The sequence below is a fragment of the Pecten maximus genome, chromosome 7 (assembly GCF_902652985.1).
Source record: "Pecten maximus chromosome 7, xPecMax1.1, whole genome shotgun sequence".
In the NCBI taxonomy this organism is placed as follows: Eukaryota; Metazoa; Mollusca; class Bivalvia; order Pectinida; family Pectinidae; genus Pecten; species Pecten maximus.
Genome location: NC_047021.1, coordinates 16,614,079 through 16,686,167, shown reverse-complemented (window position 1 = coordinate 16,686,167; position 72,089 = coordinate 16,614,079). Strand labels below are relative to the sequence as shown.

At 35.8% G+C, this 72,089-nt stretch overlaps 3 protein-coding genes across 3 annotated transcripts; all 3 read left to right on the top strand.

Moving 5' to 3' along the window:
* Window positions 1-4,845: 4,845 nt before the first annotated feature.
* On the top strand, window positions 4,846-6,493 carry LOC117331091. Its single transcript, XM_033889687.1, has 2 exons — window positions 4,846-5,080; window positions 5,675-6,493. Exons 1-2 carry the CDS (start codon window positions 4,846-4,848, stop codon window positions 6,133-6,135), a joined length of 696 nt encoding a protein of 231 aa, XP_033745578.1. The 3' UTR covers window positions 6,136-6,493.
* A 14,784-nt stretch (window positions 6,494-21,277) lies between these two features.
* On the top strand, window positions 21,278-26,322 carry LOC117331761 (macrophage mannose receptor 1-like). The gene is made up of 4 exons (XM_033890637.1): window positions 21,278-21,545; window positions 23,282-23,483; window positions 24,980-25,191; window positions 25,846-26,322. Exons 1-4 carry the CDS (start codon window positions 21,494-21,496, stop codon window positions 26,262-26,264), a joined length of 885 nt encoding a protein of 294 aa, XP_033746528.1. The 5' UTR covers window positions 21,278-21,493; the 3' UTR covers window positions 26,265-26,322.
* Window positions 26,323-53,472: 27,150 nt separating this feature from the next.
* On the top strand, window positions 53,473-62,608 carry LOC117330386 (ficolin-1-like). The gene is made up of 5 exons (XM_033888632.1): window positions 53,473-53,768; window positions 55,061-55,197; window positions 55,509-55,605; window positions 56,630-56,794; window positions 58,131-62,608. Exons 1-5 carry the CDS (start codon window positions 53,477-53,479, stop codon window positions 58,382-58,384), a joined length of 945 nt encoding a protein of 314 aa, XP_033744523.1. The 5' UTR covers window positions 53,473-53,476; the 3' UTR covers window positions 58,385-62,608.
* The last annotated feature ends 9,481 nt before the right edge of the window (window positions 62,609-72,089 follow it).

Sequence of the window (72,089 nt, the reverse complement as noted above, 5' to 3'; positions counted from 1 at the left end):
TGTGTATTACCTCACTATGTTTGTCAGGGTGCCGTGAGGTTGTGTGTATTACCTCACCATGTTTGTCAGGGTGTCGTGAGGTTGTGTGTATTACGTCACTATGTTTGCCTGGGTACCGTGAGGTTGTGTGTATTACCTCACTATATTTGTCTGGGTGCCGTGAGGTTGTGTGTATTACCTCACTATATTTGTCTGGGTACCGGGAGGTTGTGTGTATTACCTCACTATGTTTGCCTGGGTGCCGTGAGGTTGTGTGTATTACCTAACTATGTTTGTCTGGGTGCCGTGAGGTTGTGTGTATTACCACACTATGTTTGTCTGGGTGTCGTGAGGTTGAGTGTATTACCTCACTATGTTTGTCAGGGTACCGTGAGGTTGTGTTTATTACCTCACTATGTTTGTCTGGGTACCGTGAGGTTGTGTGTATTACCTAACTATGTTTGTCTGGGTGCCGTGAGGTTGTGTGTATTACCTCACTATGTTTGTCAGGGTGCCGTGAGGTTGTGTGTATTACCTCACCATGTTTGTCAGGGTGTCGTGAGGTTGTGTGTATTACGTCACTATGTTTGTCTGGGTACCGTGAGGTTGTGTGTATTACCTCACTATGTTTGTCTGGGTACCGTGAGGTTGTGTGTATTACGTCACTATGTTTGTCAAGGTGCCGCGAGGTTATGTGCATTACCTAACTATGTTTGTATGTGTACCGTGAGGTTGTGTGCATTACCTAACTATGTTTGTCTGGGTGCCATGAGGTTGTGTGTATTACGTCACTATGTTTGTCAAGGTGCCGCGAGGTTGTGTGCATTACCTAGCTATGTTTGTATGTGTACCGTGAGGTTGTGTGCATTACCTAACTATGTTTGTCAGGGTGCCGTGAGGTTGTGTGTATTACGTCAATATGTTTGTCAGGGTGCCGTGAGGTTGTGTGTATTACGTCACTATGTTTGTCTGGGTACCGTGAATTTGTGTGTATTACCTCACTATGTTTGTCTGGGTGCCGTGAAGTTGTGTGTATTACCTCACTATATTTGTTTGGGTGTCGTGATGTTGTGTGTATTACCTAACTATGTTTGTCAGGGTGCCGTGAGGTTGTGTGTATTACCTCATTATGTTTGTCTGGGTGCCGTGAGGTTGTGTGTATTACGTCACTATGTTTGTCAGGGTGCCGTGAGGTTGTGCCTATTACATCACTATGCTTGTCTGTTTGCCGTGAAATTGTGTGTATTACCTCATTATGTTTGTCTGGGTGCCGTGAAGTTGTGTGTATTACGTCACTATGGTTGTCTGGGTACCGTGAGGTTGTGTGTTTTACCTCACCATGTTTGTCAGGGTACCGTGATGTTGTGTGTATTACGTCACTATGTTTGTCTGGGTGCCGTGAGGTTGTGTGTATTACCTCACTATGTTTGTCTGGGTGCCGTGATGTTGTGTGTATTACGTCACTATATTTGTTTGGGTGACGTGAGGTTGTGTGTATTACCACACTATATTTACATTTACACTGCAGCCCCACTGCATAACCTTACCAAGCTTGCTTGAAGGTTACGAGTCCATAACTTCCAAATCTTTATTATGACGTCATTATTATAGTAACGTCATAATTGTCACGTCGGCGATAACGAAAGATGGTTTTTGAAAAGGCTGTTCCGTCTTTGACGATAATAATTTGTTCATTCATAGTAGGAGCAAAATCCCTGGATAAAGTCTTTAAAGATAGTCGTCAAATGTAAATATAAGCATTAAACTGCTTTCATTTGGAAGTTATGGGCTGATGAATGTCAACTGGACAAAGGCAAATTCAACATGAAGCACTAGCGCGCTTCATTAAAATTGCCTTTGTCAAGTTGGCATTCATCAGCCCATAACTTCCAAATGAAAGCAGTTCAATGCTTAAATATTTGTCTGGGTACCGTGAAGTTTTGTGTATTACCTCACTATGTTTGTCTGGGTGCCGTGAAGTTGTGTGTATTACCTCACTATATTTGTTTGGGTGTCGTGATGTTGTGTGTATTACCTCACTATGTTTGTCTGGGTGCCGTGAGGTTGTGCCTATTACATCACTATGCTTGTCTGTTTGCCGTGAAATTGTATGTATTACCTCATTATGTTTGTCTGGGTGCCGTGAAGTTGTGTGTATTACGTCACTATGGTTGTCAGGATGCCGTGAGGTTGTGTGTATTACGTCACTATGTTTACCTGGGTGCCATGTGGTTGTGTGTATTACCTCACTCTGTTTGTCTGGGTGCCGTGAGGTTGTGTGTATTACCTCACTATGTTTGTCTGGGTGCCGTGAGGTTGTGTGTATTACCTCACTATGCTTGTCTGGGTACCGTGAGGTTGTGCGTATTACATCACTATGTTTGTCTGGGTACCGTGAGGTTGTGTGTATTACCTCACTATGTTTGTCTGGGTGCCATGAGGTTGTGTGTATTACGTCACTATGTTTGCCTGGGTGCCGTGAGGTTGTGTGTATTACCTCACTATGTTTGTCAGGGTGCCGTGAGGTTGTGTGTATTACCTCACTATGTTTGTCTGGGTGACGTGATGTTGTGTGTATTACCTCACTATGTTTGTCTGGGTGCCGTGAGGTTGTGCGTATTACATCACTATGCTTGTCTGGGTGCCGTGAAATTGTGTGTATTACCTCACTATGTTTGTCAGGGTGCCATGAAGTTGTGTGTATTACCTCACTATGTTTGTCAGGGTGCCGTGAGGTTGTGTGTATTACGTCAATATGTTTGTCTGGGTACCGTGAGGTTGTGTGTATTACCTCACTATGTTTGTCTGGGTACCGTGAGGTTGTGTGTTTTACCTCACTATGCTTGTCTGGGTGCCATGAGGTTGTGTATATTACGTCACTATGTTTGTCTGGGTGACGTGATGTTGTGTGTATTACCTCACTATGTTTGTCAGGGTGTCATGAGGTTGTGTGTATTACGTCACTATGTTTGTCTGGGTGCCGTGAGGTTGTGTGTATTACCTCACTATGTTTGTCTGGGTACCGTGAGGTTGTGTGTATTACGTCACTATGTTTGTCAGGGTGCCGTGAGGTTGTGTGTATTACGTCACTATGTTTGTCTGGGTACCGTGAATTTGTGTGTATTACCTCACTATGTTTGTCTGGGTGCCGTGAAGTTGTGTGTATTACCTCACTATATTTGTTTGGGTGTCGTGATGTTGTGTGTATTACCTAACTATGTTTGTCAGGGTGCCGTGAGGTTGTGTGTATTACCTCATTATGTTTGTCTGGGTGCCGTGAGGTTGTGTGTATTACGTCACTATGTTTGTCAGGGTGCCGTGAGGTTGTGCCTATTACATCACTATGCTTGTCTGTTTGCCGTGAAATTGTGTGTATTACCTCATTATGTTTGTCTGGGTGCCGTGAAGTTGTGTGTATTACGTCACTATGGTTGTCTGGGTACCGTGAGGTTGTGTGTTTTACCTCACCATGTTTGTCAGGGTACCGTGATGTTGTGTGTATTACGTCACTATGTTTGTCTGGGTGCCGTGAGGTTGTGTGTATTACCTCACTATGTTTGTCTGGGTGCCGTGATGTTGTGTGTATTACGTCACTATATTTGTTTGGGTGACGTGAGGTTGTGTGTATTACCACACTATATTTACATTTACACTGCAGCCCCACTGCATAACCTTACCAAGCTTGCTTGAAGGTTACGAGTCCATAACTTCCAAATCTTTATTATGACGTCATTATTATAGTAACGTCATAATTGTCACGTCGGCGATAACGAAAGATTGTTTTTGAAAAGGCTGTTCCGTCTTTGACGATAATAATTTGTTCATTCATAGTAGGAGCAAAATCCCTGGATAAAGTCTTTAAAGATAGTCGTCAAATGTAAATATAAGCATTAAACTGCTTTCATTTGGAAGTTATGGGCTGATGAATGTCAACTGGACAAAGGCAAATTCAACATGAAGCACTAGCGCGCTTCATTAAAATTGCCTTTGTCAAGTTGGCATTCATCAGCCCATAACTTCCAAATGAAAGCAGTTCAATGCTTAAATATTTGTCTGGGTACCGTGAAGTTTTGTGTATTACCTCACTATGTTTGTCTGGGTGCCGTGAAGTTGTGTGTATTACCTCACTATATTTGTTTGGGTGTCGTGATGTTGTGTGTATTACCTCACTATGTTTGTCTGGGTGCCGTGAGGTTGTGCCTATTACATCACTATGCTTGTCTGTTTGCCGTGAAATTGTATGTATTACCTCACTATGTTTGTCAGGGTGCCGTGAGGTTGTGTGTATTACGTCAATATGTTTGTCTGGGTACCGTGATGTTGTGTGTATTACCTCACTATGTTTGTCTGGGTACCGTGAGGTTGTGTGTTTTACCTCACTATGCTTGTCTGGGTGCCATGAGGTTGTGTGTATTACGTCACTGTTTGTCTGGGTGACGTGATGTTGTGTGTATTACCTCACTATGTTTGTCAGGGTGTCATGAGGTTGTGTGTATTACGTCACTATGTTTGTCTGGGTGCCGTGAGGTTGTGTGTATTACCTCACTATGTTTGTCTGGGTACCGTGAGGTTGTGTGTATTACGTCACTATGTTTGTCTGGGTGCCGTGAGGTTGTGTGTATTACCTCACTATGTTTATCCGTGAGAAGTGAACTATGTCGTTATTGTGTCGTTGAATGTTAAGGAGTGGAGTGTGTCATTATTATGTTGTTTAATGTCAAGGAATGTCGTGTTTCGTTAATGTGTTGTGTAATGTTAATAAGTAAAGTGTGCTGTTATTGAATTGTTGAATTTTTGCTGTTCAACGAATACATATATATTAGTGGTATCCCATAAAACTAACAGATTGGAAGATTGTTTTATAACATGGTGCGATTGCTTTCCAGTTGGAACTTCCTTTATGTTGGATACCAGAAGTCGGCACAGACTGATACTGTGATGCAAGGAACCGATATTGTACAATCCTGGATACCTTGGGATTTCGGCCAGCCCAACACAGACAATGGGGAATGTATTACAATCTTCACCTACAACTGGAAATTCCATGATTGTATTTGCTCAACGGAGGCTTATGCACTATGTTCAACGCCATACCAAACCGGTACATATACATATAAACTATAATAGGGGTTGCAAAAAGAGTGGTTGTTGAATGTTGCATTTATTTCACTCGATTAGAGATGTTTCATTAAATACAAGACACGACTTGTAACAATATTTTGAAAATTGTTTAACGATGGCAAATACGAACCAACACTATAAATTTTCAATGAGACAATGTATATTCGACAACAACAAGAAAAAAGGACCAGGTATTCGGAAAGGTTCAGCGTCTTCTACTTCATTGTAGACATCCGCTATGTAAAATATAGGTCAGCGTTCATTATACACACGTCACTAAAAAGCTTAACTCTGATAAATTTTGTTTATGCATATGTTTGCTTACTCATACAAAACAGAGTAGTCTTTAGCTAACCATGTAAGATTACACACCGTTGATGTATCAAGTTTTATTGCCTTATATAAATCACTGTTGTCGAGTTTGATAGTCGAATTAGGCAAACTGCCTTTAACAACATGATTAACTGTAGTGTCTAATTAATTGCTCATGCTACCACTAAGTCTTCTACCTATTCCTATACGTTCGCATTATTAGTATTACTGATTTCTGTTTGCTTTACAAAAAAAAACACAGGTGGTCTCTCTGCTGATCCTACCGCCAACCTGGAAACTGAAGCTATTCCTGACCAGACTACCGATGTCAACACTCACCGGAACATTGAAGTCACCAATAAAAGAACTACTGACGTCACCACAAACCAGAATACTGACGTCAACACTGACAGAACTTTTGGCGTCACCACTGACGTAACCACTGCCTCCAGCATCTCACCATGCTGTCATTGCTGTGTTAACCCTGTCGTGAATATTACCCACGAGGAACTACAGAAAAAGATTGATATTCTGAAGAAGGAAACCAAAGTTAACGAGGAGAACTTATCGTCGACGATACGTAAGAGAACCAGTGCTAGCGACCCTCGTCCAACCTCCGCCTACGTAGGATACCTCGGCATAGGATTTCTGACAGTGGCATTCGGCGGAGTTTTCCTGTTAGACCTACCGAGACTCTTTGTGGCGTTGAAAACATTTTGTTGATTTCATGCATGTCGTTCACCCGGTTATAAAAGGCAAAGCAAAGTGTTTTAGATACTTGATATCACACCACAATAATGTCGGTGTGTACACTATAGTAAAACGCTGCAGACCCTGAAAAAGATAAACAGAGCATAGTGTTACAGCGTTATGACCAATCGCATGGCAGCAAATAGAAGAATCGGTGACGATATTAATTATGTTTATGATGTTTTCCTAGAAATCTTTCTATTGTAATGGCCTTTGCATGAAAAGCAGTAAGGTACACACTATCGTGTAGATAATTCTGTTTTAATATTGGTGACTTGTCTTTTGTTTTCACATACCTAGTAGTAACCAATGAATATTTATGCTCAATAAGTCAAGAATACACTGCATCATCGAATAATCGGAGATGAATAAAACAAAAATTGGATTCCTCATTCGGCATTGAATTGGTTTGTATCAGGCCATATGGCTATATAAGGTGTTCAGTTTATGTAACATCAGGTTGCCAAGACCTTACTCATACTAGTAAATTAATACGTTTTATCCTGCAACTGGCACTGCATCACAGAATACACACACAATATATGTGTACTGTTTACGGCAGTGCCGGAAAACAGCTGTATTTTAGAATCTAAGCATCTGCGTCAATTCGACTGACCTATTTCCAAGTGAAATAAAATTAAAAAGGCGAATATTAGGGCATTGTTGATACTTTTTCACTTAAAAATGCTTATTTTTGATGCATGTTGCATGATAAATAGAATACATGGTCAGTGTCTTAAAATATAAAAAAAAGTGTTCTCTATGTTAATGTTTGCCTTCTTTTTCTCTCATCTAGTGTTGTTTTGGATACGTGCTGCTGTACATTAAGATATGCTTTTGAGAATACGTCATAAACGATATTGAAAACATATATACAGTTTATACATATGTATGTCTATAGCCAAATAGGCAATGGATTCTTGATCCTAGCGAAAAGAGCATTAAAGAGTATGAAAATCGCACTTCCCAAGATTAAGTAAACTATTTTGTTTTAAATGGCATGGTGTGCAACCTTGTAAATTGCTTATATAACGTACGCATACACTTTATTTTCTCATTTATCAAATTTTCCCTAAAAAAATATAAAAAAATCTATGCAACTTGACACATTACCTATTTAATTGCCATGGGTGTCTAAGTAATGCTGTTATTTTCGCTCTTTTATCCATAATGACGCCATCTCGTTTATACACGATTGATCTGAATTATATACAAAACAATACCTTTTACGAGTAAATTTAAAGCCAAAAGAAAAGTATATATAATGTACATACTTACTAAATTACTTCGAGTCCGCAGGGATATATATTGAACATTCAATACAAAAGAAAAAAAAAGGCAATATGATTTGCATTCGTTTCGTTGAACACTCAATACACAAACATCAAATGCTCCTTTTATAGCTATATATCAGAATACAATAGGATATTTTTTTCAGGACCGTGACCAACCAAAAATAAATATTTGTTAAGAACTTGATCATATACCCACACTGTACGTGAACTGCCACCACTGACAGTGGGACGGAATGGTTTTTGTCTTCATAACAACTAACATAATTATGAGGTAGGAACACACATGTACTAACAATGGACCAGATTACATGCATTGTTAACAAACTTTTTTCGCCCGGTACCTGGTCAGAAAACCTTCATTTCGTGGCAGACAACATGAAGAGGATCTTACTACTTCGAGCTTGGTGTTACATACAGTGGCTCAGTGTTTCCATGTGCCATTCAGGTAAATATGATATACTAAATTTAACATGGAAATCCATGGCACACTTGTATACAATGGAATTGTTATGGTTGTAGGATGAAAAACAGATTACAATCCACTAATACATAACATTTCATTTAATTTATTTAATAATATTTAGACAAGATATGTTCAATGTCTTTTAAATTTCATATATGAATTCATTTTGACTTTTTTCTTGTGGTCCAGCGTCTCTCTGGCTAATGGATAAGTGTAAACCAAGATAGCTCAAATGAAACATGTCGATCTACGTCATTTGGTTAAAGCGTCTTATACTGATTCTCATTTTATATATAAACACTCTACTGGTTGTTCTTTGAGCTGATAAATACACCATTTCATGTCCATATTAGTCTTTTTCCCTTTGTGTGGTTAAATTTTCTCGTTTGGCTATGTAATCGTAAAATATCTACACAGGTGAATATGACCTTTCAATGTAGATCCAGTTATATATAAAACTGATTCTGACACTCGATCCCGCCTTTAAGTCATCAGTAATACTAGAGGTAAAATTGTGAAAAGGTATCAAAGGTTTAACAAGCTACATGTACAGACAGGTTGGGGAGGTAAGGATACACATCAACTGTTCTGATATAAAAACAGCGTTGTCCATGACCATTAATGAATAAACATAGCTGATTGTATTGACAATCTTTGTAATGATAAATCTTTCGAGAAATAAACGCAATCAAGTTGCAGGTACCACCAGTGAAATAATCGCTCTGCAACAAAAAGGTATGTTTCTTTAGTGCAGTAAGTGAAAAGGTAATTGCTTCTTATTGGTATTTTACAACAGAAGTTTCACACAGTCTGTTAGCGACGTACATAAAAAGTGATAATGTGATTAATTTTGAAATATAGTAAAACCAGTGATTTTTGTGTGACTAAGTACGATATAACATCCCATTGTTCTGTTGGTAAACACTCAAAAAAAAGCTAATTCAACTTTAGATGATTATTCACGAGTCTAGATAATGGCTGTGTCGGAAAAAAATATATAAAGATAAAAACTGGGTTTTTTTTTAACGAATTTAAGGAAGACATACATACATTGCTTTCCATTCCTCTTATACAAATCTGCATATCCTGGTTAATTTTGGGTAAAAAAAACTTCCGGGTAATTAAAAACTTTGAGATACAGAGTGGTTTATTATTGGATATGTATCTCCGTATCAATTGATGTGCTATTTACTCCGGCATGTAAACCCGGATCAGAGAGATAAACTTTTGATCGGTTTCAGGGAGACGATGTCTCGACACGATCTTGGTTTGAAATACCCTTGCTTGTATAATGGTTTTATCTTTTTAATTTTGTTATATATTTCAGCCAACAATGCGGCCCCGTGTGAGTTGTATATTAACGCTATCGGTACAAACATCTGTTACTGGCTTATAGACACACGACAAGACGCCCTTTCCAGTGAAGATATATGTGAGCGAAATGAAGGTACCCTGGCGTATATTCCGAACGAAGAGTCCTTTCTGAACATCTCGACGTTTGTAGCAAAACAACTCTATGGAGAGTATGTATATATAAATTATGGTATATGTCTTCATTGAATTGCTTCATTAATGATGTATTATTGCGTGTGGTGTCATGACGATATTTCTATTTTCGGATTTCTAGGGGGATGGCAGAGGAAGTAAATGGGTGTTGTGTATGTAGGTGTGTCGTGAGGGGATAGGCGTAGGATTTTGAACAAAAGATACATTGCAATACATATGCATTGTCTATCAGATCAGAAAACCTCTATGCTGTATTTTCGACCTTCTATGTATAATATCCTTTTTATCTGGAAGCTTTGTTTTAGCCATATTGACTATGGTGATATATATATATTATCGATTAACTATAGTTATATGTCATTGATATTTTTGCCAATACCATTTGAAACAAAAGCACGACCAATATCAATAATGTCAGCCTCTGTTGAATTACAAGATTTAATAAGAATTTAAAGCGAGGTAATAACATGGCGAATTGACAAGGTAGCGCAATCTATGTTGTATCATCTTACTAGAATGCTTAACGAATTTGTGAGGACTCCATATTAAGGAAAATGACTATTGTAGACAATACATCTATTAAATATGTTTTAAAAAGACTATAACTGCAAATAAAGATAATGCAGATTTGTGAACCAGCCGACTTTCACTCAAATTAAAGCAAAGACATAGCTCAAAAATAGACACAGACGAACGCAAAGGATGCCAAATGAACTTGTTAAAAGGGCGAGGAGATGTTAGATATACTGTTTACAACATACACATCAATCGTAAAGGAATAGGACGGCAGCACTGTAAATGTTAAACGTAAATATGGAATTAATAAAACAAAACGAGCAATTTATCAACATGTATATGTGTATATACAATGATCATTAATTAGGGTTTACAATACTTGTCAAGTGATTCTACACTTTAGTCAGTCATATAGGCATGAGGCCGAAATGACAGACATCAACGTGCCATCTACGCCAATACTGAAAACTCTAATTTCTTAATAACTCAATAGTGTTATTTGCACCGGTGAAATGTATAACATTAAATGTGCAGTTAACCTTCTGAGAGAGTTAATTAAGATGATAGTGTTTTTGATGCTATTGATCTAGTTTGAAATCACCATCTTAAGATGAACACTGTCGGCATTCTTATACCATTGACAAATGAACAGATCGGAAAATGTATCTTCAGTTTGAAATGTATAAGATTAGTTTTGATGTGATTTTACTGATATGCTTAAAATTGTAAGCCGATTTCCATCCAGCTGGAATTTCATATATATTGGATACCGGAAGACAACGCGAGGAGATATCGTAATACAGGGAACCAATATCGTTCAATCCTGGATAACTTGGGATTTGGAATACGCCCAGCCAGAATCAGACGACCAGGAATGTATCTCTTTGTTCACTTACACCTTTCGTTTTCATGATGCAGAATGCTCAGTGGAGATGTATGCGCTGTGCTCGTCACCGTATAGGGCAGGCACGTATATATTGCTATATTTTGCCTTGAGAAAGTTATGTTTTTGATACACATTTGATAAATTAATTAATTTATTTGTTCTTATTTATTGATATTTTCATTATCTTATCAACTTTTATATTTATTCATGTATCTATTTTTCATTTTGTAAACTTTAAGCAAATCAACACTTTTAATGTTAGGTTAGTGGAAAAAATAGGTATCAATGTTGTTTATATGCAGCTGTGACACCAAATATATCGACGTGCATTTCACGTGGATCCAGATAATAACACAAGATATATTTTAATGTGGAAAGAAAGTGGTGTTAGATAAAATACAGAATACCATCGCGGATGTACATTAGGAAGTTCTGGGCTTCCAAAAAGCCTATTTGTCTACGTGTATATAAGATTTATCAATCGGAGGAAACATATACTTATCATAATAACCCTGACCTTTGTTGCTTTTGTTTTCCTTAGAAAACACAACATTTGTCTCTACTGAGTTGACTTCCCCTACCACTACTGATGTCACCACTGACATCACCACTGCCACCACCATCCCTTCATGTTGTAATTGCGAGGGTTTTGTAGCAAATCCTGTCGTCAACATCACTAAGGAGCTACAGGAAAAACTCGACAATCTGAAGAAGGAAACCAAGGTTAACGAGGAGAACTTATCGTCGACGATACGCAAGAGAACCTGTGCTAGCGACCCTCGTCCATCCTCCGCCTACGTAGGATACCTAGGCATAGGACTTCTGACAGTGGCATTCGGTGGAGTTTTCCTGTTAGACCTTACAAGACTCTTTATGGTTTTGAAAACATTTCCAAAAATATGTATGGTGTGAAGTCAATCATTTGCTGTAAAAAACTTAAAACATTGCTTCACTATCTTATTGAACAAATTACGTGAAAGTTAATGTACAGAAGACAATACACGAAAAAGACATTTATTGTATAATTTTGTGGAATCAGATAGTTTCCCGAAATAGCATTTACAGCTGTGTCTTTTGTCATGGAACACTGTCCTATGAACGGATGTTGAGGTAAACAACGCCATGGAAAATGTTATTTAACATCAAAGCAATAAACCTCATAGATTGTGACAATCCAGCCAGTATTGTCGACGGTTACATTAATAGCTTCTGATTGTGTATCTAATATTTACTTATCTGTGAATCTACGAAACTGTATTGTCACTTCAGTTGAAACTGCGTGATGAAATGCTTGATGAGTTCGTAGTGTTGACATTGCTTTTAAACACTCTCGCTTTAAGTGTTCGAAAGCACGTGCAAACATGTGCTTCAATGTCACCTTTGTTTGTTTATTGGCGATGTATCTATTTCATAGATATGCATAGCTCGTAGCCAATATTATACCATGGGAAGTTTATTGTTAATTCAGATAGACTGGTATACACCCTAAACGTGCCAACAAATAACGAAATGTACAATGGATTTATTGATTAACAATTTAAAGAGGCTTTATGGAATATCGGGATGGCATGGCTGAATTTGTGTGAATTCAAACAAATGACAATATGATATAAGAATGTTCTTTTCATAGGAATCATTCTTAGAAAGTGAATGTATCCTATATGTTTTTTCTTAAAATGTTATATGGTATTCTGACTTTCCTTTATTCAAACTACGGTCAGTTCCAGGTAACTGCCCCACTTGGGTTTCGAACTCGCCATCCAGAGGTGGAGGGCTAGTGACAAAGTTTCGGGACACCTTAACCACTCGGCCATCGCGGCCCTCGGAAAAACCAGAAACTTCAATGTAACGCCATATTTGGAAATTAAAAGTAAAGAATATATGTGTTGGCTTTCTTTTTAATCTTACCCTGATGTTTATTCTTTGATTTTCAACTTCAACAAATTCAAATATAATAAAAATTATTCCTAGAATATAATTTAATTTATCATAATGAAGACTGCTGGTTAATTTCTTTTATTGGTAAGTTGTTGTTAGGTAGCAATATAGTTTGATTTGTCCTGTACGGTTACTTCCCTTGGTTTGGTAGTTTATTTCCATATTTGCAATTAGAGTTATCGCCCTTGGCAGTTCCTGATATTTGGTAGCCATTGCTAGCGTGTGAGATACAAATGTCCGATTTATTTCCTTCGGGACAGCTACCAACCATTATTATCAATCAACCTTGAACGCTGCTGTATCATTGTCATTGATTGAGGGTTTGTATGGGCCTGTTGCCCTCCGATGGTATAATCGGACTCAGATATTTAAAGATTGTTTTACCGATAAGTGTAACCTGAAAATAGACCACGGTAGCCATGCGGCTACAGTTTGGCTATGTTATTCTTGCCGCAATTCAGCGATTTATTGTGTCCTTCTTACACTCTACTGTTCAGCATTTCATATCTTGTATTGTTGTTTTCAAAATTTAATCGGTATCGTGTTTCAGAGTATTTTTAAATGGTTATACACGTGGGACCCCCCCCCCCCCCCCCCCCTCCTCTCACCGGCATGGCACGCCATTACGTTCAATATAGGTTTTTAAGTCAGTGAGTGCATCGTTCCTTCTCAGGAAATGCTAGTTACCTCTGTAAATTAATAACCCCATTGTAACAACCTTTAAAAGGGATTAAAAATAATCAATTTTGTGGTTACAATCTGGATCAAAGGATTGTAGCATGTTATAGGGAAATATCTCGCATATATTTGCACGTGGTTCGTTATTAAAGTTTATATGTATTATTAATTTTCTTAAATTACATGTATAGTCTCAATTTTCGTGTTTGTTTCATATTTAAATGTAGGGCGAGTTGCTTAATTTTGATGATTTTTAGTGAAAAAAAAAAATTATTTAAGTGAAAAGAAATTGTTTCCTTATGTAAGGTTTTAAGTTGTAGATTAATTTATCATCAAGTATGAGAGGAAGAGGCCAGAGGCGCTCAGCCAGGCAGTCAAGCAGCCCCTACACTAGGACAGGGAGGCAGTCTGGGGGTTCAGGTCAAGCGCAGTCACAGGCTGAGTCATCAGGGCCTGAGCGACACAATTCAAGTGCAGGCCCTCTTTCAGCATCCCAGATGGAGGAGGTCGTGGAGGCAGTATCTGCCAGAGTTACCCCTCGCCTGGTTGAGGCAGTTCATTCAGCAATAGAGCCAGTTACCGCCACTCAGCCAGAAGGTACAGTAGCATGTAATACTGTAAATCCATCCCTTGAGCCCTCTCAGTCTACAATATCGAGCTGTGTTAGTCAGTTTGACCCAAAAGATTATCAAGTTACCAGTGTCAATAATGATTTAGGCAGTAACATTTCACAATCCATAAGGCAAAAAATCATGGGCAAGGAATTTATTGACCTTGGTCATATGTTATCAAAGCCTTCTAGGATAGATGATGAGAAACGCTTGTCTTTGGTTGGGGGTGAATTTGTTGTAAAAAGTAAAAATAAAACCCCTACAATAGTCGACTTGGATATGTGGACTGATGCGTTCATCGTGTTCATGTCAATATACACATCAGTTCATCCAGGAGAGGTATCTGGCATGTTAAAGTACACGCATACAGTAAGGTTAGGGGCAAAAAGGGTTGGAAGTCTTGGATGGAGGAGTTATGATGAGCAGTTCCGCTTAAAAAAGGCCCAAAACCATGCTATTCCTTGGAATACAGTGGACCAGGAGCTGTGGCTCCTTTATATGCATTCTGGGGGCGCAACTTTGTCAGCCATAACAAAACCTCCCAGGATGGTTCAGGGCATAAAGAAATGTTTTGATTTTAATAATGGCAAGTGTAACAGGTCTTTTTGTTTTTACAAACATATTTGTCTACATTGCTCAGGAAATCATAGGAAGATTAACTGTTATCAGCTGGGGGCACAGACAAATAATTCTAATATGAATTATTCTTCTAGGTCAGGCAACAATCCTTGAGCTAGTGTCTGGTTTTCATTTTGGTTTTTCATTACATTATCTAGGTCCACGTGTACATTCTAATTGTCGGAATTTACTTTCGGTTAAGGGTAATGAAAATGAGGTTCACAAAGATACAGAAAGAGATAGATGCAGGTAGAGTAGCGGGGCCTTTCGGTTATCTCCCTTTGTCCACATTGAAACTTTCTCCGATTTGGTTTGGTACCCAAGAAAGATGGGTCATGGAGATTAATTCACCATCTTTCATATCCGAAGGATAACAGTGTTAACACGTTCATTGATGAGAATCTTTGTAGGGTGCTTTAAATACAAATTTTGACCGCATAATTAATATAGTTCAATGTCTTGGACCCAACACTTTGATGGGAAAAATGGACATAAAGTCTGCATTTCGTTTATTACCTATCAGTCCTTCTGCCTTCGATTTGTTGGGGTTTAAACTTTGGGAACATTTTTTTGTTGATAAATGTTTACCTATGGGTTGTGCAATATATCCTGTTCATTATTTGAGAAATTTTCAACGGCTCTTGGAATGGTTTGTTCGGGAGGTGGTAAATTTGGATAGTTCACATCACTGTTCAGATCTAGATCACTATTTAGATGATTTTTTCTTTGCTGGTAAGGACGGTACTTCTGAATGCTTCTATCTCATGAACACTTTTGACAGGATCTGTACTGATTTGGGGGTTCCTATTGCCGTTGAAAAAACTGTTTAACCAACCCCTATTTTAACATTTTTAGGTTTGGAAATAGATTCCATAAATATGCAAATTGAAATTCCCAGTGATAAGCTGGTGTTGCTAGTTGGGTTACTGAATGAGGTTGCTGTTAAGAAAAAAGTCACACTAAAACAACTTCAGGCCTTGACTGGGTCTCTGAATTTTTGTGTAAGGGCAATTCCAGCTGCCCGTGCATTTATGCGGCATTTCTACAATGCAATGTCAGGAGTTAACAGGCCACATCACTTTATACGAGTTTCCCAAGCATCGAGGGATGATATCCATACTTGGCTTACCTTTTTAGAGCTTTTTAATGGATATTGTAGTTTTCCTGAGAAAGATTGGGTCAACAACTCAGAGTTACAGCTATTCACTGACAGTGCAGGGGGTGACAGCACAAGGGGTGGGGGGCCTTCTTTTATGGTAAATGGGCATTTTTTCCCTGGCCTGAAGCTTGGATAGCTTCACCAATCATTTGGGACATCGCCTTTCTAGAACTTATTCCTATTGTCATGGCAATTTCTATTTGGGGCTCTGAACTTGTAAAAAAAAAAAAAAAAAAAAAAAAAATCATTTTGAATACAGATAATGAAGGCCTAGTAGCAATTTTGAACAAGAAAACTTCAAAATAGTGTAGAGTCATGGGTTTCATTCGCCCATTTATACTGAGGTGTATGTTGTACAATATTCAGTTTAGGGCAGTTCATATTGATGGGAAGTTAAATTGTATCGCTGATGCTATCTCCTGAGAGCTTCCTTTTCATCAAACTCTAGACAAGTGTATGAGACTGGAATAGTTTGTTTCGAACAGTTTTGTAAAACTTACCTCTCAAGCTGTTCTTGGCCACCAACCCAAAAGAGTGTAATGGAGTTTATCGCGTATTTGTGGTCACAAGATATTGCTCCATCTACTGTAAGGGCTTATATTTCTGGTATAGGTTTCAAATGTAAAATGAGTGGAGTTATTGATGTGACTCAATTTTTCATTATCAAAAAAAAAAAAAAATGCTTCTTGGTATGGCAAGATTAGATGCTAGATACGATTCCCGTCTACCCATTACTCCAGAGCTCCTCACCAAGATTATCAACATTCTACCTTATGTATGTATTCCACCTTATGAAGCAAATATGTTCGCGCCCCCCTTTTTTCAGTAGCATTTTTTGCATTTTTGCGTGTTGGGGAATTGGTAGCAGCTAAGCAGGGGGAGTATGGTCATGCGTTATTGGCGCATAATGTCTCAGTTTCTACAATAGAGCGCCTGGTTCAGCTAAAGCTTCCTCATTCAAAAACAGATCAGTGTGGATCTGGGGTTGTCATAACACTACAGGAGAACAAGGAAACTGTTTGCCCATTTAGGTTAGTTAAGAATTTTATAGCCTCCCGTGGCCATGCCCCTGGGGTGTTTTTCTTTCACTGTAACAATGTTCCGGTGACTCGCTATCAGTTTTCAGCAGTTTTAAAAGGGCTTTGAATGTAATTGGCATTCATTCAAGTGACTACAAGTCTCACTCCTTTAGGGTGGGGGCAGCTACCGTCGCTTCGTTGAAGGGTTTCTCTGATGAAAAAATTAAGGAAATGGGTCGTTGGGAGTCAAGAGCATATAAAAAATACATTCGAATTTCAACTGTATCCTTATTGTAGATCAATTGAATTCATTTGTAGTCAGAATACCAGGTTTTTCCTAACAATGTAGCAAAGAAAAGAATTTCCTATGCAGGGTAGCTTTCTGTTCATCATTAAAAATTGGCTCAATTGCAGTAACTTATTGTAAGTTTAAGTCTTCACAGAGTACCACAAAAGAATTTGGATAGTTGGTTCATCCATTATAAGAAGAGCTTTCTGTCATGCATGGGCCTCCAAGGAAGGATCACGCCTTGACCTGGGTCGTTATGGTGCCTCCATCTTATGGCATGCCAAAGGAGGTTTAAGGTGGAACAGTGTTATCCGTCATTAAAACTTCTACTCCCCATTGGGAATCCTCCAGCCATTTTAGTCATCCATTGTGGAGGCAATGAGGTGGGTCAAGTGAATTCAGGATCATTGAGGTATAAAATGCTGTCAGATCTGGAAACCTTACAAACTATGTTCCCAAACACGAGAATTGTGTGGTCAGCAATTTTACCGCGTTTACAGTGGAGGGGGGTTTACAACATCAGTCAGTTCGTAAGATACCTGTACGTATTAACAGTCAAATAAGTTCTTACCTAATTAGGAATGGGGGCGGGTATATCGGATACCCAGAGATTACAGATGAGAACACAGGTCTATTCCTGGATGGGGGTTCATCTAAGCAACTTGGGAAACGATATTTTCCTATACAGGTTACAGCAGGGTCTTCAGGCGTTATTGGGCACTAATACTAGTATGACCCCTGGTTTTGGGGAAAGGGGACCATGGTTATAGTGCTAATTTTGCGTGCTATTTTGTTCAGCAAACATTTAACTTTTTAAGATGTGTGAGAGCATTGCCTGGTCATTTGATATAGTATCTTAAAATTTGTTTTGGATCTTTATTTAATTGTCTTGCTTTTACGTGACTGCTTTTTACTTTGGTGTGGTGTATTTGCTGAAGTCTTGGAGGATGCCAAATCGCCCATAATCTTGTTTGGGTCGGCTCCTTAATCTTGATATACTGCAATTGGAATGCAGTATTTTTGTACATTGGCGTACATTTTTTCAGCCGGGCACTTGGGCCCCCCACCATCGTTTTTCAGTTTTTGCTGAATATATTTTTGAATTTGATTTTTGCGTCACGGTTGCACCGATTTTGTGGTGTTCTTTGATTACTTGCTATTCAGTTGCTGCTGAATATTTTGTTTTTGAAAATTGGTCGCCTTTTAACACCAAATTTCTGATTGTTTAAAACATCAAAATTTAAAAAACCAGGCTTTTCTCTCGCACTCTGTTGTGGCGGTGGCAAGCACTCACATTCTGCTTGTGTTGCCATTTGGCTGAGTTTCTCCTGCACAACAGATTGCTGCTACATGTTTTTTGAACTTTGACTTAAAATTTGATTTCAAAAGATATCAAATAGTATTGGTTAGTATCTGCTATGATTTTGTGGGGGAATTTTCTGCTCCCAGTTTCCTCCCCAACTTCATTAGCTAGCGTGGTTGAAGTCATTGGCCATCATTTGCCACATTAATCATAACAGTTAGCAAAAAATAAATCCAACATAAAATGTGTAATTTTTGTTTGTTATTTGTTTTAGTTGTCTTCTATTTGATAATAAAAATTATTCCTAGAATATAATTTAATTTATCATAATGAAGACTGCTGGTTAATTTCTTTTATTGGTAAGTTGTTGTTAGGTAGCAATATAGTTTGATTTGTCCTGTACGGTTACTTCCCTTGGTTTGGTAGTTTATTTCCATATTTGCAATTAGAGTTATCGCCCTTGGCAGTTCCTGATATTTGGTAGCCATTGCTAGCGTGTGAGATACAAATGCCCTCCCACCCTCCCAATTAAGATGGAAATCTGGGTCTGCTGTGGTTTTTTCCATTGTATGTTCGCAGGGTTCACTAAGGAAACGTCAAGACTTCGACCACAGACCATGAGGTAGCTGAGTTTCTCCTGCACAACAGATTGCTGCTACATGTTTTTTGAACTTTGACTTAAAATTTGATTTCAAAAGATATCAAATAGTATTGGTTAGTATCTGCTATGATTTTGTGGGGGAATTTTCTGCTCCCAGTTTCCTCCCCAACTTCATTAGCTAGCGTGGTTGAAGTCATTGGCCATCATTTGCCACATTAATCATAACAGTTAGCAAAAAATAAATCCAACATAAAATGTGTAATTTTTGTTTGTTATTTGTTTTAGTTGTCTTCTATTTGATAATTAGGAAAAAAATATGGAACAACACAGCCTGTATTGTTTTCTCCTTAGGATAACAGTGCGAAAAGACATATATGTGTGTAGGATTCATCATTGTTATGAAAAGAAGTAAATATAAAACATTATTTTTTTGAATATGATAAGATATGAGTTTTGAAGTATGGACAATGTTTAAGAGTTGTTATATATTATTCATAAATAATTCGAGTCGTTTATATTTTGATAGATGCAAGTAAAGTTGGCTCCTGCATAGTATGATTATCCCCATAATCCAGTATTTGTCTAATATAACGACTCAATTAACAATTAACACATTTTGATAAATGTATACGCTTATATGTTTTATCGTAAATAAAGCTGATACGGTGATATCACATGACATCTCCCACACAGAAAGCACCAAATTGATCAGGAAGCTTGTTTGTCAAAATAAAATAACATTCTCTATTTGAATGTATATAAAACCCAGTGATATATAAAGGTTACACTTTGAGTGGTTGTTGAATTTCGTATTGATGCCGAGTTAGCTATTTGTTAAAAGTTCATAAATACAAGATACAGTTCGTAGCGTATGTTGTTCTGATTCTGAGTGTTTAATATTCAATACGTATCTATAGTTAGATGATTTATAGTTATGTAGTAAACGAATGCAAATGTCACAGAAAGGTTAGTTTGTAAGCGGGGATGACAATACCAATATCACCATTTAACTGTTTACCTAGACCTACAGTATTATCTAGTTTTGATATGTACCTTCTTATTTTTTCACTACAGTATTACCAGTAGAAATTTGTTATATCCGATATGGCCGTTTTGCCAAAATAATTGGGTATTTAGTCAACTTACTATTTGTTTGAATTCAGTCACTTTACTTCAAAGCTTTCAAGAACATATTTACTAGTAAAAAGAACGAAACCTTGAAGTGATAAAGAAATTATAAAACGATGTTAAGTCTGAAAATATCTTAAGTTTAGCCAATCACAGATGACATCCTGAAATAAGACGTCAAACACGATTGAATACCAAAAAGTCCATACTTTGAACTCCGTAACATTGACTTTTGGTAAGCACTTCCGCTATCATATCATAATACAATACGCATATAACTCTGACTGAAGCTGAATCAGTAGTAAGGTGATTCCCCATTTCCTTCTATTTTCAAGGGGACACCCACAACATGTCAGGCGTTTTCACTAATCAGGGTAAGTTTAAAAGCATCCACGTGTATCTCTCGCACTCTAGAGCCTATAACTAACCAGTACGGAGGTTACTTTAGCCATGGTGAATTTACCTACATCTATGGCGTCATTTCCCCTGTTATCTACCTGTTATCTACCTTATACTTATGACTTGAAATAACTTGATATACCAACAAAGGTGCTTGTTGTGATAAAGTTTGTTGTGTCTAAATAAACAAAAAATGTAATCTAGTTCGAAAGCGATAAAACGAGGTATTAAGACAAAAAATGTTGTGGGGAATAAAGACCGTCAGATATGAAAGGGAAAGTGTCTGTTGCTTCTCGATTAACATCTGCCTTTTAAATAGAAGACCATACAGATCACGTTCTTGAAACGTAAATCAGTAATAGATCAACATGACCAATAGCCTAGGATGGAATATGACAAATATCACACCGGATAATGTTATATTATGATTACGATCATAAACTCTCGTATAGTCCCATGATGAAACAATTGGTGTAGTAGAGTAGATGATCGGTAAATATCAGCACAAAGGGCCATGTCCTGAAATAATCAACAGAGGCATCATCAGAGTACATAATGTAGACAAGTTTAAAAGACTCCTCAGTAGAATTTCAATATAACCATTACCTACATCTACCTACAACTCCATTAAGGTCTATTGACGTTGGGTATGTTTAACACCTAACAATTTTGAAAAGAAAATATAGGTTTTGTAATGTTTTTGTTAGAAGCTTCATTCGAAGAAAAAACAAACATTACTTGACAATAACTTAACTCAACATTTGTAAACACATTTATGGTCTTGATGTCAGAGCCAGGAAAAATATTGATTGCATATAATCAGTGTTTGCCAGTATAAAACTACCTAAAAATAACAATGGATGTGCGCTTTCCTTGAGATAAAGTCTAGAACCCATCACAACGTGGTAACATTATCTACAACATGCCACGGATATCAATCCTGATGCTGTTGGCTTTCATCCTGCATGTCAAAGGTAAATTGTTTTCTTAAAATTTCTTTGTAGCATTTGTGACAGGGGAAGTGAACAATATGCTTCATTGTTTTATTTGATTATTGCATGTTAACAATGATAGGGTATACATATGTACATGTGTTCGCGTGGCAGAGATGTCATTTGTTAAAGTGAAAAAATGATACGTTATACCTGCATATTGTGTTATAAACGAAAGAAATCGGTAGAGTATAGAGAGTAATTTTAACGGGAGGTTAGGTGTAGTAAGATAAGTGTGAATCGTTCATCAAAGACAACGAGTTAAAACGTCAGTCGTCAGACGCAAAATCTTTCTTTGTCGTCCAGTGGTAGCTACTCTGGTGTTGTAAAACGTTCGTTTTCTAAAGTATGCACATGTCGATTAGGCACTAGGGGAAATTTCACAAACCACCTATAACTCGGTAGTTAGTGTATAAAGTTTGGAAGATTTGCAAACACACAAGTAATGTTTAAATCAATTTATATACACAATAAAGAAGACGCTTTGACCGCCGAAAGAAATAACGGCGTCGCGCGTGAATGAATGCAATCTTTTTTTTTCAAAAAAGGTTAAAGTTTTAATGACGTATATGACGATGGCACGTGGCCTGTACACATTTTTATTACGCTTTGATGAACCTTTGGTCGTGATTGGATGTAACAAATCTGAGTTGTTCTTGGGGAGAAACTACTATGTACCCGTAAATACAATACATCAAGACAACTCACTGTCATATTTGGTTATTCCAGGGTCATTTTTATTAAAATAAAACTTCATATCTCCCTGTGAAGTATATCCATTTCAAATTGAACACTGTACTGATTTCAAATGATTTAGTTTTCATTTTTGTGGTTATGATATGACTCTCTCCTGTCACGCTGTATATCTAAAGTTGGTTCATCTACAGATTACCATCGACAAAAACAATATTACAAACATAATATCAAGTGTATTTAGAGGATATTAAATGTTTTCCCGTTTGATATAACATATATTTCACGAGTATGACAGAATATCGATATTTTCACGAGTGAGAAGCAGGAGTGAATAATATCGAAATATTCTGTCATACGGGTAAAATATATGTTATATTAAACAGGAAACCATTCAATTTTCTGTTTATTGCATTTCATAAACTTAAAAACAAAATCAATATCATTAAAAAAAATTAATAGTATAAAAAAGAGCGGGAATTCATGACGTTATCTCTTTGTGACGTTACTACACATCAACTTGGCGGCGCCATTTTGAACGGACTGATCAACGCAATTGAAGCGTTTATTGCTGTTATCGCATAATATATGCATGAATAGCTATCGTCAAGTTAGTATTTTGTCAAAAAACTAGTCTGAATATTTCAGAAATATAGCAAAATCAATTTATCTATCTTCGCTTCGATTGGAAAAATCGGCATGTTTCAATGTGATGCATACAAAGGTTTATTTTCACTGCAAAACTAATATTTTCACTACAATTCTTATATTTTCACTGCTCATCGCTGCAGTGAAAATAACAGTTTTATTTGTTTGATAGATTTCTGTATTTCACTGGCAAAAATGCAATAAAAACAGTTATTTATAGCATTGATGTACATCATATTGTGTTGGAACATATTTTTAAAAATATCTCTTATTTCTAAAAGTATTTATTAGTATTCTGTCATTGATTATAAGGGTAAAAGTGTTCCCTTATTACAAATCCTCGACGAATGATGAAGTTTCGTTTGTTTTAATTTCAGGCTATCACGATTGTGATTCGTCGACATGGATATACACCGATCCTGTCCAAGGTGACATTTGCTATTGGTATGTATCGTCAACAAATACGGCCGCTTCAAGCAATGACAGATGCGAGGATAAAGGCGGTATGCTCGCGTATATTCCCAATGCTGCAGCCTTCAGTTTCGTGCTAGGCTTACTTAATGACAGGGATCCATATGGGTAAGTATGCGTGTCAATTTCTATTAGCAGCAAGCCAGTGTGAATTAACCATTTGCTGGGGCCATGTACGGTATGTACATGGAATCCTGATTTTCCTTGGATAATGCTTATGTCTTTCATAGAAGAGGAACAGGTGGAAAATATTGTGTTTTAAAACATTGGTAATTCGTCCACGCCTACACTTGGAATTCCCGGTATTTGATAAAGAGGGATTCGTGTCACCTGACTAAATGTCGATATGATTGCCGCTGATGTGAGGAATACATATAGCAATAAAAACCTTGTTAAGGTTCATCTATAAAGAAGAGTAATGTAAAATATCAAGCGAGAATATCTACTTTGCACAAAAATAATCATGTAACATACCAAAATGTTTGTTTGGACATGTTGTTTCTTAAAATTACAAAAACAAAATTACTGTAGATAATAAAAGTTTGCTCCATAGGGTGACATCGTGGTAAGATACAATTGTAGGTCACACGAATAACAAAACCTGAAAAATAACCAGGTTGTTATGCTCATCAGTGTATATCGCAGACATGGCCCTGTGAGTAATACATTATATACTGATAAAGGGGTAGGGACACGAAGTCACGATTATGGCCCCGTCAGGTATACATTATTTAAGAATTGAATCTTGATTTGGTCGATTTCATGGGGTTATGAAGCAGTTCATGTTTAATTTGTCTCAAGAGCAACTCAATTCATGACGCCATGAAATCGACACAATCAAGATTCAATCCTTATATTTCAACTGTTTCTTTTTTTTCGAATTAAAAAAGTCGGTCTAGACATTAATGTATCGAACCTTGTGCAAGTCCAAATGGGGAAAAGCCCGAGGAGTTCCGGATTGTGCATGTCTAGTCGGTCGAGTAAAATAGTCCGCAATAGTAGGATTAAAAACAGCAATATTTTGTCAAAATAGAAGTATTTAGCATATCTTGTCTTTCATAAAATACAAGAATACATTATAAATTTGATAATTTTAATAATCATTCCATGTTTATAACAACAATGTAGAAAAAGTAAAATAGTTCTGCGGAAGGACCGTTTTCAAAATAAAAAAAAAATGTTAAAAACTGACCTTTTGAGTACAAACATTACATATATAACACATACATGTTCTTATTCGTGAAAGATGTGTTTGCTAATTGCAATGAATGTATTATCAAATGACCGTAAAGTTGCATCATCAGGCTAATTGCAACTGGCGAGTCATGTGCACGTGGGCTTGTTGATTAAAAAAATTTTAGATCAAGAAATATTGAAATGTATTGCTTCCTCCATAATTCAATTATGCTGTATTGTATATCGTTTAGTTTAGTAAATGTTAGCATTAATCTACGTTGCGTGACAGGGATAAGTTTGACCGTTACGTTACCGCATCATATCCTCCTTTCTTAAACAATAGTGCTGTCATGTCATTATATCAGCATATTGTGAAGGTGTTTACTTAATCATTAAGGTACCTATACGTTATATTCTTTGTCTCTCAGATCGGCTTATGTGGGATATACAATGAATATCAGCGGTTATTTGGAAATTCAAAACAGTGGTTATCTACAGTCCTGGGCTGATTGGGGAAGTGGCCAGCCTGCCATCGATATTGGAGAGTGTGTGGTGGTGGATGCTTACACAAAGCAATGGAAAGTCACACATTGTAGCGATGGAAGAGAGGCCGTCTGTTCTCCACCATATACATACGTAGGTAAGTAGGTGTAGATTAATGAACACATCTCTGTCAAGTATTGAGGTATGTAAAATTTCATGTATTAGACTTAGATATGTAATAATGATCAGGCGATAGTGCTTTGATATGGTCTTAGTACTAACTCAGTAAGAATTCTGGATTATTGTTGTGTAATCGTCTTGCCAACAGAAACACTAGAGCTAATGGATAATGTCCCCAGTATGATGAAACCCTATTGACTTTCAATAATTTGATTGGGAGCTAGTATGAATTTTTTTGGTGTTTGTTTTCATGTACTTGTTTTTTTATGTTGTAAATACATTCATATTTTATATTTGCGTGGTTGAGTTCTCATTTCCGGGGTAAGATTTATCCAACGCTCGCCCTACGTTACAATCCTAGCAAAACTCATGCATGTTGTGGTGACATTTCTCTCTGATTTCTTTGATAGATGATAAATATGGGACTGACATTGCTCTAATCGGATTCCCAAACAACCATTCTAATCGATCAATTTCGATTTATCAGCCAAGGCTCATGTTATTACTCCTGTCAGGTTTTCCATTTTTGCTGTCTACAATTTGTATGAGAATTAATTACGAATGGAATTCACAAATAGGCTTTTCAAAGCAAATATTAAATCAACTTTACGCCGTTTTCAATATATTTCAGCCGCTACTTCTATGGCCAGTCCGACCACAAGCCCCACTGCAGAGATGACTACAAGTATGACACCATACACCACAACGAGCACCACCACTGGGACGATAACCAGCAATACCCTACCCGGAGTAGGCACCATGTCCAATCCCCCTGATTGTCAGTGCCATTGCAACGATAGCTATACTATAGTTATTTATCCTGTTACAAATATCACCGATGAACTTCAGACCAAACTGGACAGCCTGAAACAGGAAACCATGGTTAACGAAGAAGCGTTATCCTCCACGATAAGGAAAAGGACCAGCGCAAGCGATCCCCGCCCCTCCTCGGCCTACGTCGGCTACCTGGGAGTGGCACTCCTCTCCCTGATATTCGGCGGAATCCTTCTCCTCGATCTACCTCGTCTGATTTTGATGTTTAAAAAATAGAACTTTTTTTCTGGACATGTACTGTACCCCTGGCAATAAATTGTATTTGTGAAAAGAATCACATTGAGTTATTTTGAACACAGGCTTGATAATAGCAACTACTTTGTAATTTGAAGTTCATAAGTTTGCCTAAGGTTATGGACCACCAATTTCAATATGAATATTTCCAACGAAAGTGATCACCAAAAATGGAATATCAGGTCTCGGCGAAGAGTTCACTAAACTATCTTTTACTTAGTCAGGCAGACGGCAGGTTCAGTGTTTGTAGACCAAGAAATACTGTATACCATCAGCATTGTATTCTGGGTACATCATTATTTGATGGTGGTGTTACTATTTGGGGATGCTGATCTCTAATCTGTAAGCTTCGCTTGCATGTACTTGATGAAACATAAAACAGGCAGACAAAAGTACCGTGATCATAGCCTTCGCCATTTAGTTGTTCTGCATTTTGATGTCCATCCATTGGCAGATCGGCCTATCATTATGGATGACAATACTTAACCACAGATAGTCCGTCTAGGACAAGCCTCTCTACAACAAGAAGTAATAGAGACGCTCTGATGGCATGCTTGTCACCAGACATGAATCTAACTCAGCATGTCTGGGACTATCTAGGACAAAAACTCAATGCACTGGATCCAAAATGTCAAACAATTGGAGAATTACGGGCTACATTTATTCAGAAATGGCAGTGGCGACCTTAGAACAAGTGTCCGCATTTGTAAATGATAAGAGAGGACGGGCACGAGAATTGTTTAGGGGCGTAGTGATGGCTATACCCAAGATGTATCGTTGATTCGTTAATCGTCTTGATCAAATGAAAAGTTTTGGTGATTTGCTGACGTATCTGTTGATAAGAGACAGTAAAAGTCAAACTTTTGAACACGTCTTTTCAATACTTTTGACTGCGTTTATTTTTTGTTATATGCCTGAAAAATTGTATATCCTGTTCAGTCGTCATTGGTTTAAATTACGCATATTTTTTTATTAGACACAGAGAACCTAAGATATGGGTGATCTCTTACCTACGGCCAAGTGTTTTTATAGTATGTGATATATGTTAAAAGGTTAACTATTGTTATCCTTAGTTATCGGGTCTCCAGCTACCAGCTTTCGTCTTTCACAGCTTCCTTCGGAACATTCAGACGGACATTCAATTAAGCGGTTACATTGTTTATCTAACATATCCCCACCAATACTCAGGTTCAGTTAGTGTCAATTTCAGCAACATTTTATCATGGTAGTACATGCATATTGTATGTCATGTCAGTGTTCTTTATTGTCTTCTGTTGTTAAAGTATTGCAAATATTCAAATTCGACGGTACGTGGCTTTATTAAATCTGTAATGATTGAAATGTCAATGAGAGTCTTGTAGAATAACTAAGTAGTCAACGATTTCCTTTCAAAAGTAGAAAATGATGTCAATGTAAATCTTTTTCATTTTGTTCTTAGTTTGTGTTTGGAATTATTCATTTACTACATTTTAATTTTCTTCAATTTATAGATATATATAAAAAAATATATATATAAATTTCTTAAATTTGTCATTATCTATTCTCCGTAAAATGATGACAAGGACAATGATCAAAATATTGATAGATACCAAAGGTACATTACCACGGTAACATAATATACAGAGTGTGAGCTATTTTGAATAAATGAATAAATAGAGGATATCTAACAGTGTCTTCATTCATCATCAACATCAATTTTATTTTTAGGATTTGTTAATGATCCAACAGGAAAGTAAAAAAAAAAGGAAAATAAATGTCAATATGTAAAAGTGGGGGGCATCTTTGATCAATTTGGTAAAGTTTGAGACATCCACTTCTTACCTGATAATTGTTCATATATGGTTTGAAGTGCTGTATTATATAAGGCTTGATGATCATACATGGTTTGAAGTGCTGTATTATATATAAAGCTTGATGATCCAATTTGGTCTGTAGTGCTATGCTATATCATTTAAGGCTTGATGACCATATTTGGTCTGTAGCGCTGTATCATATAAGGCTAGATGACCATATTTGGTCTACATTGCTGTATCATATAAGGCTTGATGACCATATCTGGTCTGTAGTGCTGTATTATATAAAGTATGATGACCATTTTTGATTTGTAGTGCTGTATCATATAAGGCTTGATGACCATATGTGGTCTGTAGTGTTGTTTCATATCAACATTAGTTTCTTGTTACCAAATGAACCGAAGGATACATGTTGCAATGCATTTGTGTAGTCAGATAGTTCTATATAAATGTAGAAAATAACAAAATCACATATGTATTAAATGGTCTGTTTTGCTACCCTAAACGTTAAAATGTTGTTAAAAAAAACCTTGCATAGCGATTGAAATAAAATTGTTGAAAAAGGGCTACTTATTTCTTTTGAATAAATGTAATAGTTTAATGTTTTTATATCATACTATGTTGAACTATAAAACATCTAATTACTTAATGCAATTATAGTAAACTATTTTTGAAATCAGCACTTTTAAATTAAAGGAGATGCTTTGTGAGGCCTGGATGGAATGAAATTCAATACTTTTGATATGGACGCAGACGTAGGCAATACCACTAACTGTGTAGAATTCGGGTAGTCAGACTGGTGGTACAACGACTGTGGTCATGTCAAACCATCATGTGAAATACGCTTTGGACAAAGACACTAACGTCGGCTATGTCATGACATGGCGGATGTTCCATGGGAGCAACCGTCCTCTGACAATGACGCTGATTTGATTAATTTCTAGCTATTTTCTATTAGAAAGGCAAGCTTCACTTACTGTTATTGTAGTGAAAATCGGGGGAGTTATCGCCCTTGGTTGGAACTCATTTCGCACGTGAGCTAGTATAGGACTGAGACCACAATTAAGTACTTCCGGGTTCAGGTCCCACGAATGAAGTCCCCTCAAAAATGTATGTATTTCAGGAAAACAAATCAAATGCCTCTTTGAACTTGATTTCTGTTGATGAATTTAATGTGGATTTATAGTAGAGATGTCAATCTAGGTTTTGTGATGTAAAATAATAATATTGATCATTTATTATGTGCTCCAGGACCCTGTGTGATGAGTCCTGATTTGACCTCTACCCCTGACCCGGATGTATATAATCCACGTTGGTGACACATTTTGACAGCTATCTCCAGAAAATGCTGAACATGCTGGGTTGAAACTTTTATATTTTGCTTCTCAGATGTTGGTCTTGGCCAGGTGAGATGGAAAGTTGCATATGAGATATTGGGAATTTATTATGAATTTTAATGTTACAATGAAACATATAGCGAAGCTAATTGTGGTCTCGGTCATAATATAATCCCGCGGGGTGTCAGAGAGCGGTCTCTTTGATCCTGAACCCCACAATGTATACATACAGCCACTAAACGTGAGCTTATGCCATACAATGGCGTCCGTCCGGCCGTCCGTCCGTCCGTCAACAATTGACTTATTTGACTTCTTCATAACAGCTGATCAGAATTTGAACAAATTTGGTCAGAAGCATCCCTATGGGTAGGGGACTCAAAATTGTATAAATGATGGGGCTGACCCCCCAGGGGCCTAAGGGGCGGGGTCAAATGTGGTAAATCCGGCTATATTGATATAAACGACTTCTTCTCTGAAACCAAGCAATGGCTATCGCTTATATTTGCTTGGTAGCATCATTATGGGGTGGGGACTCAAAATTGTACAAATGATGGGCTGACCCCCAGGGGCCTGAGGGGCGGGGCCGAATGTGGTCAATCCGGCTATATTGATATAAACGACTTCTTCTCTGAAACCGAGGTATGGCTGTCGCTCATATTTGCCTGGTAGCATCACTATGGGGTGGGGATTCAAAATTGTACAAATGATGGTGCTGACGACCCAGGGGCCTGAGGGGCGGGGCCAAATATGGTCAATCGGGATATATTCATATAATTGACTTCTTCTCTGGAACCAAGCAAGGGATATCTCTCATATTTTACTGTTAGCATCATCTTGGGGTAGGAATTCGAAATTGTACAAATGACGGGGCTGACCACCCAGGGGCCTGAGGGGCGGGGCCAAAATTGGTCAATTTGTTTAAACAACTTCTTCTCTGAAACTTAGCAATGGATATTACTCACATTTGTATGGTAGCGTGGTTATGGGGTGCGGATTCAAAATTGTAAAAATGTTGGCGTTTACCCGGGCCGCCAGGGGGCTGAGGGTAGGGCCAAAAGGGGTCAATTTGGCTAAATTGATTTAAACAACTTATTCTCTGAAACTTAGCAATGGTTTGAATGGTAGCATCCTATTTGGGTAGGGATTCAAAATTGCATAAAGGAAGGAGCTGACCCCAATGGGCAGAGGGCAGGGTCAAAAGGGGTCAATTGGTCTAAACAAGTTCTTTTCTGAAACTAAGCATGGATATCACTCACATTTTAGTGGTAGTATCCCTATGGGGTCGCGCCAAAAGTCAATTTCATTTCATGGATTAATGCACTTTTTGGCATTTTAAATATTAAAATAAAACCAATGTATCCATATAAAATGCTTATGATATATATTGACATAGCAATACCATCGACAAATATACTTAAGCATCATTCTTGTTTCATATCTCATGAAACCAGGTGAGCGATACAGGCCCTCTGGGCCTCTTGTTTGGGTTTTGGGATACAGGAGCATTCATTAGTCTTTTAGAGAAGGCTGGTGATATACCGCACCAGTTTTCTCTACATTGGTGTCAGAGTGTGTGAGAATTTCACGCTAATTTTTGTTTTTTAACATGTTTGTCCACCTTAGTGTCGTCCTGTTCCGGTTCCTGTTTTGACCTGCACATGTTGTCTACGGAGCAGAACGACACTCTGTCGGACTATAAGGTTTTTTTTCTAACTATTTGTAGGTTAGGGTAGGTTAGAACGATATAGTTATCGTTCCAACAAACATTTTTTTTTTCGTGTTTTTGCTGGTACACCTGATCGTGTGGGCCGCCCATATTGGCGGTATACAAAGGCCGGGTGTACGACTACACAGTAGCTTAGGTTTGTTTTTAATTCGAAATTAGTTTAGGTAGTTATTGTTATACGTATACGCACCTGTGCTGTGGGCCGCCCATTATATTTTGGCGGCGTACGGAGGAGGTGTGTTGTAATGGCACGTATTTTAGGTCAGTATAGTTAGTGTTAGGGAATTCATTTTTAGTGATAGGGAATTAGTGTTAAGGTAGTGTTAGGATAGCGTAGATTAGAAATAAATTGCATGTATAATTGGTGTTATTTTATATAACACCACACAACTATAAACACATATAAAAATGTGTTGAGTTGTATATTTACACCACCCTGTGTTGAGTTGTATATTTACACCACCCTGTGTTAAGTTGTTTATATATACCATCCATTTGTGTTGTTATTTATTTTTGTTGACTCTCATGCCTTGTATCAATTTAAGGGAGGCAACAGAGGAGGAACTCTGTTCCCTTCCAGGTATAGGGGAGGTCTATGCAGCAAAAATTATAGAAATCAGGGGAAAAGGGGACTTAACATTGTCTGTCATAAAGGATTTAAGGATGCCCAAGGACAATTGGTAAGATTGGATAGGGCAGGGGAAAATTACAGGTATTAACCTGAGGCCAACCTCACCACCCCAGTCACCCAGTCCCTCGAAAGGGTCTCTTTCTCCTGGTACAAATGTAGAGAACCGTTTGAATCGACATGATGAGGTTCTCTCAGAAGAAAATTCCATGAATTATGGGGTAAGCTAGACAAATTCATTGTAGACAGCGGATCTCTTAAAGGAGGAATCCGCTGATACCAGGTCAATTCCTGGTAATGTTTTACAACCGGGGACAATTCAGCTAACCATCCCTAGTGGGGCACAATACATTCACGACCAGGTACCACTGGAGCCCCAACCCTCGGGACCCACGGTGCCTGACTTTCAGTCAGTATGGGGGACCCCACCCAACCCCGGGATGCACCAGGTGGTTTGGACATGTTAAGTACCCCCCCCCCCCCCCCCCCCCCGCAGGGTAACACCCTTGCGTAGATAATAATATGAATGTACTTCCCAAGGATGGTCGATACATGCGAGAGCATGTCCCTTCAGGGCCTCAACCACCGTTGGTACCCTCCTTATCACGAAGGGAATCGTAACACCGATAGGAGACAGTCGTCAGGTAATGAAGTTAGACAATTTCCCCCTAGGAACCGAGATTGTTTCCCTACTGCTGAACGGAAGACGTGGGACCGAGGACGTAACTCCAAGCCACCAGGATGGGGTAATGGTAGGAGCCAGGGCAGCACGGACAACAGCCGCGTCCAGGTGAACAACTCCATGTCCCAAGACCATCAGAAGGTTTTTCCTAGTCGGTCCTGCTCTCCGTCACGATCAAACAAGGGGTCCAGGGATCCGTTCCCCCTTAGGGAAATAAAGTTGGTGGTCTCTGAAGGCGGCAGCCTCACTATACCAGTAACTTTGAATGGAACGTCCATAAGAGCAGTTGTGGATACAGCTGCCACTGATCCGGAGAGGATTGTTGGACCACCTGAATGGACCGCTAATACTGGGTAAGAGGGTACAGCTCAGAGGATTCACCGGCAACGCGGAGAATGTATGGGAAATTAAGGACCTAATCATTGGGTTAGGAACCACGAGGACCCCCTGGACGGTATGTGAAGCACCTATCACAGATGACATGTTGCTGTGGATAGATTTCCTAGCCAGGAACAGCTGCATTCTGGACATGAACTCTGGGAGGCTACTAATGGGAGATCAAGTAATCCCTCTCACACTTTACAGGGACAACCCACAGGAACCGCCCATGGTGTCCACTGCTCGGACAACTATTCCCTCAAACTCAATAGGATTTTGTTATGTCAGCTGGAACGAGACCACCCGGCAGCCAGCCATGGTCCAGCCCAACTCCAGTGCGGTGGGGCCATTATTTGGCAACACATTAGTATCCTCTGGGGTGGATCATGCCATTATGAAGGTGGTCAATGACTTCAAAATTGTAAAGGGGAAGGACGTCACGAGACTAGAGACAGTGGAGCTCCATATGCCCCTTCCTGTCAAGGAACCACACACTGAGCCCCCAGGAGAAGCCGGTAAGGGAACTAAACACTATTAGATTCAACCCCAGTACACTGTATCTGATGTTTTCTTACCCCCTTGTCCTTTATCAGTCCCTTCCCAATGGACCTTGATGTCCAACTTATGGGGAGTTTTTGTCTCCCTGTATAGGAGAGTGTCATAGGGCCCCCATTCTTCCCCTAGACTGCATGAGTAGGTACCCCCAGGGTAAATCTTCCATGGTTTGACGGACATACTCAGCGGACCCTGGTCCTGTTGGCGCGAAACCCCACGGCACTGCGGACAGCAGTCCTTCAGCGCGTTCTCGCGTATAACGCGTATGGGTACTTCCGACACGCTTTTAAGAAACTCTGATCCACCTCCTGGGTTCGGATCATTCTGGGTCTTCCATGACATGTCTCTGTTGGAATGTCCCGTCAGGCAACATTTCTTGGTCATAATTCTGTGTCAGCATGGATTTCCAGTAAGAAGGGTTTGACGACCTTCTGTGGGAGGTCGAGGGTTTAGCCTCGGCAAACACCAAACCTGATATCCACCTTGCCACCGCTTTCTAGGAGCTGGAGGTGACGGTGGAGCCCCTAATATCCAAAATAGAGAAATGCCTCCTAGGGTTCCAAAATATTGGTAGAACCTCAAGGGGGCAAGCCTTAACGTTTATGTAACCAGTAATGTGCACCGCGGGGTCCCAGTGGAACCTCAGCAGGCAGCATCTCAGTTGATACTAGTATATATATACTTGAAGAGATATCAGAATTCTCCAATTCTAGGAAAGAGGGTTAAGAGTTCAAGGCACTCTGGTCTTTCCTCAGTTTGTGAATCGGAGAGCCTCTGGGGGTGTGCACGTTCCCACAACACCAACAGATTGATAAGATGTGAGGTTCTATACCTCCACCACAAGTTCTCGAGGTCACCGCAGGCTCCTCCCTTGAGTGTTCAGGTGAAGGGGGAGGAATCTGTGGAGACTTATTGCATTAACAGGTATATAGCTTACCTGAGAGAACCTCCCCTGAGAACTAATACATAATTAAAAATCGATCAGGTTATCAGATAGCCATTGGTCAGAGAGACCACACCTCATCTTAAGAGAGGGGATGAGGAATGGAGTACACTTCTAGTATAAATAGTGTTTTATCAAGAGTGCTCTCCAATAAAAGGAGGAAGGGAATGGAGTGACTACACTCCTAGTATTTTTATCCTATGAAACTATCAGTTTTGGTTTAATTGGTTAAAATACATCTAATGTATATAGGATCAGTTATGGCTTAAGTACTAGTGTTGCCCATAGAACCGTCGGGTACTGGGACCTACCACTTAGTAGTGGAACCCTCATCCGAACTGGGGCTTAACAAGCAACCTAAAGCCTTTCCTCAGATCGGGGAATGTAAATATTGTACATATATCAGTTGCACAAATAGTTATCCTTCATCTCAGCAGATATAATTTCGTAAAGTAAGTTACAATAACCCTCAATAAAATCCCTCCGCATAAAACAGTAAATAGTTGTTCAAGGAACACCTAGGTTTTCTCAGGTTGGGGCCTTCGGAACAACCCCAACTCCCTAAGTTTGGATATTTATATATACATTTTGTATACTCAGTTAGGGTTAAATGTTACGTTAGGAAGGCTGAGGATAAAAACCCCCTGACCGCCGTCGTAACACAACAGTTATATACATAGCTGCTAATAGGAAAACAAAACTAGAATTTAGAAATTAGGATCTCGGCTATTCTGAAAGAATCTCCCATGCGAGTAACGGTTCCAAAGTGCACCGTTTCTAGTCATAGGAGTTAGACAACAGACATAGTATCATATCTACCTTAAGGAGGCCCACACCCTCTTCGTCCCTCGGAAGACCATCAACCCTGGAATCTGGAGCCCTCCATGCCATCGGATCCATGAATGCTAGGACGCCCACCAATTCTTCCCAGGGAGTGTACAGAGTCCAGGAGGGGGCCTTCATAAAACAGGGAGGAGTATAGGGGGAGGTATCTCCCTTGGTTGGAACTCATTTCGCACGTGATCTAGTATATAATCCCGCGGGGTGTCAGAGAGCGGTCTCTTTGATCCTGAACCCCGCAATGTATTCATACAGCCACTAAACGTGAGTACTTGTCACTACATTGTTTGGGTTTTGGGATACGGGAGCATTCATTAGTCTTTTAGAGGAAGGCTGGTGATATACCACACCAGTTTTCTCTACATTATTGTCATCTTTGTTCATAATGTCACCAACACATATAGTCAACCAGTATACCGTAGGACAGTAGTGTCACTGTCTCACAGTTTATCTTAGTTGAGAGTTTACCTCTGAGAAGAAGGATCTGTGTTTTGTCCCCTGGCCGAGTTTAAAGATTGTAGTTGCTACTTGACATTTAGGAGGTATGAGGTGAGTGGTAGGAGTGTCCTCCTGGGTGTCGGCAATAAACTTCACGGAGGTAGCACTTTATAGTTGTTCATCCGTTCCACGCTATCGAATAAAAATCGACGATTGGAATATTCTATTATTTTTTAACAGAAGTAGACTCCGAGAGATCAAAGCAATTAAACTTCAAAATATGGCTGATGAACCTACAAACACAGTAAGGAGGAACATAAGTCACCAGTACCTTGCGAGCTTAAAATGGATATGTTACCATGATTGACATAATCTTTCATCCCCGATACTCCAAATCTTACCTTCACGCTTGCTCTATATATCACCTGCGAAATTAAAGATATTGCAATAGCCACATTCAACTCCAGTCAAGTTAATAGTGTGACGACCACGAAATACGTATCATGTACGTAGAAAAATTAAACTTTTTGATTTATCTACAAGTTAGCGATAACTGAAACCTCGAATTGCTATGACATATTCCAGGGGTACAAAGAGCGAAAAATAACGAGGATGGTTATCACCAGAACCTCCTGCTGGCGTCCCTTATAACCAGTTATTTTGACTTGTGTTACCTGGTACTAAACTTATTTCTTTCATCTCCTTATGAAACACATGGCTATAACCACATTGTTAGTTTTAGCCAATGACTATTTAGGAACAAAACATCAACACTTTACTGAATTGCTTAAAAGACTTCAATGTCCTACAATTAAGTGACCAGCTAATCGTATTTATTCATATGCATTTATCTATAATAAATAGTGCTGGTAATTCATTCCAAACAAGATTATTATCAATAAAGTAGGTATTTATTAGATGATGTGTAAATGCTTTCATATCGTCATCAAAACGAAATATTTCTATCCGATTAACATGCACAATGACGGAATCGTTTAAAAGCTGATTGACATTGTTAAACGATTCCCAATCAGACGGGACAAAAAAGGGGTCCCGAGACTACATTCAGATTTTTTTTTATTTCTATAATCATTAAAAAAGTACGGCCCGATGGAATACATTGATTATATAATAAATTCTCTATTTCATACATATTTATGAGAGCATTTCTTTTATAACTATTAAAAAACCTAACGGTATGAGTTGAATTATGTTTCTACCACAATACCCTGTGTTATTCAACTCTCAGACCATCAGTTAATCATTACAGCTGTTGATTGACAATCTCTTTATACCACACGTGGTATAAACTCTGTACGCATTTCGATTGGCTAACACGGTGAACTTTGACCCAAGCTGCAATTGTTTTTGTGATTCAATACACATATGGTTGAATGGTTCTAAACTTCCTGGTTCTGTTATCCAATCAAGATTTTCAAGTAGACAATAACATATGTAAAGACATATCAAAGACGAACGAGGACGTGCAAAACATTTACTTAATACTTCAAGTGATAGCAAATAGTGTGTTCTATTTCATAAAGAAAGAAGAATGATTCCAAAATCTTTGAAAACGTCGTTATTCCTTATACTCTGTAAGTACCCGAATATTCATTTATGTGATTAGTGGTATACTCATCTGTATAAATTGTGTGAAATTAATGTTTTACGTATACGATATATCTTGAAAACGTAATTTATTCAATAATTAAGCCTTGGGATATTTTGAGGTATTTGTTATACCGACAGTACTATAAGCAGATAAGTTTTCATTGGCATGGACATGTTTAAAAAAATGAGGAAAAAATAAGAATTTTTTTAAGGAGTGTTCAAAACTAACGCAAAATGTCATGTATGCTGTATTTGGTTATTGGAAGTGTTTGAAAATGAAACAATAAATCAAAATTGAATTAGTGATGTCATTTGCGAAACCAAATCCTTCTATATCGTGAATGTACGGATACAATACAAGCCTGTCATGGCACAGTGTATTTTCGTCCATGATATATGTTGATGTTGTTTTTTTCTGTAAATGGTAACTAAATAAACTAATTAGAAATTATTATTTTGACAGACTGTAGTTTAATTTTAATTCGATACAGTGTTTATAGCATTTACTGTTTTATACATTGATTACTTCTAGCTATTTTGTCCCGATCACGTGCTCATGAATGTAATGTTATTTTTTTACAGTGATTTCCGTCAACTTATACCATTCATAATCACCAAATATATTCAGTTTTATACGTATTTTTTGTACGAGCTAATATAATTAAGTTCCCATAACGAAATTGAGGGACTTATTTCTATTACTCTCTTTGTTCGATTTTAATAAAAATTGATATCTAGGGTCATTAAGAGACACTTAAGGTATGAGGGGACTACGAATTCAACTGTATTGTTTTCGTTCCCATAGAAACAGTGGATTCTGATTTTGGAAATTGAAGGGGACCTCGAATTCAACGGTTTTGGCTGCCAGAGTAATCATATGGAAATTTTTGATTGGTCGAAATCAAGAACTTTATTGCTTTCTATCATAAAAAACTGTTTTAGAGGACTGGGAATTCAACACCATTGGTTTCGTTACCATAGCTCCACATTAGAATCTTCGTGACTTATAGGGCGTTTGAGGGGGGACTTCTGTTATAGTTTCCCATTACAATTAGTACTTGTTTTCAACATTTCAACATTTCAACAGCTTTACTACTTGATAGTATATATTTGATAATATATTGACATGTCTGCAGTAAACTTTTTAATAATGTATACTCAGCAGTTATCTTGACAAATAGTCACCCCTCGGTATCATATACAGTGGACAGTTTATCCTCACCAAAAAAAGCCAAAAAGATGCAAACAGCGTCCTCAAGCTGCTAATAGCACGGGCTTCCGCTTCTTTTTAGTATTTATATAAAGGAATATAACCCCTACTCCTACTATATCAATAAGGTGTAACACTTGAAGATCAAACGATGTGTCAACTGTGGAACGGAAGTAGGCTATTGATTGATCGACAGTTATAGTAAGTATTGTTTACAGAGCTGTCAACCAATTGCTCTTGCATATCGCTCTAAAATATACAGACTTAATCCGTTCCACAGTTGATTCATCGTCGGCTATCACGACCGTTCTTGATCCATTTTCTCATTTCTAAATCATTGTCATACGACAAAACAATAACATGCATTTCTGTTTAATTATCCTTAACCAAGCTACGTTACTGAAGTGTGTGTGCATTTGATATCTTAATAGGGTTGAACTTAATTTTAAAGTGAATCCAAGCTCACCCCTATGCCTGATGTCTAATCCTTTTGACTTTTCTCTATGTCAATATAATTTGTTGAAATTGAATCAAAGCTCTACCCCCAATTCCCACTTTTCTAGTGTAACACCTTGTCAATATAGTAGGACAAGGGACGAATTTTACTCTCTAAAATTACTAACCAGAAGCAGGCTCCTGTGTAGCTGACAAATTTAGATTTTTTCTTGAGTGTATCACTTTATAAACATATGGTTCATTGCTTGCATTCATGTTAATTTATTACGGAAATATAACTTAAAACGTTTTTGAAAACTGCTTTCTTGGACAAATTATTTGTGATAACTGGAAATGACTGAGTGATTATTGTATTACTAATATTGTTAGGGCCACTGCTTTTACCAAATGTCAATTCTCTGGCAGCCATTTTAATCTCCCCTATTCCTATAGGAATGTCATCATTAGATATTTTAGCTGTTAAGATTTCTGATTTGACAGGTTTCACAAAGAATTTTTTTCTTAGAGTGTAACATTCTTCCAAATGAATGACTGAATGACATACACCTTATCAATGATAATATTCATCGAACAAGATTAATATTACATGTAATTTTGAACAAAGCAGTATAATTGACTGCCCTCTCTTTTCTCCATCTGATTTATGATACACTCTCGCAGAATACTTGTAGTCATATTAACTTAATTCATTTTTTTAAACAATACCAATGTCTATTACAGATGATTGAGAATATATCACTAATGGTAGTTACACAGCTCCTGTTAAATACACAAGATGTTACTCTATATAAAGATTGTTAAATACCAGTAGGCTGCCAATTCATTCATATGCCAGCAATAGACGTCATGCCTTCATTAAACGTAAATTTAATGTTGTGTGACCGAATTCTCGCGCTTTAAATTCACGACGCAAAGGTATAACAAAAAAATCAAATATATATACACCGATGTTAGATTAATCTGAATGGTTTCTGTATTTTTTAATTCAATATAGAAATACAATTCATCAATTTGGTGACTAGTACGCTTTATAATTATTTACGAAATATTATTGTTAGATGTCATTATTGATTTCCCTCGAGTGAATGTGAAGTGTTTTTCAAGCATCAGCCATGTTTTATATCGGGATATTCTACTGACAATCTATACATTGCCTACACAAAGGAACGGACATCCACTCTGTTTAGTATGATTTAATTTAAGCTTTTAGAACGAGCGTTTAGTATGTAAAATAGTATCCTATGAAGTTAATAATTCGTAAGGGTCGTTTGGAACTTTTATCTGACAAAAATAAAAATCTTTAACCGAGGATATATTCTCAACATTTAAACTTGTAAATACCAATATGTCCTGCTATTGTTTACAGCGACATGCATATGATAACGGAAATCATACTTATGTCATATTTATGTCGCTGACCATATCGGGACTATCGGTCCCCCATACAACAGAAACGGTCTAAACCAGATCATCGAGGGATTCCAGCATTTACATGTTAAAGTGTATCCCCCTTGGCCAGTGTTTACACTTTTATGTAATATTTTATATTAGACTACAGATTTGGAATTCTTGTCCCCGTGCTGGTCTACACAGATATTTTTGGACCGTGGTTTGTGGGTTGGGCATTTGTGTCCATGTGTCTACCTGCACAGGTATATCTGCACTATGGGTAGGGAATCCGTGTCCCGTGTTTGTCTACACATGTATTTATTGACTATGGGAAGGGGATTCATGTCCCTGTGTTTGTCTACACATGTATTTATTGACTTTGGGTTTGGAATTCATGGGTGTGAAGCTAGTTATGCATAATGGTTTTCAAACAGCAATTCAACAATTATATTCAAAAAATATTTTTTCACTGATGTACAGTAAAGTTATTCCTTATTTCCCTATTTTGCAAGACGATATGCAAATTGTTTCATGTAGCACGACGGACGGAAACAAAGTTACAAAGTTTGTTCATATGAATTACTTAGACAATAAGGTCACACGAGTCAAATGTATGGTTTTATGAACGAGTCTTGAACAGCCAAGAGGCCCGATGTATTGATATTAGACAATACGCATGGATATCAAGTGTATTTGGTGACCTAGATCTACTGTCATGGTTACACGAGTCCTTAAAACATGTTTACGACTTCTGAATAACCAAGCATGCTCGGATGAAGGGCTGACTAAAATGAAATGGTATTTAATTGTGACCCAAATAAATGACATAAACACAATCTACACTTCATAATACAGCTGGCATGGTTAGGTGTAAGACATAGATGTGCGTTCATTGGGAACGTTTATTTAAACAGCAAAACCGCTACTCCTCTGTATTTAAATACCCCGTTAATCCAATAAGAAGTCTTTTTTCCCTACTTTTTCCCCTCAGGTATCTATCTGTCAGTGGCAGAGGGCCGCCGCCGTGTCAGTGTTTCGTAAGTATTCCTAATAACAGTATCATTTTATCAATAGAGGTTATATCACTCATGGTTGGTGTATATTGTAATTTTTTTAATTACGAAAAAGCACGAGCTCTAAAGAAATACAGAAAATGTACCACGTACAACCACCACTTGTTTTGTGACCGGTTCCTTCCACAATTAAAAAGGCTATCACGAGTATGAATTGACTCCCATGTTTTTTGTTTATGGTATCATTTTCAAATACGAGTAAAGAGAAATTATTTAGATATAAAGCTAATATGAACTGCAGCCAAACATCCTGTGTCCTTTTTTCATTTTTTTTTCTAATGTCCCTTATTAAACTACATAGAAAAAGTCAAATTCATTTTCAACACAGTTGTACATGGAAAAGGTTAACACAGTTGTACATGGAAACGGTTAACACAGTTGTACATGGAAACGGTTAACACAGTTGTACATGGAAACGGTTAACACAGTTTAATAATGTCGTTTTAATAAAATATAACCTGTGATCAATCTAAAAATGATAAAGATAAGGAATTTGGGCAATCAATCAATCCTAGCAGTCAGTAGTGAATAAAAAAGAAATACATATATAGCAATTTTGAAATTGCTTTTAAATGCATCAAGTACAATGCAATGAATTAAAGGATGTTTTGAACAAATATTTCACCTCAACATCAATATATCATAGTAAGACAGAAAAAGCTTATAGTCAATGTTAGGCGACACGTATTGTACTTAAGCGATGGTATTGTTATTTTATATCAATATGGCTGAACAGTTGGTTTGGTAAACGCAAATATGGTGTAATGTTACAATCGGATATAAATCCTGACATTGCCTCTATTGTAGAGTGTCTGGCGATGGTATCGGTGTTGACAGTATTATAGGGATTGTATTTGGTGTCCTGACAGGAATAGCCTTCCTGATCGGTATCTTCTACTGTCTGGCGGACTGTGGTGTTTTCAATATATGCATCGATTTGTTTGGCTATATTACATGTACATCATGTAAAACGTGCAAAACATGTGAATCCTCGGTAGAGGCCGTCGATGACCCGATACCTTCTCCAGAAGTTACCGGTAGGTATAACTCATTACGTATTGCAATGTTATCATGATAGCAAGTAAAAAGTCTTACCAGAATGTTATCATTATATGTAATAATTAAAGTTATTTTATCCAACACTTATATTGATACTTGTTCCTGTTTATATGTAACAATACATGTATTGTAAAGACAGTACAATATCAAATCGTGTATGATAATAATAGTAAAACACATTATCATATTAAACTATTGCCAGAAAAATCTCCAACCCAGTCTATCGATACACCTGTAATCGGCGCACCCGAGGACGAAACGAAATAAGGTAACTATTATTCATTTTTGTGTCGCCTACAAGGGATGACGGAAAGGCGGCAAATAGGTGTTTCTTTTCCGACGGCGGCGTCAACGCTATTAAAGTTTTGCGTTTATCTCTGTTTTTGACAAAACTATACCAGCGAAACCTAAATCATACACTAAGCATGGTTAATATGATCTGCTACACTAAAATATTTCATTGTTTTATGCATTTTTGCAAATCAACGTTAAGGTTTTGCGATTAACACATGCACATAAGGCTACTTCTGACAAACTCTAAAAGCAAGAGCAACCAAATTTGGTTATAGGTATATCGTGTGGTGTAAGGTGAATACATTACACTCTTTAAAACATTTTTGCTATTCTTGTATTTTCAGGTAAAATTCTCAAATGTCTGTATTCATCAAATCATCAAATCATTGTTAGGTTTTGGAATTTAAGTCTGTTTCTGACAAAGTATAAGAGCAAGACTAACCAAACCCCGTTCATAGAGTTACCATAGGTAGTAGAGTCTACTGCACTAACAGCATGCGTTGGATTTATGCAGATTTTTAGGATATAACCACAAATGTCTGGAGTTAGAATAAAATCAATGTTAAGCTTATGCGTTGAAGTCTGTTTCTGACTATGTATAAGAGCTAGATCAACAAAGCCTTAGTCGTACACGTACCATGGGTAGAAGAGCTTACTACACTAAAACATTTTATGGATGTCTGCAATTTTCAACATGATTGGTCGAGTAAATATGCAAGGAGAATCAATCGCTAATTCAAATCCTTCACGACTATTTAGACGAAAATAACACCTTTGGATAGCAACAAAGCTTTCGATTATTGGTAGTATAAAGGTGATACATTAATTATGATAACAAGGGATGATGATTGAATTTTGTTTCAGAAAGAAGTACAATACATCCTCCCTGGAGAAGCATTATTATGAGCTGACTTAAGAGGTGCATTCCAAAGGATTTGAACTACGAGTAACACTATATTTCCATTCAACACAACTTTAAAAAAAAATAAACAAAAAATGTATTGCTATAGACATGTTAAATATTGGATGGCTGTCAAGGTTGAGGCGTTGGGGTCAGTCTTCGTTGTAAATTATATACACAGGGGGCTCTCACACGTCAAAAAAACCATACATCCCAACTCTAAAACATACTGGTTTAAGATGGTTAATGTTTAAGACACACACACACACATACGTACATACATACATACATACATACATACATACATACACACACACACACACACACACACACACACACACACACACACACACACATACATACATACATACATGCACGCACGGACGGAGGGACGCACGCACGCATATTATTACTAGTAAAGTGATAAGAATATGAAATTTTCTTGAATTTTTTACTGTGTGGTGCAGTTGATTAGAGTAATAAATAAACAGTACATATTAAAACATAGTACTAATAACATTCATTTAGGGGAAATTGAGAAAAGTCAATATATCAAGCTTCACTGTATATTGAAAACACTTAATTTTAAAAGAAATGGGAAATATTCACTGGTATCATCTATGTTTTACATATCTTCACCCTTAAAGAATTTGTTGTGATGTAACTGTTTTATATTTTTGATTTAAAGTACAAAATTACTTGATCATGCTCCCGAAATCTTCTCTATTTTTTCAGTTTCATCCCTATTGTATGCTATAACTTTGTTAATTTCATAAATATTATATAAATACATTACAAATTAATTTAAAGTGAGTTTCCTTTTCTTTATTGCGGTAAAGTATATTAGAAATAGCATTATCATAATGGTATTAGAGGAATATGTTTTATCAAATAAAATGATATCCTTTTTTAATTTCAAAATATGTTCAGTTTTTAAGTAAATCCATCTATGCATCTTTAGCTGTGTTGGTAAAATTTTATGATTTATGAGAGTATTGTAGATGTTTCTACTTCCTTTTCTATGTTGTGATACCACATTAGTGTGAAAAGGTATCAAGGGGTTTCGAATAAAGAATTGATGTGGTCTGATATCTTTATCTCTCATAATATTTTTATCGGCAAACAAATGCTTCTATATTGCAGAAAGTTTCAAGTGGTAATCTTAAACTTAGACTAGTCTGCATCACCATCTTAATTAAATACATCTCCAACATATACTACATTTTGTAAATACCAATAATAAAAGCAAAAGTAAGGTGATCATAATTAATTGCAAAATTTCTATTATACCCAATTGGTGACTCTAAAATATCTTAAACATTATATGTATTGTGTGAATATTTTTAATGAATGTAATCCCTAAGTTTTTTCTTTTTGTTTTTGTTTGTTTTTTGTTTTTGTTTTTTTTTTCTTTTTTTTTTGGTTGACATATTTCTCTAAACAAGTTAAGCAATTCTCTATAGAAACAAGTGTTCTGATCGATGTTGTGTTTAGGCCATATATACAATTTTCTAGATCAATCATTTTAGGTCGCCTTCGTAGTAATCTTGAATAATTGTTGAATGTTTTATTCGATTGACTGGTGATTGCAAGATGGAATTGTTATAATTTGCATTCGATGAAATAATAATGTCTATACTGGAAGTAGGCATAGATATAAATACATGATTTATTTTAGCAACAATTAAATATCTAAGAACTGTTTTTGACCATTGAAGCAGTAGCTTACTATCTATAGCAATCTATATTTTAACATATTTTTGTCCAGGATGTCTATAGCCTCTATGAATGAAGATTTTGAGCCATTTAAAATAAAAGGTGTGCCATTAACAAGCTATTAGAGCCTGTGTTCTTTGTTATTTATTTGTATACCCTTAACGTTTTTATAATATTTCACCATGATAAATATTTCAGAAACCGAAAGAAAAAGGTGTGATGATGCAGGGTCCCCTTGACTACAGAGGAAACCAATCTGAATAATACCGGAAGAAGTATTTCCATTGTATTATGTATAGCCATTTCTTTATACTAGTTCTAAAATAAAACAAGGCTGAATACTTTTGTAGGAAAATCCCATTAAACAGAATCAAATTCTTTTTCAAAGTCTACAGAATTTATATGTCTAGGTACATTATATTGTTCTGTATAGTTCATTATACCATATATTAATCTATTATTTTCTTCTTTGTATCGTTTGCTTAATAATCCTGTTTGTGTATTATAAATTGTGTATTTTATAACAGTTTTAGATATACACATGTAGTTGCAATACACGAGGAAGTTAATTGATATGTAACGATAAGAAGAGGGATAGGTCTCAAGTTCTATAACAATTGTCTGGGCTTATAACCTTTTCGGATACATATTATTACTTCATTTAAAGATCTAGGAATAAAATATTTCGTGTCAAAAAAGTCATCTGATATTAACATTCCTAATAATTGCCATTTAATTTACCCATTAATATCTTACATACATGGTGCCAAACTGTAGAAGCTAACCAGATGTTATGCACATGTATTCCAGCACAATTAAATATCAACACTTGAGATATTTTGTAAGATTTAAATGATATAGCCTTACACCTAAAGCGTTAAGGAATCAGACCACACTTGGATAGACTGGCCATGGGTAAATACAGATAACTCCTGAGTTACGATATGCTAAAAAAAAAAACTAAAATTAAATAAATGTATAATAAAATTGGTTTACTCATTTGAAGTACATTTAGTATATACAGCTTCACATTTATTGGAAGAAATGTGTACGAAGAATATTTACACAGGAAATTTAGTTTTACTTGCAGCAAAAAATGATATTCAATTTCAAATTGGTTTCAGAAACACAATTGTGTTAGGGGATTGTGTAATTTGGGGTAAAAATCATATTTTGAAAAATTTCAGGTTTTTTGAAGTTGCCTTCCATGGTTTTTACATTTCTGATAATCAGCGAAATATAAGTTTTCGTCTTCACAGCTGTATTACAGTTGTTGCATAAAATCCAAATATATATACTTTATTTTAGATGATATGTAGGGATAACTGGTTATGCTTGCATATCTGAAACATGTCAGAATTTTTAGTATTTTTACTGTACATTGCTACTTAAAATGACTCTAATTGTTTCTTCAAGGGGTCTATTAGTTGTTGCAGTACTGCTTCATATGTGACCGTGCCTTTTAATAAGGATTTCCCAGGTCACATAAGGACTGTTGAATCATTTTCTTATACCTGAAATGTCTTTTCATGCAGTAGGTGTCGGTGAGACATAACCTTGTACCTAAATGATAGATTTTGAACAATCAAGTTTATTCATTCATATTGACTTATGCAATTTTAACCATTTCTTTTCTTAATAGCAGGATTCAGTTTTATAATCGTTTAACATATTAAACAAATGAAAACTGTACTTACTAGTAAAATGTTTAGTGAGAACTGTCGCATCATATCGACAAACTAACACACATATCATAATTGCTATGGATCACTTTAACACACCTGTGTGACAACTAATAATACTGTAATATTGTCCATAACAGGGGAATCAACCGGGTTAAGTTAAACACAGATTAATTTTCGTACGTACGTAGCATTCAACGGGAGGTAACCCCTATTTTTCTTTTAACATATTCGAAAACCACGTGTTACACGCTCGATATACAGTTCTAACCCTTGTATTTGGTGTGATATTTGTATACATCCTTTCATGTTTTGTGTTTTCGTAGATCGAACTCTTTATATTTTGGAGTATTGATAATATATTTCTTTCTTTTTTGACGAAATCGTTATTTCAGTAAATCTGTAGCCACAACTGCATGTATTTTGATGCATTAATAATATGTGTATATATTAGGCAAAATGTTAATGATGTCATTTGTATTTTGACGTACCTGAGGTAAATCTAGGACCAAAAATATTCTAAACATTTAAGTAGTTTTGCGTTTTAAAATCATTTTGAAAAATCTATTAACCCTTATTTTGAGGTGATACTTATATCAGATTAGCTATAATCATATCAAGGTGTGACTTAATGTCATATCCAGACATAAGGTAGCCGTGTACAGTAAACATGCCCAATTTTGAAAAAAATATGGCACATGTTTTAGATATGTAAAAATTGCAAGTTAGCCCTACATATTACCTCTAATATAGTATATATAAATATGTAGTCTATACAACATTTGCAATTTTAATACAGCTCTGAAGGATAAGTACACTTATTTTTTCTATGTCTTTTAGACCTGTGAATACCATGGTTATAGCTTAAAAATAACTTTAAAATTGCAAAATATTATGATATTTGACCCAAAATAAAACAATTCTCTAAACAATTTTTTTTCTGAACCCTATTTGAAATTAGATATCTCTATCCCAAAGACAGAATTAATCTTGCTTTGACATATGTTGTACATTAAGTTTACCCGCGATCTTACCTTGATTATGAACCTCCATTTTTCGCTGTAGGCAAAACTGAATTTCCTGTGTAAACACACTTTCTGAAAATCCGGAAATCTAACATCTGGAACCAATTTATTTATTTTAGTTTTAACAAAATGTGAAGCCTGTGTGTACTACTTCAGAATGAATATACCAATTACAGTGTACATTTATCTATTTATTCTTTTTTTTTCATTTTTCATGCATATCATAATACATGAGTTATTTGCTTAACACAAAAACACCAATGTCCACCCAGTCTTTCTGTGGTGTGCTACCTAATGTAATGTCGTACTCAGGTATATCGTAATATCATATCCAGGTGTGACGTAATGTCATACCAAGATGTAACGTTATGTCAAACCCAGGTGCAATGTAATGTCTTACCAAGGTGTACGATTATGTTATACCGAGGTTTAAAGTAAAGTCATATCCAGGTGTAAGGTAATGTCAAACCCAGGTACAATCTAATGTCAAACCAAGGTGTACTAATATGTCATTCCCAGGTGTAAGGTAATGTCATATCCAAGTGTTAGGTAATGTCATATCCATGTGTAACGTAATGTCATAACCAGGTGCAACGTAATAACATATCCAGGTGTGAAGTAATGTCATACCCAGATATAGCATGCCCTAACCAGGTGTAACTTAATGTCAAACCCAGGTGTACGATTATGTTGTACCAAGGTGTAACGTCATGTCATACTGAGGTGCAAAGTAATGCCATACCCAGGTGTAACGGTGGTAGAGCCTTATGGGTCGTCCAGTGACGTTTGAGTACAGCATTCGAATTCCTACATAGCGGAGGCGTAGCCTTTATGGGGAGACCAGTGATATTTGGGTACAACATTAGGGGTCATACATAGCGGAGGTGTAGACTGTATGGGGAGACCAGTGATATTTGGGTACAACATTAGGGGTCATACATAGCTGTTTTGTATAGTAACATTGTCATTTTGGGATGTTTGCAGAAAAATGTGTATTTTTTTCCTTTATATAGCAATTTTATGAGACGTTTGCCTTGCTTATTAAATAAATGCATGTGTGTTTCAAAATACACTGCATGTCACATATATATTTTTAAATTGCTTGCTTCAACAAATTCGGATAACCCTGTCAAGAACAACAAAACAAGATAACGTAAAAGATATTTATATTCGGTGTCTGACATAGATATAGATTTAAACAAGAAAAAAATAAGGAAATAAGTATCAGATCCAATCTTAGTTAAGTTACATTCCGATACAAGAAAATAAGGATGAAACCTAATCTTATTTTATTTACATTCCAACAGAAGAAAATAAGAATGACCCCAAATCTTAGTTTAGGTACATTCCAACTAACGGAAGTGGAGATGAAACCCAATCAATCCACGTTTTAAGAAACAAGTGGAATTGTTGACTTACGCATGTAGACATGATATTATAAATGACAGAGAAGTTAAGAGACTCGTTTAAAAGTCTATATTCTTGCAAAGTATTAAACGTAATAAAAGATCATTTTAATGTAATGTTTGCCGGTAAAAACTCTCAGGAATTCTATTAGAGACCAATATGTGTTGAAAATGTCATTTTTCAATGACTTATCATTTTTCAACTTGAATATCAATTTCATTTTTTGGTATATTTGAAAACAAAATCAGATTGGAGAAATCAACATTTGTCATCTAACAGCAAAGATGGGGTAACCATATTAGCAGTGATAACCAAGTTCAAAATTTGAACAAGGTCATTGCACCTACATTTTATATTTATGATATCCAAATAAGTCTACATTTGTATATTAATCTATAATAAACGAAAAAATAAACGCAAGTAAAAATTGTCCGATGTACGAGAAATTAAAAAGATGCTGCAGAATGTTATAATGGTGAAATTGAAAGATAGGGAACCATTCTGTCATCCGTGAAAATTTCGTCCATGTACTTTCAATTCCTTACAGTATATTTTCTTGATCACATGACTTAAGTATATTTTGGCATGTTATACGGCATTGCACTATGCAACTTTGCTTGTCGTATTGAAACCGACACATGTCTTGACACAAATTTGCATCAATCACTTAGATTAGATTATCATGATTTCAATTTGTTTTCTCGGTAATTTTGCATACAAAAAAATTGTATCATTTAATAATTAATTGATGAGTGAATTTTCCTCTGAAATCTAATTCCAACCTTTTGACAGATTTAATATTGATTTATTGTAATCATACAGACGTCTTTCGCTTTATCTGTCCCCTAGGTGTAGTCAAAGCGGCAATAAAAAGGATTTGACGTCCGCGTTATGGTCAAATTTGTAGTCTTTGTTTTTAATCGCACCACTAACCAGGCTCCTCAGCGTATGATTTATATAATTTACTTGTAATTAAACTCTTGTAAAGTGTAACGAAACCATCATCACACCTTCAATATAATAAGTGACCGTTACATAAAACTAAATAGGCAATAGAAATTACAGACAATACAGCCAAGGTGAGATAACCATCTCATTGGGAAATACTCTCTTTGCACCATCTCAAGTCGAATGTGTTCGGTACTCGTAGCATGCCTGGTACGTTATCACAAACCCAGCCCCCAATTTAACATTAACCAGGTTTAACCCAGATTTGTACCGATAAAGCAAAAAAAGTTTCCATCATTCTTTAACACATGTTTGCATTATTCTCCTTACCCTTTTGTTGAGCCTTCTTCCCTATGACGAAGGCTTTTTGGGTTCTATCCCCTGGTGGACACATACCAGAGACAATAAAATGATAGTTTCTTCTCCTGCTTTACTTTCAACGTTTTATGAGTGGACGACTCCAAACAGATAAATAAAGGATTTACAAAATCAAACAAAGCTGTATCTTTTTAGCAAAAGGCAATTGTGATAATTTGTTTCTTAACATGAATAAGCATAAGCAACAGTTGCGAAAACTGGAATTATTTAACTATTCAGCTCTAACCCATCTACGTAAACATGGAGTGCTACAAGGAAGAACAAGGGGTGATTTGGGGTTTGGAATCAGAGAAAGAGGTGGTTGTGGGTTTGGAACAGGATATGTCGGCCTTGCGATCAGTGGACGAGGTGATATGGGACCATTTTATTTATATGTCATGAAAAGATCAATATTTGATTTCTCACCACATTTTTTTATTATTGTGTTTTCCTTGTCTCTTTGACAGTTCGTAAACATTTGACAGACAGTGCCCAAATCGGATCACCATTTTACGTATTAAATTAAAATCTAGACGATTCATAACTTAATGCTCATATCAGACATTCATGCAAATCGTCTACGTCATCTAGGAAGTTTTCAAATTTTTCCGAATCTACAGTTTGTATCAAAATTACATACAGTAGAATTTTAAGTAATCTTATATGTATAGCGTCAAGTAATACAATAAATAGTTTTGATATATACATGAAATCTAACAGATGCTGAAAACCACAAGTGCTATGTGTCACTTATATCGATAATTGCTTTAGAAGTTAAACAAATTGCATCTATGAAGTGAACATTTTTAAGTGAATTTGCCGCTAAAGGTTTAGATTTATTTTGTAAATAACAATAGCAGGGAATAAATCTCCGCCTCATCCACTGAAAGACTTGACCGCTTGGTTTATGTTAATATTTCATGACAGGATTCATTCCCCTAAAACATTTATTATGACATTGATAACCTGAAAATAACTGCTTTTGTGGTTTTACAGATTCATTATTTGAATAGGAAATCATGGTCACCGAGCAAGTCTTATTTTCAACGATAACGAAAAGGACCAGGGCCAGCGATCACTGCCCCACCTTGGCCTACGACGATCTACCTCGTCTGACTTTAATGTTACAAAACAAGAACTTTTTTTCTGGACATATCTTGCACCACGTGCTCGCAAAATAAAACTAATACTCAATGATTATATTTGTTACAAAGGTTAACAATCATATAGAGTTATTTTGAGCACATGCCAGATAATACCAATTAATTTTATGTTCATTGGCAATAAGCAAGGGACTATAAATTTCAATATGAACATTTTAATCAAAAGTGATCATTCATTTTGCAAAATAAATCTTGTTTTACCTTGCAATGTCTGCTTTTGTACATCCAACTTCACGAGAACCCGGATTAAACCGAGATACCTCGTTTTCAAACAGATCACATGTTTGCTTTGCCACCTAAAGCAGCGTTTGTATAATACTGGTAAATGATAATGTGCTAAAACTGGATTTTAGAATGGCAAGTCGAAAATTGACAAATGCATTATGACAAGCTTCTGGAAGGGTTCAAAGTGATTTGATGCAAGATACAAAGGTAAGTAGCAGCATGCTTTGATGTCAGTAATTCTGGGCTTTTATTTTTGTTTTTGTTTTTAATGTAGCGTCTGAACTAAACAAGGCATGTTGATAAGACTCCCAGTGCTGACAAACCTCGAATGATAAAGACAAGAAGATGAACCCTATTTACCACTACCAACAGGCTGAGAGGACAGTTGAACATCAACTTTTGAGTTAGCCTGTCTAACCGTCAATATAAAACGTGATTACTGGGAATGTCGGGTCTTTGCGAAGAGTCCATAATTCTGATGAAAACTGCTTTTTACTTGGTCCGACAGACGACAAGGTCAGTTTTCGGATACCAACGAATTCGGCATACCATCAGAATCACATTTGGATAAAACAATAGTTGACTGTTGAGTGTAGTGTTACTATTTGGGAAGCATGTTCTCAAAACTGTCTGCTTAAGCAACGTGATAGGAAACTTCGGTATTTAGTTGTTCATTATTTCGATGTTCATCCATTGGCAGATCAGCCTACCCTATAGATGACAAAATAACACAGGGTCAGCCTAGTGTAAGACTTTCTTCAGCAAGAAGTGATATAGACGTTCCCATGGCCTGTGATGTCACCATACACGAATCTAACTAAAACTGTGTAGAACTGGGTCAAACATGGCTAACAGATGAATAATTACGGGCTGCATTGATTCAAAAGTGGCAGAGGTGATCCCAGAACAAGCTTCGGCATTTGTCAATGATGTGAGACACAATAATTTATCGCTTTCTTTGACACGCTATTTACATGAAGGTGTTATACAAATAACATAACTGTTTGATAGAGTGATATATTGGTGATATTGAAAACGTACGTACAAAATCCAACCAATTATAGCTCTAATTAGGTTGTTTTATAGATAAATACGTCGATACAATGGATATATATTTGTTCAATAACCCCATTGCATTGATCAAAAAAGAGAATATATACAATGCCATTAAAACAAGTAAACATGTCATTAATTATTGAAAATGAAGAAACACTACAATGCTATTTCTAATACAGTGAAATATCATAAAGGAGCACGTGTTGTGTCCTTCACCAGGTGTTACGATTCCGACTTCCTGGGATATACACTCGGCGGTGGAAATGAACGTGCATACTGCCTCTGTGGTACACCTGGTCAGGATGAACCGTTTCCTTTTCATATTTATCCTCATCTTACAAACATCAAAAACCAAAACGTGTAGAAATTATTACAAACAAAACGTACATTTAAGAGGTATATTGTTTACCCATAATATCATCCACGAATACAACAATGTTATGGTACTCCAGGAATGTGTTAACTTTTGTAAGATAAATCACTGTTTGTCTTTTTCCGTCTACACAGACAGTGGATTATGTAGGTTATATTCTCATATTTTCGACAATTTAACCACAGCGGTATCACAGGAAGGAGCGAGTTACTTTTACCAATGTAAGTATATTGTTTAAGTATGTATTTTACCTCCTAAGTGTTTTATACAAACATCATTATATCACACTGTTATTACCATACTACTGTCCGTTATATATAAATATCATTCTATTATACTGTTATAATCATACTACAGTCCGTGTTAAATATAAATATCATTCTATTATACTGATATCATCATACTACTGTCCGTTATATGTACATATAATTCTATCATACTGTTATCATCATACTAAAGTCCGTGCTTTATATATAAATAGCATTCTATGATTTTGTTATCATAATACTACAGTCCATGGTATATATAAATATCATTCTATTATATTGTCATCATAATACTACAGTCCGTGTTATAAATATCATTCTTCTATCATACTGTTTTCATCGTGCTACAGTCCATGTTATATATAAATATCATTTTATTATACTCTTATCGTCATGCTACAGTCTGTGTTATTCTTTTGCTGTAGATAGTTGAGGTTTTATGGTTTCATGTGAATTAACACTTTTCAGTTTCGGTTTCATTTGTATAGCAGGTCCTGTACACAATAGTGGTATATGATTCTCTTTAATCATGGCATATTAGTATCACAACAAATTTTTATCTTTTTATATTTTGATCTCTGAAACATGGACAGATACACTGTATCTCTTAAACAATATTAGATAGCTCAATCATATTTAAAGATATATGTGTTTCGATATATGCTGGACATAAATGCTGACTGGTTTATCATTCATCTGCTATATATAACACCCCTCGTGTTATATCCTAACATCAAATAGTCCTAAAAGAAACCTGGTTGTACGGTAAAGCTCTTTTATAACTGTTGGTAATGTGACTAGAAGGGTATTTCAGATGTTTCCAATTCAAATCATCTGCCGTAAAAATTGTCCGTTACACGATGTTGCACTCTCTTCCAAATATCCTGTTATTGGTTGGAGATCAATGAATGTAGAACGTATTATAGTGTTAAGTTGTAAATGCAAAAAAAAAATATATAGTTAATTGGCAACATAATAAATAACAAAAATGTACAAATGATAGATCCATTATAGATTTTCTATGCACTTAGACTGAAAAAAGGATATTTACCATGATAAATATTTAATAGACTACTCAGAATTTACCTTATTACTGCTTTGTTATGTTTATGTGGAGAAAAATATTGCATTACGAGATGTTTACATTCAAATGTTTTCTTCCATATGTATTAGTGGGTGCTGGTTAATGTATGTTCGGTAGAAATGATAATTTGTTTGTAGTTAACTTTCAACAATCGTTTTTTAAGGGTCCGATACCTGTTTGGGATGGAAGAAGACGTGTAGTCCGCAGTCGACAGGTGTTTACGTTATTAGAAGGATATCATCCCAACAAACACCGTATAGTGTCCTTTGTGACATGGACATTGACGGAGGGGGATGGACGGTACGTTCTTTATATGTCTCATTCAATATTATCAAAATATTGTTGTTCGTCATAACGCAAAGATGAATATTATACCAGGTATTGCAATTATCTTAAAAGGATCCAATTTATAAAATAGAACTTAACAAAATTCCATGCTGCTTACAGCAAACAAACATGTAAGATAAATTACATAGAGAAAATATATTGCCAATTGTAAACATAATTTTCGACTGGCCATATCCTAGCTACAATGTATCGGAGAGAACAATTTAATCTTATTAAGATAATTTTCATTGTGAAAGTTGATGCCAATATTCACGTCATTTCAGGTTTTGCAAAACCGCTTTGATGGTTCTTTATCATTTGATAAAACGGGCAAAATGTACGAAAGTACATTTGGGAACTTCAGTGGAGAATTTTGGCTGGGTAAGTAACACTTATGAATCATGATAATCTCACTTGATTTTACCTGATTTAAATCTATACCACCATGACATAAGTAAATACAACCATACATATAATTTATTAATCTAGTGAATCCCACCAGATTATTTCTTACAATACCAACTCATTTGATGCGACTTGACAAAAGATTTGTCGTTGATGATATTCTAGTTTTGTTTTCAAAGAAAATGATTTTGCAACATATAACCATCTTCAATTCGAATTTTAGGGGTGAGGGGTCCTGAATAATTGACCACTTCAATCAACCTGACATCTGTCAATCTCGCTTATATAAGAAATGAAAGGCAAAAAACCTCAATGATCAATGCTGTAAAGTCATTCGGCGCTAAATGCAAATTCTTTCGCCAGTGCACTAACGTAACTCTATTTTGGTATATATGTATTTATACGTCTCTTCTTTAATTATAATCTGGATCACAGATTCCTGGTATTTTTATGATCCTGCACGCCAAGTTTAAACTTTATAATCCCCTATTGATTTATCTTTCTTTTATTTCTGTGAAATCTGCTTATGTGCGTGAATAATTCATAAGTAAAGTATGTAGTTAACATCTAAAATAGAACGTGAACCAATCCTGCGCAGGCGGCGTTACATGCCCTGATGCTTAACAGATTTGTTTATCATATGCCAATAAGCTTCATTGCAATACAAAGTTGCTTTTCACGTTTAACCTGTTTTTACTATATATTAATGTTAACAGTTGAATCTGGAAGTCATATGTGCTGTTATGATATTTGCCTAATTCTTCTCTTACTCATATTGACATTGACATATAGTGGAGGGGCGACGCATTAGAGATTCCACGTAATAAGTAGGTAGTTTCCCGGTTTTAATTACAATTATGAAGAGGTATAGTATTGATTTTCACATCTTATCATCATAAGGGTATTATATCATTCAACACAGATTGTAATTTTGGCACAATTTATGTGCTCCAAACACATTGTGAGACTAAAGACATGAATCATTATTTCGTTATTGCAGGATTAAGCGTGGTAAAGTTTTTGTGTTACGACCAAAGCTGCGAAGCTCGTATTGAGTTAGAAGACTGGCAAGGCCTCCGCAAATTTGCTTCATATACCAATTTTCGAGTCGGTTGGTGGGGACAACGATTTAAACTTACAATAGACGGCTACTCTGGTACAGCTGGTAAGTAATATCTATAGAACTATTGTAGAGCTGTACAAAGTTTATATCTAGCCTTATGTGAAAATATCTACTGGAATAATTAAGATCAATACTGGCTGTACACAAGCCATATACACAATTACCACCGGTGAATATTCTGAACAATGAAGAGAAAATCCATCATGAATCTGATTCGGGTTTTTAGGATTTGTCAATGATCATACATTAAAGTAGAGAAATGTGTCAAAATGTAAAAGTTGTGAACCTCTTTAAGCAATTTCAAGTTTGAGACATTCACTTTTTATCTGATAATTGTTCATATTTGATCGGAAGTGGTGTATTATATAAGGCTTGGTGATCATATTTGGTCTGAAGCGGTATATTATATAAGACTTGAGGATTATATTTGGTCTGAAGTGGTGTATTATATAAGACTTGATGATCATATTTGGTCTGTAATGTTGTATTATATAAGACTTGATGATCATATTTGGTCTGTAATGTTGTATTATATAAGGCTTGATGATCATATTTGGTCTGAAGCGGTATATTATATAAGGCTTGATGATCATATTTGGTCTGAAGCGGTATATTATATAAGGCTTGGTGATCATATTTGGTCTGTAATGTTGTATTATACAAGGCTTGATGATCATATTTGGTCTGATGCGGTATATTATATAAGACTTGATGATTATATTTGGTCTGAAGTGGTATATTATATAAGGCTTGGTGATCATATTTGGTCTGTAATGTTGTATTATACAAGGCTTGATGATCATATTTGGTCTGAAGCGGTATATTATATAAGGCTTGATGATCATATTTGGTCTGAAGTGGTATATTATATAAGGCTTAATGGTCATATTTGGTCTGTAATGCTGTAATGAATATTGTGTAATGAGAGTATTAACAAAGAGACCAAACATCAGCATTTAGTTTCTTGTTACCAAATTGTTACCATTTTAAATGCAGTAGTAAAATAACAAAATCCCACATTTGTTATATAATCTGAAAAATACATGTATGGCAATTGGAATAAAATATTGAACTGTCTTTGAGAGTGATTATCTTGCACCGTTTCTGTTTGAGTAAAACCTATCTCCATGACGACATGACATCGCTCGCTCCATATCATGTGATGTCAGTGATACGACTATTCTAATGTTTATGTTTATATAATGTACTGATCTCTGTTGAATATATATAATATTCTGTTTTTATATATCACGTAATATCACATCATATTAAAACCACATTATTGTATTACATGTATTATATTATATTATATCTAATTGCTTATTTCAGTCATTGCAAAATTTTAAAATGTTGTGCAGATAAGCGTTTTTCATTAAAGGAGATGCTATGGGAGACCTGGATGGAATGAAATTCAGTACTTTTGATATGGACGAAGACATGAGCAATACCACTAACTGTGCAGAATTGGGGCAGTCAGGCTGGTGGTACAACGACTGTGGCCAGTCAAATCTTAATGGGAATTACGCTATGGACAATGGCACTGAAGTCGGCAATGTCATGTCATGGCAAACGTTCCATGGAATCAACCGTCCTCTAAAAAAGTCAAGAATGATGCTGCGAGTTAAATACTGATTTGATTCATTTTAATCTATTTTTTTTATCTGTTTTCAGTAAGGCAAGATTCAGTTATTGTTACAAACATCTTTAATCAGAATGTCACCAACACATGTACACACTCACTATACTGTAGTGACAGTGTCTCACATTTGGCAGTGAGTCGCGAGTTCACCCCTGTGATGTAGGCTTTGTGTTTTGTCCCCTAGTCGAGACATACCTGAGTGTTAAAATGGTAATTGCGATTTTACACTCCGCATTTTGGTAGTAGGACGACTGGTCCGCCCGTTGTCAGTAAGAGATGTATTCGGCAATAAACTTCACTGGGGTACAAGTAGCACTATAATGCTGGTAAAGAAAAAAAAGTGTAAAAAACTGCATAATGTCTAAATGTTTTCAAAACGAATACAAATGTTAAACTCAATTAGCAGCAGATGACATTCAAACAACATAAATGTAACGCTCACATGGTCACACGCCTCCTGTTCTAAAACCGAGTATCATCTTCAAATATAGATACATTCACATGATAAACTATTTTTCTCATCAACAAAAGTATAATTAGGAATAATTTTGATTGATATGACCAACGTTTAACTAGTAATCATTTGTTCATCACTGAGATAAAACAAAAATCGCTAAACCAGTGTAAGTGAATGGGAGATAACTCCAACAAAACCTAATTTTCACTACATATCTTTATTTCTGTAATAATTACAACGTCCGGCGAAGGGACACAATGATTTTGTGAAGAGTTCTCTTTCCCATACATCTTTGTGAATAGATATTTTATAAAATGTTCACAAAAACCGAATGATATAAGTTGAATCATTTAAACCTCTGGTATTCTATCTAGCTATGATACAGGTACTATCTATCGTGAAAACAGCATATATAAAGATAAAAGATATTGAACTTAAATACATCTGTTTAAACATAAAGATTCAAACAACAGTCAAAGTTTTGAAGTGCAAATTACTGAGATGCAGCACATGCGGACATCTACAAGAAGGGTCAGCTCACACGTTTAAGGAAATTTACCATCATGCGATTCCGAAAACTTAATGTATGTCATAACCGGCCAGGACGTAATGAATATTACATCGGCGAATTACTCTAAGAGCTGTGGTTCGGGTACAGAAACAACACATTCCTGTGTCAGAATATAGGAAATTAAGTGAACATTTGATATTTGTGGACGAAAAACTAAATATACAATACCTGAACTATCATGATGTGCTAGGTAATTTTGGTTAGTAACTTGCTTCAAATCGCAATTTGAAGTATCAGGTTTTCAGAAAACCCCATCGAAAGAAATGAAAAAGGAAATTTTATTAGTATGAATAAGCTAAAATTAAACAGGTTGTTGAAAACAAAACAAAAACCTTTTTATTATCTCCTTTGTATAGCGTCATAATGAACAATCAACCCATTATCAATAACGTCACAATGTATTGTAATGTACAAGATAGACAGATACTACTTAGAAACAAAAAAGGGACACAAGTTATGCACAAAAAATAAATATCTCCAGGAACACGGAAGAAGTAAAATGATAAAAAATAATAATACACATCCGAAGTTTTGAAACAGCATTATATAATACCTTAAACCACTACAAAAAATACAAATACATCGATTTCAGTTCAAGCTACAGATCAGAATACTCCCAACAAACTACTATTTTAAATCAATAAACAAAACCCCAAATGACACTTTCGATCTTTTTAACTATCAGACGGTAACAGAAAGCAGACCAAAACTTATTTTTGAACTGCGAGAAATTTAAAACAGTCTGGAGGGACATTGGACTTTGGGTAATTGCAAAAAATAACACAAATCAATCTAACCCTTAATATCAAGAACATTCCATTGGGTGTTTCAACAACAGATAAAAAATGATTTCAAACAATTTCATAATACTATACTCAAAATACTACATGTATCTTACATGAAGAAAAGAAATAATACATATCAAGGAATTAAAAGCATACATAAAAAATGTATAAAATAATAAAACAATTGGAAAAAACAAGTTTTTATTCAAACATGGGAAAAAAACTTTGATCAAATGTTCTCAATGACTTCTAGTTAACATTAAGATTAAATACTTCATACATGCACATGTATATAAGAATAGTTACAATAAGACAATTTTAAGCATTTTCTTTATTAAAACTTGTGTTTCCTAACAAAGTATAAAGATGTTAATAGATATAGATATATATATATAGCACATGTGTATCTATACTTGGGTTATCTAACTTTACTTAATTCTTACTGCTATAAGCCCTGGTATTTGTTTATTTTCCCCTGTGTGCCTTGATCTTAATTTTGTATTTCTGTTAACATCATGCCATTAGTTTTCCTCTGCTGAAATAATTGATGGTTTTGGTTTTGTTTACCTTATTCATATTACTTGATGTTATAAGTAATTAATATACTGGGTGAGCGAACGGGTGGAAGTTTGTGTTATTGTTATGTAACAATGTGTATGTGAGAGAGTATGATGGACATAACAGGTGTCAGTTGTGTGACGAGTGAGAGCCCCCCTGTGGGGTCATTGTTTATATTTTGAATGCTGACCCTCCAATGCCAACCTCGGCAGCCCTCAAATGTATTCATGTATGGTGTTAAAATATGGCTTTGACGTAATGCATCTTAAGATTAAAAATAAAAGCCTTATGTTATATAAAACAGTGTTATCTATGTTATCATTTTTATATATACCAGTGTGTTTATATACGTATCGAAAACTTACGATACGAACATTTTAGTTAACATATGTGTGTGCCTCCATGTGCTACCTGTGTGAGGTATGGGCTATCGTTCTGCCATTTATTTTGATATAAACTATATATCGATCCTATCAACTTTATTTTTTAGCATTCATTATGATAATGCAGTGGAGAAGCATGGCTATAGACAAGTGGTGGTTGAACGACATATCCTTATATGATCTTTAACCTTCTGGCCTGTTATCCAATCAACACGATTCTCAAGTAGGTAATAACATAAACAAAAAACATAGCAACATTGTTAAAGAAGACGCGCAGAACATTTTTTTGACATTTCAACCAAATGATAGTAAGCTGAATGCATTTTAATCGTCATTTTTCAACAAGTACTCAGTAAGTACCCAAATATTAAGTTTGTGATCATTTAATGATTATATATATATGTGTATCAATTTTATAAAATTAGTATTTCACGTATACGGTATAAAATATGTATGTTGAAAACGTCAATTCTTTTCGCCCCTGTCCCAATAGCGGGAACATATACACAGAATGCAATCCTGTCAAGCCGCAGTTTAATTTCCTCTGTGATATGACGATCCTTGGTGTGAATGCAATATATATTATTGTATCATCAGCATCTTCCGGTCACGTTCTACTACTGTAACGATTGTGTTTTCCTGCAATGGTAACTAATCTAGCTGTGGTGTTACGCATTTGAATCATACCTAGTGTGTACATATTATTTAATCAAATAATTTGTATATAATTATCTATTCCGAATGTTTTTGCTAGTTATGCATGTGTAATCTATTAATTGAAAGTGAAAATACCAGACGTGCTTGGGTACGTGTACGTGCGACTTGTCTGGTATTTACAATTAAAATGAACGATAAATCAGGTCACAGATGTTGGTGACCGCGATAATTCTAAAAGTTCATATTTACCCATTGCCATGGTTATACGCTTCAGTAGTTATATGTTTCATTTTCATGAAGTTTAATAATTATCATTAAGATTTTGGGATAGAAAATTACTTCGTTTTATGAATATCATAATCAATTTTCACTCCGTAAGATTATGTGCGTGGGTGTGGAAGAAGCCCGCCATGTATTTGAACCTTTTTGCTCTAGCGGAAATATTCTATACTACTAGTAGCGCTCGCACCAGACGGGAAATTCAAAGTGCTTTATTTCCGGGTACTATAAAAGTGACAGGAATCGTCTGTAATTGGCTATATTTAGTTGGGCCATCGTCTGAGCTACAGCGGAGCAACTTCAATAGTATACTCGAATACCCTGACCTCTATTCCGAGATGGTAAGAATTACATTGTTATCTCCCTTATTTAGTCTCAGAAATATAACTCCAGTCCATTCTTATTGAGGCATAATCATATAAAGATAATAATTATGATAAGCTCTGTAAGCTGAGGAGCAATCTATATTTCCGTGATGGTAGTTCAGGTGTGATTTCACATTGTAAATTCATGGTAAATATGTCATATCACTTATACTCATTAAATTGTTTAACTTTAATTCAAATCTTTGTTCTGTTTGTCTAATTGGTATGAAGACGAGCTCTTTATAATGTAACTAGTCCTACATATGAATAGAGACAGGAACGTTACTTAAGAGCTTTATCCTTATGAAATCAACTTCTGATGTTAGCTAATGAAATGTACCTACAACGTTAATTACGTCATCAGTATTTTCAACAACTATTTGAATGTTTCTTGTTTTCATTGATCAGCATCGGCAGATTCTCGTTGATGTCTAAGGTTGGTGTAGAAGTCATTCTCAAAAGATATTTTTCCATCTTTCCCTGACTTTTTTCGTTCTCACATGCATTAACATTGACTCGTTCACCTCTTCACGAATTATCCTAATACAGGATTTTGAATTCCAAATGTTTAGTGTTACAATGTCCTAATAACTGAATCTAAATAATTATTTTATATTTAACAACCAATCTACATAATATTAACATCTTGTTATTTAAGCAAAATATTGAACCTCACTTGCCATAATAGTTAATGGATACAGGGGAGCTCTTTCTGATAACTCGTTTAACATTTAATTTCTGGAAGAGGATTTTATGTCATTTGCTGTTTAATTTAAATTTACTCATCCACTAAGATAATAAATGAGGAACAAGGTCTAATTGATAAGTTGTAAAGGATTTGAATTCTGCCCGACAAATTTAGTGTACTTCCTTCTTAGCTGTTCAAAAAAGTCATTCACTGCATGTTAAGTTAGGGTTAGGGATAGGGTGCCTAAAATAGTTGTTTTCAGTTTTGGAAACAAATGAATGTCTAATGGAGCTAGATCAGGTGAATGAGGCGGATGCTCAATCAATTTAACGCTACAATCGTGAATGGCAGCCATGGCATTGACAGACTCTTACACAATAACCCTAACCTTGACCGATATTGTCCATTTTGCAAAAGCCGCTGGTCTTGTTTAATTTGAGTGCTACCTCGTCGATATAAACTAACTAAATGAGATCAGTCCTTGGGTACACGGTCAAAGAATAGTAGGACTTAAAAAGAACATCATTTAGTACTTCCTTCAATATGATGCTCACAACTTATCAATCAGCCCTCGTATCATCGCCTGTTTGATCATTTCGGTCCATATTGCTACTAGAACTATCTAGTTTTCAACAACAACAAAATCATCGAAAGGAAATATTTACAATTTCTATGACGTCATAAAAGACAATCGAAACGGTATTCATGATTTCATATTATGTTTCAAAATAGGCAACCACATATGGTAACATCACTGTTTACTTTGATATAAAGCATCTTAAGATTGAAATTAAAAATGCTTATGCTTTACAAACAGTGTTATCAATGTTATAACTTTATATATACGAACCGAACACTAAGGATAAGAATATTTTTATCGTTTTATTTGTGTGTATCCATGTGTTGCTGCCTGTGTGAGGTATTTCTTTTCATTCTGCCATTTTATTGTATTTAAACCATATCAAACAACTATCTCCTTTGCTATTTCGCATTCATTATAATAATGCACTGATGACGCATGGCTAAGGACAAATGACATCACTATATGGTCTTTAACGTCCGCGTTCTCTTAGCAAATCAAGACGACTACCAAATAGACAATAACAGAGATAAGAAAAGACAAAAAGGCACAGCATTAGTTTAACATTACAACTAAGTGATAGTAAATAGTGTGTTTTACTTTATACCAAAAGAAGAATACTTCCAAAATATTTGAAGACGTCATTATTCCTAGAACCCGAATATCCATTTATAAGTGATTATAACAATGTGTATTAAGTATGGATGTTATTTCTTTAATAATTGAGTCCTATAAGAATCAAAATACTTGTGAATCAAACGCCAATCTTTCTTTACATTAATTAATACAAAAACCATACCATATTCAACTATATGTATAAAAAAGCCTTTGGATAATTTGAGGTATTTGTAACACCCACAGAACCGAAAGAGGTAAAGTTTTCACGGGCATGGACATGTTTCAAAATTAGTAATTTAGTTACCTACGAAAACATTGCTTTACATCTAGGAATAAGGTTTTTTCAACAAAATGATTACGGAATATATTAACTTGTTCTCCTTGGCGGTGTCGATGTTATTCAATATATATGTTTGCCATTTATATATATATATATATAAAAAGGCTGTACAATATTCGGAGTTCTTCATATCGGCGGGGTAGACTTTATGGGGATACCAGTAATCCTCGAGTACAACGTTAGGGCTCCTACATAGCGGTTCCGTTCATTAACGGTGTCCTTTTTTGGATGTTTGTAGAAAAAAGGTGTAATGTCTTTTCCTTATTTCGTATGGATTATATCCTGGAACATATATACAAATGTATGTATGTGTTTCAAAATACATTGCATGTCACCATACGGTGGCCGTATTCATTCATGTCATCCTTTTAGTTGCTTATATGACAGTACTGAAGACACATACATATATGTGAATTGACCATCAGATAACGTTTATTCATAGCCATTGTCCGACATAAGGAATAAGGACGAAACCCTATCGTAGTTTAGATGCATTCCGACATAAAGAAATAAGAATGGGACCCAATCTTAATTTAGTTACATTCCAATATAAGGAAATAAGGATGAAACCAAATCTTAATTTAGTTACATTCCGGTATAAGGAAATAAGGATGAAACCCAATCTTAATTTAGTTACATTCTATGTTGTTTGAAGGTGTTCTGTTAATGAAACTTGAACGCTAATGAAATTGAGTTATCTCCCTTTGATCAGGAGCATGCATAGAATTCATTTCAAATATCAATTTCTATCAATTTTGGTAGTCGCATCTTGGAACGCAACGTGTAAGAGAAATCGTCTATTTTTTCTGATGGTGTGAACACATTCATAAGAAATTTATTTAAAGGCTTTGAATATCCTGCACGACTAAGAAAGGATTGGTTTATTTTGTTTAACATCCTATTAACAGCTAGTGTCATTTAAGGACGTGTCAGGTTTTGGAGGTGGAGGAAAACCGGAGTACCCGAAAAAATAACACCGGTCTACGGTCAGTACAAGACAACTGCCAAACGTGGGTTTCAAACTTGCGACCCAGAGGTGCAGAGCTAGTGTTAAAGTGTCGGGACACCCTAACCACTCGGTCATTCGCGGCCCGCAGTGGGTCCCTCAATGGGAATAAATATCAAACTCCTATAATTCATTGTTTCATGTATCTCTAATATCGACCAGATTAAGATATTAACCCATTTTAAAACATCATCAACGACGCCAGGATTAAGACGCGCTACCGTAGAACAGACGGATGAATTACCTGATGAAGTAAGTTTGTCATAAATCGCATTGTTTACAGTAAAATCCCAATTAAGGTCATAAGACCCTAACCCACCATGTCTAATTCCAAGGTTATGTATTGTATCTATACATCACATACATCAACCGCTTTTAATTGAGTATACAATTTCATGAAATATACAGCCTCGTCGAAACAGCTCTGGCAGTATTACTCCCCATACAACACTTAAACAAAAAAGTTCCCATCGGGAGAAGACCTTATAGGCACTTTCATTTCTAGTTCACAGAATATATAGTCCCGAGAGGCATGACGTCACGCAAGATATACCCTGAGGGAACAAGATCATAGAGAAATACTGCATATAATGAAGTATAAAATGCCGAAGATAACTTTAATATCCCGAAGGAAGATCAAAGAAGAAAAAATGTTTTGAAAAGAATCTGAATCTACTTACTCTAACGAAATGGTAGGAAAAACGCATGATAATCTTCAATGGCTGAGGGCATAAGTCAGCAATACCTTCAGACACGTTCATAAAGTTTTCAAAACCTTGAAAACAAGATAAGGGAAAAAATCATTTGGAAACTGTTAAGTGACATACATATCTTAAGAAATCAAACGGAATCGATGATGTACTTAGAGAAACATTATATTATCTTTTAGGGGGAGAGGGGGAGTGATAATAGGACTCGTTATTAAGTCCACTATTCTATTTCTTTTAATGTATTAAACATAATGAAATGTCATTATGTATTTATGATTTCCAAGTAACATTATAATAATTTTGATCATATTAAAGGATTGTATTTATACTGAGAGTAAAAAGAAACTTTATTTAAAATTACCCGCTTTACGAGAAATAAAATTATGTCATAGAAAGTAATAAGAGCTGTTTTAAAATATCATGGAACCACTCTGTAATCTGTGAAAATTCCATCTATATATTTTAAATTCCTTGCAGTATATAATCTTTATCACATGACTTAAGTATGTTTCGGGATGCTATACGGCATTGCACTGTGCAACAATGGTTTCCATGTTGAAACAGACGCATATAATAAATTTGCATCAATCACCCGGTAATTCGTAAACAAGAAAACATTGTATCATTTGATAATTGATTGATTCGTGAATTTGTCAAAATACTCTCTGAAATATAATACTTACCACTGAACAGATACCATATGGATTTATTATACAATCATACAGACGTCTTTCACTTTATCTGTCGCCCAGGTTGTATACACTGTGGCAATAAAAACGATCTGATAGTCGCGTTACAGTCAAATATATACAGTTTTGTAGCGTCTCCTTCTAAATCGCACCACAAACCAGACTCCTCGGGGCATGGTTTATAGAATTTATTTGTAATTACACTCTTGTATAGTGTAGCCAAACCATCATCACGTCTTCAATATAGTAAGTAATAGCTTCACTACATAAATATATACTCGTTGATATGCCTGTATCACAAACCCAGTCCTCATTTCGACATTAACCAGGTTTTACCAAGATTTGTATCGAGATAGCAGATGATGCTAACATCTTTCAAAAATATGTTCATTCTCCTTTCTTCTCCTTTAAAGTTGAGACTTCTCCCCGTGGACGAAGGTTTTGGGTTCTGTGCCTTGGCCAAAACATAACAGGGTCTATAAAAATGGTATTTTTTACTCCTGCTTAACGCTTAACATTGAAGAGCGGGACGACTGGTTCGTCTATTGTCAGTATAATGTGACCGGGTGGGGTGTCCTGTGTGATGACTGGTTCGTCTATTGTCAGTATAATGTGACCGGGTGGGGTGTTCTGTGAGATGACTGGTTCGTCCATTGTCAGTATAATGTGACCGGGTGGGGTGTCCTGTGGCATGGCTGGTTCGTCCATTCCGCACTATCAAAAAAATAACCAAATTCGAATATATCGCTCCCTCCCAAACACGCAAACACTAATCACTGTATTTCGGCGCGCACATAATAGGCCGTCCTTAAATATTACAATATTAAACCAATCTCCAAACCTATACTTAAATGATTGACAGAATCAAACAAAGCTATATCTTATCCAGCAAAAGTCATTTTCGTGTTTCTCGTGACTAAGATGAACATAAATACCAATAACGAAAACTGGAATATGTATGACCTCTCTACCTAGACGTGGAGTGTTACAGAGAAGGTTGGGATGGTGATTCAATTACTTATATTGTACTTCGGCAAAAAGTTATCGTGCGACTGTACTATTTTGTCGTTCGTCTATTAAAATAAATTAGATGTTAGTTTGTCTACAGAGTATTACAATGTTTGTTACATTATATTTTCTACATATACATTTATATACTAGTATATGCTTCAGCATTCATCATTTTCCTCATGATTATACTATACTTGTTCTTATGTCAAGGCGTTATTGAAAACAACCTATAAAGGCAAAAAGGCTTTTCGGTAGATATTGGTTTTTGTTTTATTTTTCTGATGCATTTGGTGGGGCAGCAAACAATGATTGTTTGTTTGCTGTATGGCGTAATTCTGCCGAATACCCACCTAAGGATTTAATCGGTCATATGTATTGATGTAAAATAATTTTGAGAATTTGTATTTTGTTCTAATACTGATGTGAAATTAGCAATCTTATGATGAGCTTTTCAAAATATTTCTGATGATACTGATTATTATATTTCTATGATAATTTGTCATCTCGTATAAGATAGCCTTTTCAATTCCATCACTGGTTTAAGTTTTTTTGTGCAGCATGCATAAACATATATATGTGTGTATAGATGTATATATATACCTATATATATCCACAAACACACACTTTCATGATGAGCAAACATCACCAAATCGAAAAGCGTCACTCTACCCATGTGGTGACGCTGTTTATCATTAATACTTGAAGAAACGCGTGTTTGAAAACATCAATTAAATTTAAGTATGTATATTTTCTCACAAAATTTGAAAAAAATATTGCGTGTAACACACAGCTTTGAAATTTGTTTTCAATGTAAAATATAAATGAAACAAGAACATCGTTCAGAAGTATGGAGCTATTTCAAAGATTACAGCCGACAACTAAAACAATAGATCATTACCTTCACATAGCATGACTTCTACTCTTCTGCACAAACAACGGATAGAGTCATTCCAAAGAAATGTTAACCAGAAGACCTGGTTTGATGGGCTATTTTTTCTATAGGAGGGTGGTTTTGATATTATGCGTATCAGAACAGGAATCTATTTTTTATTCTGTTCTGTAATTACATACTACAAATATATATCGTGAGAAAGTATCATGCAGTACCTTTGATTTGATAACATACATCACTGTTGTAATTATCTAAATGTCGGGTATACATCGATGTAGTAATTTTCGAAACGTCGATTATACATCAATGCCATAAATGTCTACGTCAGAAATACATTAATGTAACAATTGTGTACGTCAGGTTATACATCAATGCAATAATTGTCAATATGTCAGATAAACATCAATGTAACGATTGTCAATATGTCAGGTAAACATCAATGTAATAATTGTCTATATGTCAGGTATATATCAATGTAATAATTGTCTATATGTCAGGTATACATCAATGTAATAATTGTCTATATGTCAGGTATATATCAATGTAATAATTGTCTATATATCAGGTATATATCAGTGTAATAATTGTCTATATGTCAGGTATATATCAATGTAATAATTGTCTATATATCAGGTATATATCAGTGTAATAATTGTCTATATGTCAGGTAAACATCAGTGTAATAATTGTCTATATGTCAGGTAAACATCAATGTAATAATTGTCTATATGTCAGGTATATATCAATGTCATAATTGTCTATATGTCAGGTATACATCAAATGTAATAATTTTCTTTAGTCAGGTATATATCAATGTCATAATTGTCTATATGTCAGGTATATATCAGTGTAATAATGGTCTATATGTCAGGTATATATCAATGTGTAATAATGGTCTATATATCAGGTATATATCAGTGTAATAATTGTCTATATGTCAGGTAAACATCAGTGTAATAATTGTCTATATGTCAGGTAAACATCAATATAATAATTGTCTATATGTCAGGTATATATCAATGTCATAATTGTCTATATGTCAGGTAAACACCAATGTAATAATTTTCTTTAGTCAGGTATATATCAATGTCATAATTGTCTATATGTCAGGTATATATCAGTGTAATAATTGTCTATATGTCAGGTAAACATCAGTGTAATAATTGTCTATATGTCAGGTATACATCAGTGTAATAATTGTCTATATGTCAGGTATATATCAATGTAATAATTGTCTATATGTCAGGTATATATCAGTGTAATAATTGTCTATATGTCAGGTATACATCAATGCAATAATTGTCTACATCAGATATATACTAACAATGTTAAAGTTGCTGTGACTTACCTGGTCGTCATTTTGAGAACGCGGCATTTTGTTTGCCTAGGATTAACATGGTGGATATCGTCGATGTATAAAATAATAGAATGAACCTATAAGTGATGTATATGTACAAAATGTATGCCCTCAGATTATTGGTTTTTAGTCAGAATTTCGATGACATGTTATTTTTATCTGTTTTAAGAACTGGATTATATTCAGTTTAAATAGCAGCAAAAACAAGATTTTTAATCGCATTTACGTTCGTTTAAATTTCAAACTTATTCAAAGTTAAATGGGAGCAAAAATCTTATTTTTATTTGTTTGCCATTTGTTTGGCCTGGTGATTGATTTAAACAAGTGAAATTTTACTTTCGTTTCCCGAATGAATCCCACAAACCCCTCTATAAACCTTTATTCTAAGAAAGTGGTTGACATGCATAAGGTGAAAATAAGATGATCTTTTTTTTTTTTTTTTTTTTCTATTTTTTTGAAAATCGTTATAATACGGCGATCAGTTTGTCTCTTGGGTAGATATTGCCATTATCATCAGGTCAGCGACATTCGGTATTAAGAAACAGGATAATGTGTTCAATTCATTTTGCTCACAAAGAAAGATAAAAACCCAGACGGTAATATATTGTAAAAGTCTAGTTGTGTAGTTATGATAAAAGGGTATATTGTGATTACTTTACTTCAGAAAGAATGGCCATAATGACCGGGAGGAAGGATCTGTCATATCCGTGGCGATTTCACAATATGATAAGATATATTCCATTGAGAGATGTCTGGGTGAGAGCACGGATACAGACCGGTCTGCTTCTGATGTAGATCGGTCTGCTTCATCAAACTCAAAAGTTATTAATCAGTGTGTTTTATCACGATTCTGACAAAGTGGCCATCCCATCGTCATTATACGATATCCCACTTACAAACTTGTGCCATGATTGACATTCCTCAGGCTTTAATTTGTAACTCTAACGTCCATATCAATCATTTGTTGTGCGCTATTGGTAAATCGTTTCTCAAGTACAGCTTGTGTGAAAACTGCTAACCGTGGTTTTGTAGGGTTATATAGATCATCAATCTCAGATAGCCTTATTAGCTTGATTATACTGAGTTTCTCCCCTGGACTCTTTGTGATACGCATGCATATATATCTGTATTGCTGTGCCAAATAAATGGTAGCTATGGCTATCATGCCGAATTTATAATGAATCTAGTCACTTGTACGCTATTGTAATTAATACCGATAGTTCCTGTACGTTCTGTTTGATATATATACATGGCCTTCACTGTGAACAATATTGTACATCCTACCCTGATGTGGTGAGGGACCGGTCGAGCAGTCCACTGATTACATTCCTAATTACATTCGAATGGTCTCAATTAAGGTTTGTTTTAAATGTATCAAAATTCTAAGTTAAACAACAATATATTTATTTGTTTATTCAGTTATTCATTTATTTATTTTGTATTGTTATATAACGTGATATACAAAGCCGAGCATACAACACAAGATAGGAAACATCTAATTAGGAGTCTAATTAAGTCATTGTTCAATTGTTTAATTATCAGGGTTTATCTTGTGTTAGTCTATCTAATAAACAAAGGGAATATAGAAATAAAAACAGAACAGTAATTCTAAATCAAAATCCTCAAATCGAGGACAAACCATGAACAAAAATATGATATACATACAGGCACAACTTGAACTGGAACACTTGTACAAAATAACAAAAGTTGTAAGAAGAACACAACAATGATATATTCCGTGATTTTGATGAC

Excerpts from the sequence above, each read along its gene's own strand:
- LOC117331091 (XM_033889687.1), top strand. The coding sequence starts at position 4,846 with ATGGTGCGATTGCTTTCCAGTTGGAACTTCCTTTATGTTGGATACCAG. Across the intron at positions 5,081-5,674 it reads TTCAACGCCATACCAAACCG|GTGGTCTCTCTGCTGATCCT; the intron begins GTACATATACAT and ends AAAAAAACACAG.
- LOC117331761 (XM_033890637.1), top strand. The coding sequence starts at position 21,494 with ATGCCACGGATATCAATCCTGATGCTGTTGGCTTTCATCCTGCATGTC. Across the intron at positions 21,546-23,281 it reads TTTCATCCTGCATGTCAAAG|GCTATCACGATTGTGATTCG; the intron begins GTAAATTGTTTT and ends TTTTAATTTCAG. Across the intron at positions 25,192-25,845 it reads TCCACCATATACATACGTAG|CCGCTACTTCTATGGCCAGT; the intron begins GTAAGTAGGTGT and ends AATATATTTCAG.
- LOC117330386 (XM_033888632.1), top strand. The coding sequence starts at position 53,477 with ATGAACCGTTTCCTTTTCATATTTATCCTCATCTTACAAACATCAAAA. Across the intron at positions 53,769-55,060 it reads AGCGAGTTACTTTTACCAAT|GGTCCGATACCTGTTTGGGA; the intron begins GTAAGTATATTG and ends TCGTTTTTTAAG. Across the intron at positions 55,606-56,629 it reads CAGTGGAGAATTTTGGCTGG|GATTAAGCGTGGTAAAGTTT; the intron begins GTAAGTAACACT and ends TCGTTATTGCAG.